This window comes from Vigna umbellata, chromosome 1, assembly GCF_029865625.1.
Source record: "Vigna umbellata cultivar VRB3 chromosome 1, Vumbellata_1.0, whole genome shotgun sequence".
In the NCBI taxonomy this organism is placed as follows: Eukaryota; Viridiplantae; Streptophyta; class Magnoliopsida; order Fabales; family Fabaceae; genus Vigna; species Vigna umbellata.
Window position 1 is genome coordinate 24873014 of NC_142165.1, and position 72089 is coordinate 24945102.

At 32.2% G+C, this 72089-nt stretch overlaps 3 protein-coding genes and 1 pseudogene across 3 annotated transcripts; all 4 read right to left on the minus strand.

The window, feature by feature from the left end:
- Positions 1–529: 529 nt before the first annotated feature.
- On the minus strand, positions 530–12382 carry LOC124842239 (uncharacterized). Its single transcript, XM_047318682.2, has 6 exons — positions 12229–12382; positions 10956–11895; positions 5426–5758; positions 3095–3184; positions 2921–2965; positions 530–1741 (listed from the first exon to the last, which is right to left on the minus strand). Exons 2-6 carry the CDS (start codon positions 11781–11783, stop codon positions 830–832), a joined length of 2208 nt encoding a protein of 735 aa, XP_047174638.2. The 5' UTR covers positions 11784–11895; positions 12229–12382; the 3' UTR covers positions 530–829.
- A 6198-nt stretch (positions 12383–18580) lies between these two features.
- LOC124842245 (S-adenosyl-L-methionine-dependent methyltransferases superfamily protein) lies at positions 18581–26534 on the minus strand. The gene is made up of 9 exons (XM_047318689.2): positions 25722–26534; positions 24251–24400; positions 23905–24175; positions 20929–21039; positions 20566–20725; positions 20030–20287; positions 19764–19886; positions 19409–19486; positions 18581–19331 (listed from the first exon to the last, which is right to left on the minus strand). The coding sequence occupies exons 1-9, from the start codon at positions 26337–26339 to the stop codon at positions 19127–19129; spliced, it is 1974 nt and encodes a 657-aa protein (XP_047174645.2). The 5' UTR covers positions 26340–26534; the 3' UTR covers positions 18581–19126.
- An 8597-nt stretch (positions 26535–35131) lies between these two features.
- Positions 35132–39373, minus strand: LOC124842241 (alcohol dehydrogenase 1-like). Its single transcript, XM_088101559.1, has 10 exons — positions 39213–39373; positions 38257–38393; positions 37447–37493; positions 36784–37109; positions 36493–36575; positions 36324–36399; positions 36056–36117; positions 35857–35952; positions 35597–35758; positions 35132–35484 (listed from the first exon to the last, which is right to left on the minus strand). The coding sequence occupies exons 1-10, from the start codon at positions 39247–39249 to the stop codon at positions 35368–35370; spliced, it is 1143 nt and encodes a 380-aa protein (XP_087957685.1). The 5' UTR covers positions 39250–39373; the 3' UTR covers positions 35132–35367.
- Positions 39374–57364: 17991 nt separating this feature from the next.
- On the minus strand, positions 57365–58172 carry LOC124845514 (putative calcium-binding protein CML44 pseudogene; annotated as a pseudogene).
- Between the last annotated feature and the right edge of the window lie 13917 nt (positions 58173–72089).

Genomic DNA, 72089 nt, shown 5'->3' on the forward strand with positions numbered 1-72089 from the left:
TATACAGAAGACCAAATTCCCTCTATTTAAAACTCTTTTTTAAATCATAAACTTTATTATTGGCTTTAGATTAATGCAAAATAAGATCAATAAATCACTTCAGAACTTATACAGAGAAAAAAAGAATAGTGTTTCCCGAATTCCTAGAGAAGAAACTACCAGTGCGAGGTTATGTTGAAAAGGGTGTATATGGATAAACAACTTAATTATTTTTTAAGAGATGTATTACTGGAGAACTTATTCATAAACTCAACCGTGAAGCTTACTTCAGAAATAAGCTGAAAAAAGTATACTTTTGGTTAACTAAATTTAGAGTTGAAGAAACCAGTTTTTGCAAACTAAGTTGAATGTGGAAGAAACTCTTTCAAACACCCCCAAAACTATTCATTGAATCAGGCATCAAATGTAAACTGCTGTTCATGGCTTGTACGAAATTGTTATTGAAACATTGAAATGTAAACGGATAAAACACACCCCCCTCTTGATTATCAACACACCGGACCTAGACACTAATTTAAAGAACATCCGGTTCCAAAACATGACAATCAGAACATTATATTCTGCATGGAGCAAAGTAGCCAATTAATTTTCATATCAATCACATATATTACAATGCTATACGACCTGCAAAAGGACCAAGACTTCATGTATCACAGTTTCTATTGATGCTCTATGCTCTTTGGCCTCTAAAATCCTTTCTCACCAAAAACGGCATGTATCCAAAAGTCAGCAAAAATCTATCGTAGTTTTACAGCCTAACAAAATCAGTTATCTAAAACAAATGCAGGAAATAGAAAACATTAGGTATTAGCAGTTAGCACATACGCCCTTATTTTAATGTTCTCTCTGACTCAATCTGGATTGCATTCATTTTCTCTTCAGAATTCAGAGTATTTGCTGCAGTTATAAGCATCTCCATTCCTCCAACTTTATCAGATTCCCGTTCACGTTTTCTGTTCCATTTCTTGTCAATGTCTTCATTTGGCTTTAAATCCTTCTGTCCAATTTTCCCTTTCTTGCTCTCGTATGCCTTTCTTGCCTTGCGTATTGCTAGTATCCCTGCATCACATTTTATGCAGAACCATTTCCCCACAGGAATCAAATTCAGCGGAGGTTTCAAACAGTACATATGGTATGCATGATCACAGCCATCACAGAGAACAATCTTATCATCATCTTTGTCAGTGAAGCAGACTTGGCATATACAAGAAGGGCAATACCAACAGTGACCGTAAGTCCTAAGCTGCTTACTAGACAAACACCTTACATGGTAGTACTTACTGGGGCAAAATAAGTGACCACAGATTTTTATTTTTCCACGCTGCACCACTATTTTACAAATTTTGCAGACAGATAGATGTCTCGGCCCAGCGGAAACTGGAATCCCATCACAAGTACAGATTGAATTCTCCTCCAATTCATTCAGTTTTTCCTCTTTTGTAGGGATGATTTCCTTGCCGTCATTGTCGTCCAGTTTCTTTGGGACATTCAACCGTTCACACACCACACAGTTCTCATGTTGACATCCAATTCCACTGGCAGTACAATTGGCACAGAACCAGCTTTTAGGGGGTATTTCTTCTACAGCAGGCTCAATACAAGACAGATGATACATCTCTTCACATGAATCACAAACCAAACAGTCTACACCTTCTGCTTTGTCTCCACAATGCCTGCAACTGCCAATTTTTAATGTAACACATTCTACTCTCCGCTCCGGCTTCATGTGAGAGATTGATTCCTGGTTACACAGCCATTTGACAAAACATAAAAATCAACACCGTTTTAATATATCTCAAGGAAAATTTCAAATCAAGTGAAGTGCATTTGGTACTCTGATTGAACAGCATAAACAATCCATGCACCATGAATAGTTAGACTTGCAAAACCTAGGAAGATACTTAAACACATAGGTCTAAAAAATCAAACAAGTCACCAGTGTGTTCTGATAACAGCAAAATTTAGACACCAGAGGAAAAATTAACTACACTTATCGTATCTATCAACCAGAGGAAAATAACATTTTAAAGGTAGGGAAAATTTTCAATATATAGGGATTAATCTTTTCATTACCAAGCATTTCACCTAAGAAATTGCCAAGTCAAATTGGGTGGTTACCATAGGGCTGATAAGCGATAAATTCTGGTCATACTAAACAACCAGAACTCATTCTACATTCATTTAGTTTTTAAGAGAAAATCAAATAGAAAAGATAGAAGATAATAGAGGAACCTTTGGTCTTTGATCATGCAGAATAATGCAACAGAAATTGATGCTACAACGATGAATATGATATAGCCAAGACAAAAGTGAACAAAAAAGACAGTCATTATTTGTCTAAGCTCTAGTGCTTCCAATTAGAATTGATTAACAATCAACAGCATGTGTCTTGGTCACCATAATAGACAGCATTGGTCTCTTTCAGTAGCTAGAAGGCTTGCAACTTGTTTCTTTATTACTAATGGTGAAAAGTGAAACCAGCAAGCCAAAGTTAAAAACAGCCTCATTGGAATTTGAAGTTTGCATTATATAGTACACAGAGAAACTTCTGTCACTTAAAAAGACTGCTTGGGGTTTGCTTCATAATTTTATGTCATGTTTTTACACAAAAAACTGAAACATGGTTCGTCTTTCATTTTGTTTTAAAAAACACCAGGGCATATACATGTATTTTTATTTCATTACTGAATCTTACAATACAATGCAACTTACATATCAAGGTAAAAATAATACTCTCCTGTACATGTGCATAGAATAGTGGCAGAAGTGTGAGAGGATTTGGAATGTGCGCAAACTTTTTCTGATTACTAGATCCAAGGTGCTTTCAAGTCAATTTATCTAAACATCAGATTTTTTAAACTCGATCCAGATATATGCATGATCAGCACATGAAATATCAGAATAAAATAGACACTCTTACCACTTGTTTTCCGTCTTCGAAGGATCTGGGCGTTGAAATCACAACCTGACAACATAGAAAAGAAATTATTTATAAACAACAAGAAAAAGACGTAACCCAGCTAAAAGTGAATAAAATTCGGAAGCAATGAAAATATTATGGAACTGGAAAATAATTAACAAGAGTTTTCTTTACCCGCTCACAGAAGGAAGCTTTTGACAAGTTGGAGAGGCTCCTGGCTATAGCAACAATCTGATGGCCAGTATTTTGAAGCTTCTGCCAAACCTAAGAATATCAACAAGGCCAAGTCATGTAAAATAAGAAATTAAATTCTCCTGTTACCTACTCGGGCTAGAAATTTACAAACACTGTAAAGAAATACCCTGAAGATTGTGGACAGTTCTGATTAGGCAAAGATGATGGATGGCTCTGATGCAATCATGTTGATATAGGATTTAAAATAATTTATTCATCTTAGGAAATATAGTAGTTGATAACATTTTTAGGAACTATCCTTTTTTTGCAAAATTAGACAAGTTTGTCGGCAGTCATTAATTAGCTCTTGACAATCTGATTATATCTGATTTGGGTGTATATCAAATATAGGCCAAGGAATCATGGATGAACCTTCACACTACATGTATTGTATTCTAATAATTTGAAGTTAAGCCTAACTCATTAACAAAACCAGCTTGTCCCTATTGGTATACACTACATTGGCCTTATGACCAGTTAGTGAAACACTAGAAATACATCAACCTCCAGCCCCAGCTAAACACTGGTGCATGAATAATATGATAGGTGGCCCAATAACAGATCTAGAGCAGGCTCTTAAACCATTTTAGAATTCGGATTTGATATTACAGGTAGTATTTTACATGGTCTTCATCTTAAGTAGTATGATAAGTAGTACTTTTTACTGGTGCATGAATAATATGATAGTTAGTATTTTACATGGTCTTCATATTATGACATCTGCCTCTCCTGTTCCCTTACAAGCTTTTGGTGATACAGATTAGGCTACAGATCGTAATGATCGCAGGTCCACCTCCTAAGCTGTCATTTTTCTTATATCAAATCTCATCTCTGGGTGGTCTAAGAAACAAGCTGTTGTTGCCAGGTCTTGCTCAAACAACTGCTGAGATATTTTAGGAAGTTTTAGATTTTATTCCTACTAGTTTAATTATGTATCTTGGTTTTATTACTAGCATATCAATCCTGCAATCTCAGGGGTTTGTTTCCTAGAAAAGGTTGTGCTTGTTTCAAAAATTATCCAAAATACGCATATATGTATGTATATATATCACATAAATTCAATGAGACAGAATAAGAGAGAAACTATTTTGTGGGATGTTCTTGAGCTGTCCTGGTCATTGGCTGTGTGACACTAACAGAAAGGGTAAAGGGAGGCTGAAGGAGAATGAGAGAGAGGGTAGTTGTGTGTCTATTAGGTTAAATTGAATTTTATTGGACCTGGCCTACTTTTTTACCATGTGTTTTAAATCTTTTTTACCATGTGGTTAAACCTGTTTTACCTTGTTGTCCAGGTGTGCCTATTAGGTTAAATTAAATGTTTTTGGGCCTGATCCATTCAATGTGTTTTAAACCCTAAAAAATAAATATATCCTTGCTGTTTAGGTTTCTCTTCTTCAAGAATATTGTGCCGCCGCTTTGTTTCTTCTCCTGTTGGTCCCGCTGGTCTCTCCATCTTCTTCTTTCTCCACTCCTTTTTTTCCGGCATTGCCGTTCTGCATTTGCCAGCCGATATGCACAAAGCGGCCACTATGGGCTGCCACGAAAAATCCGATTCGCCACTGCCTTATTGTGGCGGCAGCTTGGAAACACGTTACTGGTTTCCACCATGGCCGAAATTTGATAACACCGGTTTATCCAACCTTCATTGCTTCACAATCTCATACATCCAATATTGTGCATCTTGCATCTTTGTCTAGTTCACTTGTCATTTTTTTTTGTTCCTTAATTGCACATAATTGTAATGGCGAAATGGAAAATGGAGACAAGCCCCCCACAATGCAGTAGAATTATCATTTAGCCTTTCAATGGAATGAAAAAAATTATCTAAACCCGTCTCAACTCATTAAGACCATCTTGAAAACAAAAGGAAAGGCTATCCATTTAACCAATGATGCCCCAAAAGATTATCCTACATTCAAGTCGTGGGATGAAGAAGACTCTATGATCATGGCATGGTTTTGGAACTCAATGGGTTCTAGAAATTAGTTACACATGTGTGTTTCTCAATTCAGCAAAAAGTCATATGGATTCCAATAAAGCAAACATATCTTGTTAGTAGGATATTAAGTGTTCTATTAGAAGTTGTTAAAAGATTCTAGAGATCTAAAACTAAGAGCAATGTTTTCACCAAAAAGAAAAGAACAAGAACAAGCACATCATCATCATGGCACTCAATTAAAGCACATATTCAGTTACCTAAATTTTACAAATTTTCAAGAGAAATCATAGCTTCGTAAAAGTTGTAACGAGAGGCAAGCTGTTATAAATTACCTGTTGAAGATCAGATAAGAAAAGTGTAGGTGTTTGCTCATAAGCTTGTTCCTTCATCCTTGAGTTTATCAGGCTAAAGTCAAATATAGTTTCAGGTTTCATTTCTTGGAAATTTTCAAGCAGTACTTTACATAATGAACTGAACTCTTCGGAGGCTAAGATATCGCAGAACAATCGCTGACACCTTTCAGTTGCACCATGGCCATCAGGCTCAGTACAAAATCCATTATGCACAGCATTTTCTTGCCCATTAGCTTCACTCTGTAATCTGTAAAGCAAACAATCTAAATCCAAAGAGCGTTCTTGACCATTACTGTCAATTTTAAGAGTTTCCTGCAGAAAAAAATGAGAAAAGTAAAACTGAAGGAACATGTCCTGTAAGCAAGTGAACTTCTAACTGATCAACAGTCATTGTAGTGGCACAACTAATTTTAGGATGAACCATAAGTGCATCTCATATACACCACTCCATACCACCATTATCATTGATTAATGAATGATATAAATGCTTTAGTACGACACTCCCCCAATGGTCAAGTAAATAATCTATTTAAGTCTTGCCTACAATTAAATCACAGTTTTGCAGAAAGAATAAAGTATATAGCGTGAAAAGTTCAAAAACAACTTTGCAGAAAGAACCAGGAGTGTTTAGTGCGCTTGAAGTCATGTCTGGACAGAGGCCAGAGTCATAAATTGCTATAGTGTGAAGCACAAATCTCGATTACAGAAAAATTTTCTCTCTTCTTATTCCCACATTAAATACAAATACTACTATAATAGTAACTGTCAAAATATAATGCAATTCAAATAAAGTAATGAGCTGACAAATTTAACCCCTTGGCTGGACTAATTATTTGCAATGAAGCAAATTATTATAATGTAAGATTAAAAAAAGGAAAAGAATCTATCACGCTTTCTTCCCATATCCTCTATCTCACCAGTTGAGAAATAAAAGAGACTATTTGAGAGTTTGAGAGAGATTGAACACTCCTCTCATATCTTAACATATTTATATTGATAGAGTTCTAATACAACGAGTATAGGAAAGAGCAAAATCAACCTAGAAAGATAGGTATATCATATAGTAAATTTTCAACCGATCCAACATCTTGGTACAAACTTCTCTGGATAATATCTTCGCTTGAATAAAATGATAGTCAAGTGTCATGTAAATCTCCTCTTTTAAATCACCATGAAGGAAAACATTTTGGATATGTAATTGATGGAGAGGCCAATGGCATATAATTGTCATGACAAAGAGGCAAACAATAGTCATTTTAGGTAGGGAAGAAAAAGTATCACAATAATCAAGACCATAGATTTGAGTATACCCTTTGGCAACCAATCTATTTTTAAGGCGATCAATTACACCATTTGGCCCAACTTTAATGGCATAAACCCAACGATGACCAACAACCTTCTGTCCAAGTGATAGAGGAGCCAAGTCTCATGTGCCATTATGTTCAAGAGCATGTATTTAACAATCATGGTTTGTCACCATCCAAAATTATAAAGTATCTCCTTCACATTTTTAGGAATGGTAATGAAAGATATAGAGGAGAAAAAAGAATAGAAAGGGCTCAAACAAAGATAGCTTAGAAAATTGTAAACAGGATGAGGATTGCATGTAGAGCGAATACATTTCCGAATGGAAATAGGCCATCTAGAATCTTCATTATTAGATGTAGTATAGGACAACAATGGTAAAGGACATGATGAAAAGGACACACCATGAGGTATTGGACCAATCATTTGAGTTCGTCATTGGTAAGTGATAAAAGGAGGTGATGGTCCATGTGAATTGGGCTAATGAGAGGAATTTGGATAATTGGGAGAAACTACAGTGTTAGGAATAGGATATACAAAGGGCTCCACTAAAGAATAGGCAAGACCCTATGGAAAAAGTTAACACCTTCCATGGAGGAAGAGAAGGAAGGAGTTTCATCCAAAAAGGTGACACTTGCAGACATGTAATATCTTTTGGTGTTAGGGAATAACACTAACACCTTTTTTGAAGACAAAAATATTCTAAAAAGACACATTTGATAGCTCACGCTGGGTTTGTCCAAACCTGAAGACACATCATGACAAAACACAACCAAAGACTCAAGGAATATTCAATGGAATATGCAACTTTATTGTGTCTAATTAGGCAATAAGAATGGCATAACAGGAGTGATGGACAAGTACATTGACACCACCAAGCAACAAGGTATAAGTGATTTCAACTAAGTGTTTATTCTTTTTCTCTACTATACTATTTTGATGAGGAGTATAAGGACGAGTAGATTGGTGTAAAACGCCATGTGCATTAGTGGAAAAACTACAAGGGTATTCTTTGGCATTATCACCCCTTAAGATCTTGACAAATTAGTTTTTAGTTTTACCAAGGACAGACGGTTATTTAAAAGTTCAGACAAATCCTTCATTAAGTAAACCTAGGTACAATGAGAACATTCATCAACAAAAATTACAAAATAACAAAACCCAAAGGATGAGTTCGGCTTGGACCCCAAATGGTAAAATAAACTATAGAGAATACAAAGTTGCATCTTCTTTCAATTCTTTTTTGGTAAAAAAGACCGAATACTTTTCCTAATTGACATGACTCACATTCATACTTTCCTAATTGATATGTATTCCAAATATGGTTTTGGAGTTTGCTATGTTTGGGAATCATACTTTTCAATTTTGATAAATGTGGATTACCCGAGCAATCATGTAAAAGCTTAGGAGATGGGGTTGCTAAACAAGACATTACATTGACAATCTAGTGTCAAGATAGTAGAGTCCTCTAGTATCCAATTCCAACAATTCATGCCATCTAATGGTATCATTTACATAACTTCATGTCCTTATACTCCTCAACAAAATATGAATGACAAAACAAACATATAATTGAAACTATACTCAAACACTTCTTCATATTCATCTTTCTCATAATTTAGGGTGGATGTCGTCGTTATAGTATGTTACCATATTAATCGGATGCCATTGATTGTCTTAATGATTGGGCACCCTGCTCTCTTCTTTTTACTCATTCATAGACTTCCTCCAGCTATTTCTAGTAACACATGTTTTGTGCATAAACTCACTTAGTCAAGATAAACTTCCTCCTTGGTCGTTCAATGTGTCTTCATAGAATATCATTACTCTCATAATGAGTATCAATGTTTCTATCCTAATCTTCAAAAGGTATTTCGTGTCTACTAAATCTCTTTCTTTGAGTTTGTTCGATATAATACAATTGTTCATTCCAATGGCGACATATACAGTCACTTTCCCACCACGTCGATCTTCTTTCATCATCACTAGATGACTCTGTTGTAACTCGAGGATGTTTCTCCAGCACCTCTTGAAGTATATCAATATTGTTCATGGCCTATTGAAATTCTAGTACGAAATCCATCTTGGACAAATAATGATATAACAGAGGTTGAGCTCAATCTTTCCTCAACACTATCTTTTGTACCGAATCTAATATTCTCTAAAATGATTGACCAATTACTATTCAAATAGGTACATGTTTTACCCATAACCCTTCTCCCCACTGCGCAAACCACAACTATCATCCTTTTCCCACCATATATTATACTTATTTGTCCTTATTATCTTCTATTTCCATTCCAGGTCTCTAGGTGAAGCTTTATCTCACCAAGAGTGGTGATAAGTGACGGTTAATAAGATGTGTGCCCTTCAAAGTAGTGGTACTTGGGAGTTAGTTCCCTTCTAGCTGGTAAATCAATTGTGATTTTGTTTAAGGTAATTTAATATTGCAGAAAAGTAAGAACCAAAAATGTTGTGGTAAGCTCAAGTTTAGAAGCAGAATATTGGGCAATGACATTAGTCACTTTTGAGCTCATATGGCTTAAAACATCTTCTCAAAGAGCTCAAATTTGATGAAAATTCCCAAATGCACCTTGAATGTGACAATCTAGCAACATTACACATTGCCCTAATCTTATCTTTCATGAGAGAACCAAACATATTATGATGGATTCTCATTGCAAAAGAGAAAAATTGGAGTCTGGATACTGGACTACTAGATTTGTCAACTCTATTGAATAGTTGGTTGACATATTCACCAAGTCTCTAAGAGGACCAAGATTCACTATATTTGTAGTAACTCGGGAACATACAACATATATGCTCTAGTTGAAGGGGGGTGTTAAAATTTTAGAAATACGGAATTGATCCCCTATATAATGAAGAATATCCAGATTATCTGTTTTACTAGGAACCTTTTTTATTATTCCTGTATCGTATATTTATTACTAGAGGATATCAAATCTCCTCTATTTATTGTACTAATTCTTTTTTCTCAATATAAATAGAACTCCTGTGTTGTCTAAAAAGCACATGGTTTCAACTTAATGTTTCTCTCTTTCCTAGAGTTTACAAAAAATACAGAACATAGGTTGCAACTCAGCTTTACTTTTATACATAATTATTCTTCATTCAACAGTGTACATGCATGAGGATTTGATCTTTGCACAATAGCAATGTCAAACATTGACTTTGCCAATTAGTTCTCTTTTGTCATAAATAAAACTATCAAGTATGATCCACAACCAAAATACATTTTTCCCTTGTGTTTGAACTGAGTACACTTCCACTTTGGACGTAATAAAATTTTAACCAGCCATAGCTGCTCCAATGCACAATATCTAAAACGTATAAGAGAAATGATCCCCAGATTTTGTCATGTGAAGATGTTCTCCTCATCATTTTTGTTCTTAAATTCACAAATTTAACAATAAGTAACACACCTAATAATCAAATGCAGCTCATGATGGGTTACTTAGGTTATTCTTACTAACATTTAGCATACTTATTGAACTTAGATCCTATCTGTGTTTGTGTCCAAGTAACTCCATATCTTTGAAGCATTAGCAAATTAAGACTAAAGAGCACAGAGACAAAATGATTAGCAGTATTCAATATTTCTTCTACTAACACTAGCATTCTACTTTACGTTTTTCTAATGCATCACTGAGCTTAATAAATCTTCTACAAATACTCACTACTATATACTTCAAAGCCACAGCAAGAAACCAAAGACCAGAAACCTAATATCGTATGTTAGAACAAATGCCTTAGGGAGCAGCTAAAGAAACAACCACCGTACTACATCAACCCAAATATAGCCAGAGTAAATCATCCATAATTAACCAAGGAAGGATAATATCTCTCCATAGTCATATTTTTCAAACTAGTTAACTAAAACATTTTTATAATTACAAGTCCAATCCAATCCATATACCCCTGAATATCAGCACTCCTGCAAATTATTCCATAACTACAAGTAATAGGCACGTTTGTATCTTACCAAAAAAAAAGAAAAAAAGGTGATTGACCTCTTTTTAACATAAACCTAACAATCTACCAGCTATCACCACCTCTAACAATTTTATAATATGACATGCATGACACATGAAACATCTTGTACGGAGTGATGACAATATAGAACCATCAAAGGCACACATGTTGTAAAAGCAGTAGGGAAAAACTGGTCGAGCAGGTAACTTACCACTTCCAAATGCTTTCTGCTGTTCTCCTGAACTTTAAATTCTGAAGCACATTTTACATGCTTGCGCCTCTTATATGTTCGAAAACATTCAACTGCACCAGACTTCCCTTCTACAACACCAAATCCATTTGTAAGTACTTCTACATGATCTACAGTTTCATTCTTCAAGCGATCATGTTCAACTGGAGTAACACCACTCCCATCTGCAATTGCCACCTCATTGTTTACAGCTTCATCCTTTGAGCCCAGATCTTCTCCACTGTAAGCAACAACATTCCCATCAGCAATTGCCACTCCATTATTTATAACTTCCTTCTTTGAGCCCAAAACCTCTTCGCTTTCAGCAACACCATTTCCAACCTCAAGTACCATTCCATTATTTACAGTTTCATTACTCAAGTCCTGAACTTTTTCTTCACCTTCAGCAACACCATTGACCCCCACAACTGTTAACCCGGTATTTACAGTTCCATTCTTCAAACCCAAAACTTCTTTCCTATTTGCAACACCATTTCCTCCTTCGTGCGTCACCCCATTATTTATAGCTTCACGCTTCAAGACCCGCACTTCTTCACCTTCAGCAATACCATTCCCACCTTTACTCGTCACCCTACTATCAACAGATTCCTTCTTCAAACCCCGAACTTCTTCACCTTCAACCACAACCCCATCCTTTAAAGATTCATCCTTCAAGCCCCGATCTTCTTCACCTCCAGCAACATTGTTTCTACCTAGATTTCTACCCCCGTAATCTCTATCTTCAGAGTCTGACCTCCTACCCAACACAGCCCACTTATCACCATTGCTAGTTCCATCCTCAGCTTGCATTTCCACAGAATCCCAATTTCCAAATACTCACGGCAGAAAACTAGGGTTTCCCCGGAAACAGATCCAAAACTCTTCAAGATTTGTCTCTCACCAACTTCACCGATCAACAACGCTGAAAACCATAAACACCAAAGTCACCAACACAACGCAATTTAAAATACACGCACTCCATTCCGAAAACCCATATAAACCAACAAAACAGCCACCTCAACTTCAACCACTAAGGTAAATGCAGCGAAAGCAGAAACGAAAGCTAAAAAACAACTAACACAAACAAAATACCGACACGCTTTCATGGCACAAAATTCAGTAAACATCCAAAAAAAAGTGAAAAACAAAAGCACCCCAAAAAGCTTGTACTATTCATTTAACATTTAAGAATTGAATACCAAAAGCGGAAACGGAAACAGCGAGCGAAAATTGAAGAGGAGGAAGAAGCGCTTACAGTGCAGAGAGGGGATTAGAGCAAGTGGGTTAACTAACGCGAATTGGAAGAAATTGAGTGTGAAATTGTTGTTACAAAGAAGAAGAAGGTGCTTCTCTCTTATCCTTCTTGTTTTATTTAAACACAACAGTCTTTCTTTCCCCGGTCATTTCTTTTCTCCGTCCTTTCCTTACAAAAAAAATTAATATAGTTCCAAGAGCCACGTGGCTCTGGTTGGGGTTGGGCTTTGAGAAAGCCCGTTAAAAATTCACAGAAAGCTAATTTACTTTCAGATTTTCCTCCCACACCTTCTTTTTCAATTTTTAATTTGTCATTTTTGTTCTATAACTTGTTTAACCTCCAAAACATTCATGGATGCTCTAGATTAGTGTCCTTACATATGATCTCTTACTTTTTACATTGGATTTAGCAAGAGTGTTATAAAATGTGAAAGCTGAACTTAACCAACTCCTTTGAGGTTCTTTTCATCAAAGCATTCCGAACAATAAGAAAGGTAGAACTAGTTTTTCAGATATTTTTAAAATAATTAGAAAGTCTTTTAGATGGAGTCATCCACAGTAATTTCAAGTTCAACTTAGTTGCTGTAAAATTCTAGATTTTATGATTCATAGTTATAATTTAGTTTCGGATTGCACAGTTCAGAGAGAACTATTCCTACTTTCAAAATTTAACTTTTATAATCTGAAAACAAAATAAACTTTCAAATTGTCATACACTCTTCCATATTGATTAATGTGGAAATATGTTTGGTTCTTAAATAATGTAGAATTAATTATATTTTTGTATTTATTTTTGTATTTTAACTTTTGCATTATCTAATCTAGAAGTTAATTTTTTAACTTTTGGATTACATGTTCTAGAAAGCAATAAATTTTATTATGAGAATAATGATGCTTATGTTTGTAGTAATCATGATTTGTTTGGTTTATGAGATGATTTATTTGAAAAATCCATTAATTAACTATACATTACAAAAATATATACATTACAAAAGTAATTTACAATTGATTATAACTAAAATTGGATGATGTGATTATCCATTTAAATTGCATGACAAAATAATGAATAATGGTAGAAGATGAATTGTGAAGTTACTTTATGGATATCATAATTATGAGTTAGCAAATGAAAAACTAATGAAAAATTCATATTGTTAACATGACTAAAAGTTTGGTGAAATCCAAAATCATTTTATGGACTTTGAAGAAGATTAATCAAGTGAATGTACAATATAAAATATGTATATCAAAGATAAGTTAAAATGTAAAAGTCAATAATTATGGTCGCGTGACATGTATATTTATTAAAATAGGTTTGATGAGACATTGGAAATTATGATAAATGTTATTTGACATACCATGATTCAATAAAATCATTGAAGGCATTTAGCATTGTTTTGCTTATTAATAGTACATACAAAACTATCAAATATAAGTTATCTTTAGTTGAGATTGTTGGTGCAACATTCACATGGTTGACTTTTTTTATAACTTTGGTGTTGTTGGCAAATGAATGAAATGAAAGGTTTAGACATTAGATTTGCTAAATTTGGTGTAGAGCACAACATATAAATTAGTGTCACACTTAAATTTTCAAATTGACATAACTTTGTGTACAAAAACTCCAAAAAAGACTTAAATAGGATTTGTGTCGAGGTAAAAAATTACCATTGATTGTTAATATTCAAAACAAGTTAAAGGTTCTTCAAACCACAAAAAGTGTATTATTACTATTTTTTTTTTCACCTACTTTTTTAGTATTTTTAGCACATAGTTCATATGGCTAGTCTTTGAAATATTGTGGTGTCTTCCTACTATCTATGTACCTTATCCATTACGTTCTTTGATTCTAAGATTGATAAAACCTTCCATGGATATCATAAAAAACATTTCACTCATTCAATAAATAGTCATTTTGATAGTGTACATTTTCTACTTTTATACTTTGTATCTGATGGTATATCCCCTAGTCATGATCAAACACTTTCAAGAGGAGTTGAAGTAGTTTGTGGAAGATGGGTCTAGACTCTATCTTTTAGGCCATCATGGAGCTTTTAGAGTAGGAATTATTTTTTAGCCTTGTATTTTTGGCCAAGTAGTCTAGGATTTATTTTGAGTTTTGTATTATGGGTCTAGTAGTGTAGGATTTATTTTTGGGCCATGTATTTTTGACCGAGAAGAATAGGGATTTTGACCACTTAAGTCAACAAAGGGCCAAGGCCCAATGTTAAACCAAGTAGAAGCCTCAACTTGTTCACTAAGGGGGTTAACACTTTTCAAGTTATCTTGGTGAGCAAGGGAGTGTGTATCTCACTTATGTGTTAGTGGTCATGTGTCACTCTCACATTAGAGAGGATTTTCTATAGGTAATCGCCACATGTCCTCTTTCTAATAGAAAGGATTTTTGCCGCATGTCCTCCTCCTAATGGAGAGGATTTTCACCTTGTTCTCCAAGCTAGCCAAGTTTGAGTTTTTAGGTTTTTGCTTCTACAATTTGGAGACACCCTTAGCCTATAAATAGAGGCATCATTAGATCATTGGTAAGTTCATAAAAAAAATTCCCTTATGTCTTGTTGAGTTTCAAATTCTACTTTTGATTCTAGTAGGTTTTTTCTACTTTGTATTTTTTATTTTTTGAGCTTTCAAAATCAAAATATCAAATCTATTTTGGATGTGTAGTGGTCTTGTTTTGCACTTAAAAGAAGTGAAAAAAGAAGAGTTAAAACCTTATCAGAAATGCTACAAAAGAAGTATCAAAAAAGCCTAGCAAAGTACCAAAAGTGTTGTGCATTTGACCATTACCACTAGTGTGGAAAATTTCGTGTAGCTGTAATTTTGCTCTCTGTTTTGTGTATTTTGAGCTCTTTCCAGCAGCTCAAAATCTTGGCATTTGATGTTAAAGAGTGGCATTAGTGCCCTATTTTCTCAAAGTTTTCCAAAGACAATAAGTACTAATTTTTATTCTAGGAGTTAGGAGATTTGTACCTATATGCCTCCTTCTATAGAAGATTTTTACCTAACTTCTCAAGCATAGCATCACCATTCAATGAGTTGGTGAAAAAGGATGTGAAATTTGAGTGGGAAGAGAGACAAGAATTGGCTTTCAAGCAACTCAAGGAAAAACTCACCAATGCACAAATTTTAGGTCTTTCAAACTTTTCAAAAACATTTGAGATAGAATGTGATGCAAGCTTAGTGGTGTGGGAATAGGTGGAGTCTTGTTACAAAAGGGGCACCACATTGCCTATTTAGTGAAAAAATCAATGGTTCCACTCTTAACTATCACACTTGTGACAAAAAGTTGTATGCCATTATAAAGGTCCCTTCAAACTTGGGAGCAATATCTAGTCTCCAAAGAGTTTGTCATATATAGTGACCATGAGTCACTTAAATATTTGAGGGGACAACACAAGTTGAACAAAAAAATGCAAGATGGATGGAATACTTAAAATAATTTTCCTATGTGATCAAATATAAGAAGGGAAAACTAAATGTTGTAACTGACGTACTTTCTAGGAGGCGCAACATTTTCTCTAAACTTGGATTCCAAAATTCTTGGCTTTGAACGCATGGGTGAAATATATGAACAATATGATTTCTACTCCTCCATCTTTGTCAAAAGAGGGTTTAATGGGAATTCTATATGTCCAAGGGATACTTGTTCAAAGAGGGTAAATTATGTGTGCCTCAAGATTCCCGTAAGAAACTCCTCATCAATGAATCACATGAGGGAGGTCTCATGGGTCATTTTGGAGTGGACAAAACTCTTAGCATTTTTCAAGAAAGATTTTATTGGCCACACATGAGAAAAGATGTTCAAAGGCATTGTCATAAATGCATTGGATGCTCACAAACCAAGGCCAAGACCATGCCTCATGGCTTGTTCACTTCCCTCCTCATTTCTTCATCCCTATGGGAAGACATTAACATGTATTTTATCCTTGGTCTACTCAAAACACAAAAGGGATTTCATTCAATCTTTGTGATCGTGGATAGATTTAGCAAGATGGCTCATTTTATTTTATGCCACAAGGTAGATGATGCTAGCTTCATAGTTAAACACTTCTTTAGAGATATGGTAAAGGTACATGACGTGTCAAAGACCATTGTATCAAATAGAGATACTAAGTTCCTAAGTCACTTTTGGAGAACTATTTGGTCAAGGCTACAAACCAAGCTTCATTTCTCAACCTCTAATCATCCCCAAACGGATGGTCAAACCGAGGTTGTGAATAGATCTTTGGGTACCATGTTGAGAGTAATTCTTAAAGGCAACCACAAACCTTGGGATGAGTACCTTTCCCATATTAAGTTCGCATATAATAAGGGCTTTCACAAGACCACCAAGATGTCTTCCTTTGAGGTTGTGTATGGCTTCAATTCTTTTGATCCTTTAGTCCTCATACCCTCTTAAATCCTAGTGAGTTCATTTAGAAGGAAGGTATCTAGGTTCAAATTTGTGAAGAAAATGCATGAGAAGGTGAAGTCTCATATACAACACCAAACTGAGAGATACAATAAGCACAATAACAAAGGAAAAAGGGAAGTGATTTTTAAAGGAGATTGAGTTTGGCTTCATTTGAGATTTCCAAAACAAAGGGGAAGTGCCACATTCAATGTGTGTGATCTAACCCTTTTTGTAGGAGATTTGGAGGAAGATGAAGAGCCTCTAGATTTGAGGTCAAATCCTTCTCAAAAGGTTTTGCTTCTACAATTTGGAGACACCCTTATCCTATAAATAGATGTGTCTCTTACTCTTGTATTCATCTTTGAATTTGAGTAATGTTATGCAACCATTTTTTTGTCATACTATTCATCTTAGGTCACCAAAGGCTAGAACATCACATGTGGTCTCCTTTAGCTACCTTCTTTTAGAGTTGGTCTAACCTCTCTAAGAGCACGATCAAAGACCACTATATCACCATCCAAGAACCAAGGTCGTAAGCCTTCTTCCCCTCAATCCACCAAATTTCGCACTATCTCACCATTTTCCCCATCACCATAGCTTGTTCTTCTAGTTTTGACCCAACCTAGCTAAAAAGATTCACCTAACCTCTTTTTTAACACCATCAAACACCACTCCATCACCATTCAAGCACCAATACCATGAGTCTTCTCCTAATCCATCAAACTCCACACCCCATGTTCCATCTCACCACCTCCATAGCTTTTTAGCATTAGCCCAACCTAGTCAGGAGAAATACTATCAGTACCTCTATTACATTTTATATTTTGATTTGCCTTATGATTCTACAATCATGGGCAACAATAGAACTCCTAAGGAACTTATTGAGCTGGTTGCTAACCATCAACCGTTCTATATTGTTCCATTTGTACTTACAAAACATCTAATTCATTTGTTGCATAGATTTAAAGGTTATGGCACCTCCTAATGTTCCTGACAAACATGATAGACTAAAGACTTTTCCATTATAGTGCTAAGGATTGGTTGTACCACCTTCCTCTCAATTTTATAACTAGTTGAAACAATTTAAAGAGATTGTTCCTGGAGAATTTTTTTCCCTACATCCAGCGCTGTTTCAGTCATAAAAGACATGTGTGACATCAAACTTAGATATAAACACTTATTGAATACTGAGATATATTCAAGAAATTGTGGCTATCCACACCGCACTGTCAGTGATCAATTTCTATTGCAATCCTTTTATATGTTGACAAACTCAACTAGTAGTGGTGTCTTAGTAAACAAAAACTCCAATTACAATCTCATAGAAAACATCGCCTCAAGATACATACATGCCTAGATACAAACATGCACCATGTTCAACGAGGAACCTCAATAAATGTTTTTTCATCCACTTGGCCCTAGTCATAGGTGGGTAAGGTTATGAGAGTCAATTTGGAAAGGTTTATGAGAGGCATGAAAGGTAAGATAACTTTGTTTGGTCTAAGGTAAAAGGTCTTTAGTCGAGGAGAAAAATGGCACTGGCTCCTGATAATTTCATTCATTGAATGCTAGCTCACGAATATGGGGAAAGGGAAAAAAAGAATATTTTATATATAATTGAATTGATTCTGTCCAAGGCAATTTCAATTCCTTTCAATTCAAGATAATCTAAGCAGTGAAATATAATACTATATAACATTTTGTTCTACTTTATGTGATCTTTTCCATTAATCCAAAGACAAACATAAAACTGAACATGGAATCACAAAAATATGAAACATCTACATTTAATCCAAAATAACAATAAGGTGTGCCAAAACACAGTGATGTTATCAGTGTCTACTTATGATTTAGAACATTCAGCCATTATCAGAAAACTGAGAAGATATGCAAGTATTCCTAGTTGATGGAATAACACATCATACAGATAAACGAATAGTCGAAGAGTACGAATAAAATAATTTATTGTATCTGGAATAAATAAATAAAAGATACAATAGTACAGTATAGAGATCGTTTCTAACAAGTTCATTACTCTTAACAGTCATCTTGTCAAAACAACAAACACTATCAAACCCTAGCATGTGAGAGTGAGGGAACAGAGAACATTACAGGTGAAGCTTTTCTGTCACATAATAAACAACTTTCAAGCATCTGGTCTAGTCTACACTAACTTGAGCTTACATCACACGAAGATTAATTACACAAAATTATTTCCTAAACATATGACCAATACTGTAGTGATTGATACAAGACAAATATTCTTCTTTTTTGTGTGTGAAGTGTTTAGAAGAAAACTGTTAGTAGGGATCCAACACTGAAGGCTACCACTTTTGGCAAATAGATAATTTTCTTAGAAAATTACATGAACGGGGTTAGTCTTGTCCACATTTTGCAACAGAATGAGATATCAGGTGGAGTGTCATGTTCCGGTTGCATGAGCCAATTTACAAACATTTCTTCAAAAATGTTGCTGACACAATTGACCAACTCAGAATGGTTTCTCAGACCTTAATATCTTCCAACTTGAATAGGGACCCTCTCCGACATCATTTAGGGAACTTGACCATCCCAATGCAGTTGCAATTTCTTCAAGTTCACCAATAATGAATGTGGTGTCACGTATATATACACGCCCTCCTGGTCTTAGTATCCGATCCATCTCAAGCATAATGCTTGAGATGTTACACTTTTTCCTGAGAAACAATTAGTTTATCAAACACTAATAATGGGAAATGTCTATAAAGAAAAAAGTACAGTGTCTCATACACACCTCTTCTTTTCAACAGAGAAAAGACCTGCTGCATGCAGCAGATCATATGTTCTAGGGTAGGTGTCAAATGGTTCACACCTATCAAGGCAGAAATTCCCTCCTCAGTAAAAATTAAGAAAATGAAAAGAGACACATGAAAATATCTGGCAACTGATTTCAAAAGTAGAATAAATAAATAAACTGATGCTATAGATTTGTTTATCTCTTCTAGTTTAGATCTCATTCTGCCAGTATGTGATTACTTGCTTGTTATACTCAAATGCCTCCAAATTCTCGGTGAGCTCAACTCACTTAGATAAGACATAAAAGCACATTAAATATCAACTTTCATAGTGTAAAGACAAAAATCACGTACCAATCATGCACAACTCCTATCAGCCCACGGTCATATATAACAGGCAAGGTATTGAATCCACTAACAGGGACAACATTCATAACCCAACAGTCAATACGGAGATCAAGCAGTGCAGCAGCAACCCTGCAGTTATCAGAGTAAAAGTAATGTCATAATACACACTGCGATAATAGCAAGGTCAGACAAACATTCTATAGAAGTCAAATAACTGGAAAATGTCACAAAAAAATGAGATAAAGATAACAAGAAAAGTAATACTCCCATACCCTCCAAATCCTGCCCTCATGTCCATTACATTTCTCAGGTTATACTCCTTCCAACGGAAAGCCCGAACGTAACTTTCTATTATTTCAAACCAATATTTTGTATCAGCCCTGAAAAGTTCATCTCTGGATACAATGGCATCCAATTGGATGCTTTGGAGCCTTTTTGGTGGTTCATGGAGACGCAAAGGCCACTCTGTAACATTTGCTCCAAATCCATTACTAGGTAATTCAGTGATGCAAGCCTTAAGGTTGACATACCTGCAAATTGTTTTGTGGCAATCATAAGTACTGATTTTGTGATTGTAAAGAAATGCAGGCATATAATTCTAATTGACCAGTTAAACTTTTACGGTATGAATCCTATAGAAAGCCAAAGTTGCAACAATTTCTTCATTATAACTTTCGGTAAACTTTCTTGGAATGACAATCAATCTTGATATCACTGACTCCTATTTTCTACATTCCAGTTCAAGTAATAATGACAACCACAAATCAGAGATATATGGCAGGATTAAACAATATATACAGTGTCATACCAAACATTATCTGGATCGTCATTGGACTCACATAATGGAGGATGCTCAGCCATGTCTCGACTAAGGTAGCAATTATTGTTCATAGGCTTCTGCCATATAGCAATATAACCCTCCTTTCGTACAAGTTCCCAACAAATGTTAGTTGTCAAGTTCTCCATCTCTGTTCAGTCCAAAGACCATTGGGTTTAAAACTAAATATCCAATGTCAATATATGAAGATCTAGGTCATTTATACCATATCATGTTGATTACAGAAAGAATGGATTGAGAAAATAGTTGATCCTCAACATTTAAGTATCTATCAACCCATTACCCATTGAAAAATATTACTTCTGTTAGGTAAACACAGAAATTATGAGCTACCTTTCCATTGCTCTTGAAGGGCCTCTTCATGTTTGTAAACAGGCTGTGCTGCCCAGACAAAGTAGCCACCTGCTCTCAGGAGCCTGTTGGCCTCAAGAAGAAAAATTCCATCTCCATTAAAGCCATGTAAAAATAGAATATCAGTACAAAGAACTAAAGCCTTAAGCATAATTGTGATCCAACTTTCATAAAAAAATTTCTCAAGTTTATTAAGTCAATATGTTTAACCTTGGATACATCTTTTTCTGAGAACAATTCATTCCATAGGGTAGCTCAAATACTTACATAAATTGTTTTAGTCACATTGCTGATCAAAAATAGCAAATGATAGTGCGCTATCTACAATCAGCTGTCATGTATTTCTCTTTTAAGAATTTTAATAAATTTGATATTTTATGTTTTCCTTAACCTACTGCGCACTTCGTATCAAATTGGTGTTTTCATTGCCCACCTCAATGCCTCCCAAACCCACCAGAGACGTGGAAAAAACCCTCTAGATTATCTTGAAAAAATTAGCTGCTCTATAGACCGAATTCACATTTGTTCGTGATTTTAATGAAACTCCCCATACCATACTTCAAAATACCATGGAAGCTCAACAAACTTCCTTAGAATTTAAAAATGAGTCAAACCTTGTTCCCACCTCTCATGCCACCGACCACAAAGCCATGAGCTAATCCATAACCATGCCTTTGCAAACCTCAAAGTCATCATCTAGTTCAAACCCTTCTCAAGTAGGTCTATACAACTGCCCAATACTACAACTACTTCCCAAACCCATGCATCTTTCCCACCTACCCCATCCTGCCCTTTTCATTTCCCCAAGCTCCAATCCAACTACTCCCATTTGAGGGCACGGACCCTTTAGATTGGTTGTTTCAAGCTAACTAGTACTTTAATTTTTAACAAATCCCTTGGGAATTCTGCCTCCACATGGCTGCTTTTTTCATGTAAGATGCTTAAGGCTGGGTTTAAATGGATGTACCAAAATCACAAGTTGGTTGATTGGCCAACTTTAGCTAGGGCTTTGGAGTTATGTTTTGGCCCTTCTACTAACCATCAAGCTTCAAGCTGTGCCAACATGGTTCAGTCTCTGATTGCCAAGCCACTTTTGAAAAACTATACAACAGAGTAATTTAGTTCACTCTGAAAACGACCCTTAGCTGTTTTATTTCCGGCCTTATACCCAAGATTTGTTGAGAGCTAGTCATCCTGCAACCCACATGTATCTATCAAGTGCTTGATCTCACTAAATTAGTTGAGTCCAAAATCCAACATTCAAAACCTAAATACTCATGATCGACATTGTCCCTCCCATAACCATCTCAACACCTTTTACCTCCAACTAGCCTCATCCAAGCCCAATCCACTACTTCCATTGCTTCATCCATACCCATAAAATTCATCCATGTCGAACTTCAAGAACACTGAGCAGCTAGTATGTTTCAACTATGACGAAAAGTACTAGCCCCATCCAAGCCCAATCCATTACTTCCGTTGCTTCATCCATACCCATAAAAAAATTCATCCATGCTAAAGTTCAAGAACAATGAGCAGCTAGCATATGTTTCAACTATGACGAAAAGTTCTATCTGGGTCAAAAATATACAACCAGCCATTTTATTATAACCACCCACCAAACACAAGCCCCAGCCCAAACCTCCCTATCATCAATGAAATCCATGGTCTGCTTCTTTTCAACTAATCCTTTCAAGTCATCAATGACACACATTCTTCTCACACTTTCAAGTTTCAAGGTCAAATAGCAAACTTACCGATCACAATCTTGGTAGACATTGATAGTTCTCATAATACCCTACTACCCTGATGAGCTTCTCTCTTGCAATTGTTCACCATACGCCTCTCGGTTATGGTTGGCAATGAAGACATATTGAATGCTCTATTCAATCACACCCTTTTTGGTTATGGCTGCCCCTAAGGCACAATATCTATTCAATCACACTCCTTCATCCCTTTTTACCTTATCCCTATTGAAGGGGTTGATGTGGTGCTAGGCATGGATTGGTTACAACCTTAGGCCCCATGAGAGATGATTTTTCCACTCCCTATTCTTTCTTTTTACCCATTACAACTCTCATTTTACCCTTTTTGGATCTACATCTCACCACTGCACAATAACATCTTTCCACCAAATCTATCACTTCTACACATAGACTCCATTGCATCTCTACACTTGCTTGATTATTGTTGAAAGTCGCACATCAATTAGAAATAAGGTTAATTTAGAATATATATGTGGGTGCAAACCTCACCTTACAAGCTAGCTTTGTATGGTTGAATTAGGCTTAAAGTTTACTTCTTAAAATGGTATCAGAGCTTGGTTAGAGTCTTTCCTAGCAAGATTTGTGTTTATTGGGCATATCATTCCACTTGTTATCGGACCACCCATTAATGTCTAGTCCCACGCACGAGATGTATATACCTCGGTGTGAGGGGTGTGTTGGAAGTCCTACATCGACTAGAGATAAGGCCAATTTAGAGTATATATGTAGATACAAACCTTACCTTATAAATCAGTTTTGTGGGGTTGAGTTAGATTTAAAATCCACTTCTTAACACTTATCATCACATTGACCATAACATAGTTTCTCCCTCACCCCTCTCTACCACCAATCCTGCCCCCATAACCCTCAATGAATTTCAACATGTCTTTCCCACACCCTGTGGCCTACTCCACAAGCACCACAATCCTCTATTACATGATGCCACCCGTATTGATATTAAGCCCGGCCACAATCCTCTATTACCCTTATGAACACAAACAAAAAATGGCATCCCTCGTAGCCATCATGTTACAAGATGGCATTATTTAACCCAGCACAAGCCTCTATCTGCAAAGAACTGTTTCAGTCCCAAGGTACTATGTGTTTCATGTTTCATATAAACTTTAAAAAACCATAGAATAGTTAGAAGGTGAACAATGAGAGATCAAAGGCTTAAATAGAGAGGAAGTACCATCACGAGTCCAATTAATTCTGCATCTTGAACAATGGATGAGATCAAATGCCTGACTTGGGAATAATAAACGGTGTGTAGCAAATACTGCTGCCATGGCAGGCACACCTCGCTCAAGTGCAAATTGAATCTGATTTTCATGAACATCTTTTGGAGCTATTGAAAAAGTGGTCACATTACGTTGCATCAAAAAGGCACCAAAACTTGCCACTCCACAACCAACGTCTAATGCAACTCTGGTGTTTTTACCAAATGAAATGTCAGGAACCATCTGCACATTCAATTTCAAAAGTGCTCTCAATATGTTAGCAACAAAAATCAGAACAAATTTAAATAAGAGACTTACCTCAGAAATCTGATCCAGGTATTTATCTGCACCATGTATAAATTGAGTTCCACCACCAGGAAAAACAAATTTATCATTCTTTATTGATATCCAATTTTGCCCACCTTTATCCTCAACCAAACGTGTATGGGGTACATTACTAAACCAAACCTGTAAATAAACACATGTTAACAACCCCTTTTTTCCCAATTCAAACCAATTGAAAAGTGTGAGATGATACAAAATTTAAAGTTCAAGAGTTTTATAAATCAAGATTAACAAAATTAAGAAAAAATTAAGTAAATTTTGAATAAAATATCAGATTCAGTTCCCACCATCTAATTAAAATAAAATCAAACTTCAAATACCAAAGACTAACAACAAAAGTCGTATCCTACTAGGTTAGATTGGCTCATGGGTCACACATTACTATTGGACTCAGTTAAAAACCAAATTCTTAAGAATATTATTTACCATAAGATTACTTGTTAAGAAGTGAACTTTAAGCCTAATTCAACCCCACAAAAAGTTTATAAGATAAGATTTACACTTAGTCTTATCTTTAGTCTGATATGGGACTTCCAATATTACTCATAACAATTTCTTCCAAAGTCCTTGGTCTCCCTCTCTCACTCTTCACATAACTAAAAAAATCATTTAATACATTCTTCTTATTGGTGCTTAAGACTCTAGATGATAAAATTTTCTTTTCTAGATTATCCTGATGTAAAGGTTCAGATTAAAACAAATTCAAATTCAACGATCCCTATCAGTTAAATTTCTATCACCTGCCACCATTTGATCACTGTTCATCTCCTGCTCATTCATTTTAGCTTCTCGTTAATACACAAGCATCTAAAAAAAAATCGTGCATTTTTTTCATTTCAAAAAATGATCCCACTATTAAGTTCATGGGTTAAACAATTAATATATACATTCTAATTTTTATATAGAAAATCACTAAGACGGGTACATTAGTATACCTTCTGACTAAAACCTTCCACCTTAATCCTTAACTCGTATAGATAGCACTTGGAATTCTCCTAGAACGAGCACATATTATCCTAGAATGAGCTCACAAGTTCTCAATGGCCATCCATGTCCAGTGTGCTAAGTAATTAACTCTTTCAAATATCACCACTCACCAAAGCCACAATCAAACACCCCTCCTCAACTTCACCACCTAGAGAACACAAAACAACCTTTCACATGAAACAAAAATTGAACATGTTGGCGACCTGTACTTTGGCCACCCTCCTCAAATTCACCAGCGACATCAGACAAAACACCCTTTCACGTAAAACAAAAACTAAACATGTTTGCGAGCTGTCCTGGCTAATGATCATTCATGCAAAAAAGCGTGCTAACTAATGAGTCATTTCATCAAAACCACTACACACCAAAACCCAAATGCATCTCACTAACCACCCAAAGAAAGAAGACAGAAAACCAACCTTTCACAAAGAAACAAAAAAACTTACAGAGCAAGTACCTCGTCTCTGCTTTTGGGCCAAAGTACGGGCCGCCGGTAACCCTTGGGAGGCGGCACCAGACAGTTGAGGCCCATCCCTTCTTGGGGGCAATGCCGCTCGTACTTCTCCCCTCTCACGCTCCCTTCCAACTTCTTCAACACTTCCTCATTATCCAAACACGGCACATAATCCACCATCCTCACATCACACACCTTATACTTCTCCACTTTTTCCCTCACACCACTACTCTCCTTTACAGAAACGCTGCCGTTTTGCCCTTCCTCCTCCAAACCCGGATCTAACTCCCCCACTCTGAAATCCTCCGTCATCACGCCGTTCCCGTCCAACACCCCCATTCGCTCCACCGGCGGTAACGGCGGATCACGAAACACTTTCGGCTCCGGAAGATGAGGCGCCATCGCCAGCGGAGTCGGCGGAGGAGGAGGAGGAGGAGGTGGTGGCTGCTCCGGCGAGGGTGCATCGACGGCGGCAGAAGAGGAGAAGGCGAAGGAAGAGTAAGAGGTGGGGGAGAAATGCGTGAAGAGGAAGAGAAAGAGGGTGAGGGCGAAGAGTGTGAGAGCGGTGACTCTAACAAATGAAGAGGTTTTGAGAAAATCCATGGACCATAGGGACTTCATTTGGTTTGAGTGTGTGAACGAGATGAACAGACGAAAGTGTGGATCTCACTTCGGAGTTAAGATCAGAAATGAGATTGGTACGAGAATCAGTGAGAACATGCTTTAGTTAATTAGATAGCGTGTTTGTGTTGTTATTGTGTCGTGTTGGACGCAAGAAATGGTGACAAATAGGATCAGTGAGTGGGTGAAAAAGATACTCTCCCTCAGAATCCAAAACTGAGAGGAGGAATGAAAAATATACGTAAAATTTAATTCTTCAAGCTTCAGGATGTTTATATATCATATTTAAAATTCAATTACTGTACACGATATATTATCCATTTTGAAATTCAGAATATTGAAGGTGTAACTCAGAATAGAAAAACTCTTTTACTGTGTTATCCTGCATAATTTATTAGGTTCCATCATGATTCGTGTTATATTGTTTGTTAGTTTGTAAAACAAATCTAGTTTTTGTGTGATGAATACTTTTGAATTTGATTAAAATTTAATTTAGATTTAATCCAGATAGAATGAATTTAAAATTATTAACTAAATCAAGTTTATTTGAAAATTTTCAATCCAGAGTTAAATATTTATTAAATTTATTTTGTAAATTAAAATAAATTCAACCTAAAATCAACCTAATTGATTTTGTTTGACTTCAACTTAGATACATATAACTTGATTTTGAATAAAAAAATGTGTCCAAGACGACTCTACTTGATATGGATTTGGACTAACATAAACTTGTACTTAATCAACTTTACATGAGTTTGGATTAACTTGACTTAACTTTACTTCAAGCTAACTCACTCAACTTAGGATCTTATTAACTTGTTTTGAACTTGTCCATACCAACTTGATTTGACTTCCGTTCAAGTTGAGTCAGTTTTACCTTAGTATGAAATACATGGGTTGACTAGGACCAAGCCAGACTCAGCTCGATCTAGACATTATTTGACTCAACTCGAACGACTTACGCTAATATTGTTTGAGTTGAGTTGACTAATTTGGTCCAAGTTGACTCGATTCGACCTGGTCCCAAGCTTACTCAACTCGATCAGGCCAAAGCTTACTCGATTCAACGTAGGCTCATGTCAACTCGATATGACCAAAGCTTACTCGATTCAACCTAGGCTCATGTCGACTTGACTTAAGACTTGGGCCTAAGTCGACTAGGCTCTTCTTAAGCTCAAGGTGATTCGACTTGACTAGGCCCAACTTAACCCGGTCTTTAACGAGCTAGACTTAATGAAGTCTTGATGTGGCCAAGCCTAACATAGTCTTAATGAGCTAACTTAGTTTGACTCGGGTTCTGATTAACTTGATTTGGGTCCAACTTTATTCAATCTTGATTAAATTGAGCCTGGTCTTAATGGGGTGAGGCTTGAGTTGGTATTGATATGACTAATATTAACTTACTGTTAACCCAACTCAATTAAATGTGGATTAGCCTCGAATTAGATGAACTTGCACCCATCTCGACTCGACTAAATATGAACTTATCATGATTTGGTTCGACTTAGACCTAGGTCAACTATACTCAACTTAACTTGAGTTAATTCAACTTAAATTGTGTTTATGTTAATTCAACTCAATCTAGACTTGAGCTGACTCAATTTAACTAGATTTAGGTTGACTTAATTTATCTGTAATATAAATTGATCTAACCTGACTCAATTTAACTAGACTTAAGTTGACTTAATTTATCTATAATATAAATTGATCTAACCTAACCTTGCATAAATCAGACTTAATTTTACTTTGATATTGTCTAATAACCTAATTAAATAAAATGAAATTAAAATCTAAAAGTTAAGAATATAGATATAGATAACTTCATTTAAATAAAGTTTAAATAATATGAATTTGAATTTTTGTGTACTCTTAATTTGTCACTTTGATTTTAAGGGTAGACATGTTTTAGTAAGTATCAGTCCATTTTGATTATGATAAACAAAATTATTTATTTTAATTTAAAAAAGCACTATTATAATATATAATATCAGTTATATATTTATTTATTGATTGAAATATAAATAGACCATTCAAAATAATATATTATTTTTGTGATTTATTATTGGTATGCCACATTTCTAAAATACCGCATTTATTTATTTTAAAATGAATATTAAGAAACTAAATATTTATTTGAAATTTTGAAAAATGAAAAAAAAAAACATTACGAGAATTAAAATATATATTTACATACGTTATTAGAATTAATAACAGAAATTTTAAATTTTGTGAGAATGAAAAAATGTGAGAATAAAAATCAGATTCACTAATTTATATAAATTAAAAATGTATTTACGTTTTATTTGTTTATGTCTTTATGCAATAAAATCATTATAGTAATACAATTTTGGATAAAAACCTTTATGTTCCACTTATGGTTTTTAATACGGGCATATTAGTTTTAAATAATAATATTATTACTATTTATTTTTAAGAAAAATGTTAGTGTTTTCAGTGTTGTGGATGGACACTATAAAATCATCAACCACACCAATCGATTTAAAAAATTATAAAAATATTGTTTTTATATTTATGTGGCCACGGGACAGTGTCGGTGTGTAGATCCACCTTTTCGTGCTTTAAATTTGGAGTTAAATTTTGAGTTGTATCTCGTGCCCCCATAAATAATTTTCAGGGAACTCCATAAAATAAAATATATGAAACTGAGCAGCACTAAATTAATTTTGTCCTGTGATTAATGATTAAAAATATTAATATTATTTTTCTCTCTCCCATCTATCCTCACTTTTAATATGTCGCAGTTCCGTCTTTTATTTCTCATTTTTCTTTTGTTTTTTATTTACTTTGTAGTTTCTTCCATTTTAATTATTCTACAATTTATCTTATAATTTTCATGTTATTAACATTAATTGATGCACTCAAATTTTTTTAAAAAAAAAAGGTGTTAAAAACTAAGTGACCAGAAAAATGTTAAAAAATGACAAAAATCAGACTAGTACAAAATATAATAACTGATGACAACCTCTTTAGGGACTTTCCATTAAAAGAAGTATCAACATAACACTAAGACTAAGAAATGGAAGTTGAATAAAGACTTTTAGACAAAATGTATTTTTACTTTACTAAATACATTTACATTGTTTTGTATGACAAAAATAAGGCTTGGAAACCATAGCCAATCAGCCAAAGAAGCTTGGTGAGCTAAGGGAAGCAAAGAAAGGAAGAAAGAAAGTGCTTTCTGGATTGAAAAAGCAAAGCTGATATGCTTACAGATTACAGCAGGTAGCCAACCAAACAACCCCTAACGTCCAATTTTTAAAGCACATTTTTAATGTCTTTCTTGTATGGAACGTGCAACTCATGCTTGATATCATTTCCAGCACATGTTTCTTGCCATTTCGTAGCTTGTTAGACACTTCAAAGTCATCTCTTCTTCTATAAAAGAGAGACTCTCCTTTTTGTAAATTCAACTTAAGCGATATAGTGAATTGCTGTCGAATTGAATTTCTAGCCACTTCTCTCGAGTTCAATGCTTTGTGCCAGTTTAGCACACTCATCCTCTAGCTTCCTTCCCTCTTGGAAGGCTTCCTGAGTTAGAGTAACTACATACACACTTCCAAACCTTCACCAAACAATTCATCGAACACCTACCGTGTACAGAACATCCATCAACTTCTCCCAATCCACTGCGTCATTCTACATCGAGGAGAGCTTTGCCGTGATCGGTGGAGCTGCTTTTATCAATAACACTTTGACTTTTTATATCTCATATTTTGGTATGTATAAATCTAATCTAATTAAAATGTGTCATGATAACTATGACAATTTTCACATATATTTATATATAATAGTTATATTAGTATATATAAATATACAACATACTTAATAGAAGATATGTATAAAGTATTATATTTCAAAATACAACTAAATATACATAAAATATACAAAATTATCAATATTCATAAAAGAAAATATAAAATAAATTGTTTATTTTTTGTGTTGTTCACTACAAAAAAGAAGGGCATTTATACCAGAACTATCATAATTCCAGTAGATACATACAAAGTTAACACACACATGCATCACAAAGAGAGTAGCCACCAAAAGGTACACAATTTGACGCAATCGATTGAAGCAATAACTTACCTCTACGGCAGCGACAACCCTTAATACCCTCTCTTGCGAAGCCCTTTTCACGCAGCGAAAGCCACTTCGTCACACAACCCCTGGATTAACCTCCCTCGGCAACTAGAAGCTCTGCCCACGCCGCGACACCAACCCTAATGCAGTGACAACACCTCATGACGCCGCCAAACCACCGTCGTAAAGAAAGAGGAGCTCGACAAAGTGAGAAACGATGGCAATAGGTTTTAGATTGTGAACGACAGAGGGAGACAAAGATTAGGGTAGGGGGGAGTAGAAAGCGGGGACCTGACAAATTGGGAGTGAAAGTTTGGGGGAAGCTTTCATAGAGAGAGTATTTGGGAAAATGGAAGAGGGAAATCCCAAATTCTGATTTCATTAAGTAAATGCCTATACTAACAACCAAAAGCCTTCGGTAAATTCGTTGCCCAATACCGAAGGGCAAAAGCCTTCGGTAATGACCATCTTAAATGACCGTCACGGAAATCCTTCGGTATATCAATTTTACCAACGGCCAAAAGGCCTTCGGTAATAATCCTTCGGTAATCAGCGCATTTCTTGTATTCTTCGACTTACATTTATATTTGTCGTATCCACACATACATAATACAATTATAACATATTATTATATAAATATCAAATATAGAGACAAGTTATTCAAATAAATTTTAAACATGGGAAAATATTTGTAACAAGAAAATGAATTAATTACTAATTTATAAATAATTTAATTTCAATTAAACATAATGACAAAAATCATATAAATCAAACAAATTTTGTACTAAAAACTAATATATGATCTAATTTAATATTTAAAAAGCCGAATATAATGATATGTTTCACAGATAAGAGAACCATCACATGGTATAACTTGAATATTTAGTATGATTTGAGGACAAAATACAAAATTCAAAAAAGATACAAGTTGTAAATGGAACATTTGCACAATCCCATTAGTGATCATCAAACGTCCCAACTAATGCGAGAAAGCTTCTTGTGAGATTTTTGTCCTTCAATTGCACCATTTGATAATCCTTAGAAAACTTTATTGTCAATTGTTCATAATTTGTTAGTATTAGCCTTATAATAGTAATCCACTGTACAAGTTCCATTTTTCTCAATGTAAAACAAACAGGTCAATTAAGAATTTGGACATCCCTAGATGTAATGGAACTTACCTGCAAACAAATGACCAAGAGAGTCGTCACTGTTGCCAATAAGAACCCTTGCATTGGGACCACTTGCATACCTAAGAACCCATCTTTTAAATCTTGTATGAAATTGCTAATGTTCCATTATCAACTAAAAGTACAAAAAATGAAGAATTGATGTGGTCCAAAAAAATGCAATGTACATGGAATCGAATGACCCAATAACACATTAAAACTAATTTTGGCTTAAATGTTATCTAGTGGATCAAATGTGTCGATTTGAAGCTTAAGTTTCATATTGGAATAAATAGGTCAAATGTCCCTTTGCATTTCTAGGTTCAACAATAAACAACATTAATTGTATCTTATATTTGTGACTAGGTTTGTACTTGTCATCACAATAGTAGCATAAACCATTCTTCCTTTGATTTTGCTATTTCGCAACAAAGAGTTGTTTAATGGGTGAGAAGTTTATGTTTGGATTGAATTTGTGAGGGAAAGAGGGGTTTTTGATTAATTAAGGTTTTATATGAAGGTTTTATAAAAAGACATTATACTGATTACCAATTGCATAGCCAATGTTTGGTATAATTACCCATTATTTTGCATTAGCTTGTAAGGATTGAAAGAAATTGTCATGAAAGAAAAAAGAAACAAATACTATATACAGTGTGAAATATAGGAACATGTACTGTTGATTGTGACTCCACTAGCAAAGACCTCCTCAGTTTTTCAAGTTGTTCATAACTTTCCACTAGTGTTGCATATTCATCATCCACTGACCAAGTTCTTTATAGAGATCATATCGAATAAGGGACCATGACTCTTCCCTCAATCTCAATGATGCAACAATGCATCTATACCCACAATGATCGTTAATCAAGACATCAACACATCGAGAATGTATATATGGGTGACAAATAGGATGGAACTGCTCTATCATGGGTACTATCATTCATTGCACATATTTTTCCTTAGATTGCAATTGGTTTTTCCTAGATGAAGAATATTTTTTGAGTGCAAGACGTCTACATGCTTAAAATGTGACAGTTCATGCTTTGTAGACCTTTCAGTTCGCTGAACTTTACTCTTTTGTGCACCCTTTGTCTTAACTTTATGCAATGGAGGTACCACAAATGTCATTGCAGGATAAATAATTTCAAGTAACTTTTGCTTGATGTTGACTTTACCTTCAATTTCAACCTATTTGAATCATTCTTGAACCATATAAAGTTCACGATCAATAGATAACTGGTTGAGATTCATTTTATATAATATTTGAAAAAATCAATCTAGTCCACATGATATGAACTTCAACCAAAAGAATTACCCTAGGGTCATATCGTGCTAATTCACATGCATAGGGTAGACCTACATCCGTCTCAATATGTAGCCACAACTTCCCCTAACCAATCTTATATGCTATACTCATTCCAATTCTTTAGTAATGAGTTCCAAAGCATATTTGGATACATACCTAACAAGTATTCTGTATCTGATTCCTTTAAAAGCTTCAGTCATAAGATTCATATCTTTCTTAAAGGATGTCCTTATCTTATTATATTGGAGGATAATGACGTATGAATATCATCCCAACAAGAACAAAGATCTCCCATACCGCTACCTAAAACTTCCTTAAGGCTCAAGTGAGTAGACTTAACCTTGACAGAAATGACGTCAACAATATCATAAAATATTTAACAAAAACAACTAAGTAAAATAACATTAAAACATACCTATTTGTTGTTGTGTTTTATAAATGCATAACTTTGTTTGTCCAGGCCTTTACAAAGTATGACTTACATGGAATAATCCAAATATGATTCACGTATTCAAAGAACAAAGGCCATGAATTGCAGACATACTAAAGGTGATTCACATACTCACCAAACATGGACTCTTATTCACAACCCATGACGTTTTCCCATGCTTCCATGACCACATGCTATGTCTCAACAAAATCAACTAACATTTTGCACTTAGCTTTGAGATTTTTCAGAATATGAAAACGACATATCAATTGATAAGACTCATGGAATACATTGGCAATGACATTCATCAAAGTCAAATCTTTGTCACTAACAATGACTTGTGAATCACCCTCATATGTCATAAATAAACCTCTCAACCTTTTCAAAGCTCAAATGAAATTATTTTTGTCGAAATGCAAAAGCTGTTAAGAAGGTCAATCTTGTAGATGTCACACCAACTATCTCTAGCAAGGGCAACCGATATTTGTTTGTCTTGTACGTCTAAGTTTGTTAATAGAACAAAAGAAAGAACTTCACAAGTTCTCATATTTCTTTGTATTATATTAATCCTCTCATTGAGAGTTATCAAAATCTGCACTTGTAAACCAACACTGATTGTATTTGGAAATTCTGAAGAGAATTAAAAAATTTGTATTATTTAGCTCAAGAGAGTTAAACTTTCTAGACAATTGTCTAGGATTGATACCAGAAGTGATTAAAATACTTGAATCTAAAAGTGGTTAAACTTGGACTAGTCAAGATTAATTGGGAGACCAAAATTTGTAAGAATACTCATTGTATACTAGAAGTGAGTTTTCAAACAGTATTTCTTTTAAATAAATCATATTGCAGAGTTTTAGTACACCATTTAGAGTGGTATTGAGATGGTTTATTAATTCCACACTTTTTATTTAAATTTCATGTCGAAATAATAAAGTTTAATATTTTCATTATGTTGTGATGATATTTGTATTTTTCTTAAACAATACGTGATTTTTTACTTATACGTAACATCTAAATCGAAATCGATGTGTTGTAGTTAGACATTAGGAAATTTGATAAACAGTGATTACAGATTACCAATATAATTTATTTATTTTCTCTTAAATTTATTGATATTTGGATATTGAAGATGTAAAAAGAAATGGTTGGAGGTGCGAAGAGAAACTTACTTCATGTAGGAGTGTTCTGAAAAATTTATTCCCAAATGTATTATATGTATTCCAAAAATTCCATTGCGTAAAACTAATTTTGGAATACATATTATTCGTTTTGGAACTTCTGTTCCGAGAATTGAATTCCAAAGTTTCTGTTCCGGAAATTTTGTTTCTGAAATCTTATTCCGAAAATTCTTAAATATTTTCAAAATATATATTTCGGAAATCACTTCTACACAAATTAAAATGGTTATTTTGAAAATTTGATGGAAGTATACACAGAAAAACCGTGGGAATGCAGGAAGTGAAAGCCTCATGTAGACTTTAGTTATGTAATTGGGTCGCTCTTCTCGCAGGAGTCCTCAAAACTCACTGAGTAATCATTTTTACTTGAGCCTGACAATTTTCTTATGATTTTTTCATCATAATTTATAAATTAATCTAAAAATCCCAATAACCTTTTAGTGTGAAAATTATTAACACAGAACATAATAAAGAATACATGCTTGACATCTATCCAGAGCACGACAAAGTGATGGCTCAATTAAAATGTCATATCTTCAATTTGTTAGTTATTTGTTTTATGCAATGGATAAATGTAGTGAGGTATAGGATAAATAAAAGAAGAGTGAAAATATAGATATAAATATATAATAGAAAACAGAACAAAGTTACAAGACACACCATTCGCATAAGAAGTAACAGAGGCAGGAAGATGACCAAGAAAGTCATCACCTCCAATTACCACTTTACACACTCACATAGCACAGATTCAAGAACAGAATTACGTGCTAAATTTATTCTTCAACTCTCTTTTTTCACATCACAGACAAACACTGTTCTCACACCAGAGAACATAACTCATTCACTCTTCCATGCGGATCAAACACCTTATTCCCTCCCCTTTCAGCATAAGGTCAAATGCCGTGTTGATCTCTGAGAATGGCACACTGTGAGTGATAAGTTTCTCCAGTTCCAGCTCCTGCATTATCATTAAAACTCATTCTCATTTCATGCACAAATTATTCAACAATCTTCAACTTACTATTTCATATTAATAGATGACTAAATACATTATCTAGTTCTATGATTACCTTGTTCAGGTACTTCTCCACAACACCAGGAATATCAGTGCGGGGTTTGAAGTGGCCATAGAAGGTACCCTTCAGAGTTCTTCCTTCCATGAACTTCATGGGATGAGTTTTGAATTCAGCATCCTTGTGTGGAACACTAACAAGTACAGCAACACCCCAACCCTGACAAGAAATATTTGAAGTTCATGTTTAATTACAATATCAACTTCATACAGATGTAGCTAGAAACAAGAATAATAGCTCTGGAGTCTGGAAAATACATCATGAGTGCATTCAAATGCTGAGATCGAGGCTTGGATGCTTCCAGTGCATTCAACAGCACGATCGACTCCTCCACCAGTCATTTCAGCAATTACCTTTAGTGCCACATCTCAGCAAGATAGAGAATTAGTCTATGAAATGAAGAATATTTAAATGAAGTGAAAGTTGGAACTACTTGTCTGCATAGTCTGAACTAACCTGTTGAACTGGTTTGTTGTGCTCTTTGGGGTTCACAAAGTCAGTGACCCCAAATTTTTTGGCTGACCAAGAATAACAATGTAATTAGACATTTCATATACTTAAATCTGAATCATAATTAAATGGACAAAATTTATACTATTCTCTATTTAATAATTCTTTAAGGCACTACCTGTCAAGGTAAAAACTATAACACTAGTTAAGGAACAATATCACAAACACTTAAAAGGCATCATTCACATCTATGTCTTGTCCTAATTGAATCTACCTTGTTCAAACCGACTGGAGAGTAAATCAACCCCAATGATTCTCGATGCACCAGAAACCCTTGCTCCTTCACAGGCCTAGAATGCAGAGTACAAGGTAAGAACTGTAGCCATTATAGTTTTCTACATTATTGCAGGAAAAAAAGAAGCAGTGAAGGATATATAACATACAGAAAGACCAACAGCTCCCAAACCAAAGACAGCAACAGTATCATTAGGCTTTGGTTTTGCAACATTTACAGTAGCACCAAAACCTGCATGTACAAAATTGATACACATTAATAAATTCCACATTGTTAGCTTTATAAGTTTAAAGTGTAGAATTATGTGGTTCCACAAAACACAAAATTATTGAATTTAAATTCTCTAGAGTTTTTACTACTATTCCTATGCGGAATTTGATGTGGTAACTAAAAACTTGACAGAGAATATGAAGTTGAAATTAGTACATATCTGACAAACCTGTGCAAAATCCGCAACTGACAACACAAACTTTGTCAAGTGGGGCAGCAGGGTTGATCTTGGCAACACAGCCAGCATGAAGAACAGTGTATTCACTGAATGTGGAGGTTCCCAGAAAGTGGTAAATGGGTTGTCCATTTTTGGAGAACCTTGTTTTGCCATCACTCAGCATAACTCCTCTGTCACTGTTGATCCTTAGCAGCTCACACAGGTTGCTCTCTTCCGATTTGCAATATTTGCATTCCCCACACTCCCCAGTGAATATTGGGAGTGCATGATCTCCTGGTTTCAGATCGGTCACACCCTCACCCACGCTCTCCACAATCCTAGTTCATTCATTCGTTCACATAACCACCATCAAATCTGTTAACTTTTCATTTTTCTTCATAAGATTTATAATAAACATGGTCCAATAACACTATTTTAACCACTGCTTTCGTTCTTGTTACACATTTTAGATCAATGAATTAAACCCAAACATCTGTCAAAAACAAATGAAATTTAAAGACATGATGAACTTACTAGAAAAATTGTAACTCTTTTAATGTGAAAACCGTGTATACATCTTATCATCGTGTCTTATCTTTATTCGTATCCACTAAAAATATATTTATTTAGTTAATTATCACTTGAGAAATAGTTTCAACGAATGTAACATCATACCCTGAAGCTTCATGACCTAAAATACGAGGAAACAGCGGATTCTGACCCTGAAAAGCAAAACGAAACAGACATAAATACTAGCAGACAGAAACACCAACAGTCAATTCATAACTTGTAACGTAAGATTTAGTACATCTTTATTTTAGTACCTTAAAATAGATCTTTTCAATAAAATAAATAAAAGTATACACAATTTCTTTTAAGTTAAATTCATCTTGAGTTTTAAAATTACATTTCAAGATTATAAATAGGTTCAATAATTTAATTATGTTGTATAAAAAAAATTGTTACATGCGGAGTTTTAAATCAAATGCTAAATAATAAAAAATCTTTTTATTTATTTTAAGAGTGTTTATTTTTTTTGTCCATAGTTAAATACAAAATTAATCAGAATATAATTTTATAAACTCTTTGTATTAAAGTGAAAATTATAAGAATACAGTGAAAGTGTTATGAAATAATAAGATCGATACAAAATAAATTGAAAACCCATACAATTACAATAACATAAAACAAGTTTTGAGTGAATGAATATCTTAATCATTGAGGTCTAAAGTTGCTTTTTTGAGAGGGTATGTCCTACTTTTCACTCCGAATAATTATCCATTGCATGTGACGATTTGCCACGTTTCGCAATCATTGTCGCCCACGTGCTCAAATTTAAGATATGTCAAAAATGTTTATTTTTTTATAACAAAGGTGAGATAGATTTTATTGATTACTTGCTTTGACTTTGAGAAGCTGGTTTTGGGATTTTATAGATCTAAGAAATAATAGTAGAAAAAGAAAATGAAAAAGAGAAAGAGTTACCTTAACATCCCACCAGTAAACATCAGTACGGCAAAGGGAGTTGAAGAGGATTTTCAAACGCACTTCACCTTTCCCAGGTGGTGCCACTTCTATGGTCTCTATCGACAATGGCTTCTCTGGTTCCCATGCCACCGCAGCTGCATTTCACATAAAACTAAACTAAATATATTGTATCCAACTTTTTAATAACATCTTATTTTTAGTTGATATATAGTTTTTAATACATCTTTTCACATATATTTCAAACATAAAATTAAATATTTATGAATAATTTTATGGATGATATAATAACATCAACAAAATTCATTAGAATAAATTTTGATATTGTATCAAAAAGTTAGTGTAAGTATAATTTATCATTTTTTCAGAATCAACTTCAAAAGTGAGAAATTGTCTTCACTATTTATAGTATTTTACTTATTATTTGACATTTAAAAAAACATAAATACACAAATATTATAATCTTAAGATATATCAAAAGACAAACTCCATAGTCATAAATTTTGGCTTTACAAGACTCATTATTAAAAAGATGAGAAAGTTTGAAAAGTTATAAATAAACTCACTTAAACACATATTATAATGTTTCAGTTTAAATCTCTCCACACTGTTGACTAAAAGAGTTTCATCCTCTAGATGTTTCTATTTATTTTAATATTTTATCTTATACAATACATTCTCCAGCATAGAGTTTTCTCAATTATATGACAACTTTTTCCTGATAGTAAAATTTAGTTATTAATTTGATTTCTGCACTTTCATCGTCTTTGAACATTTTTACATCAATAATATATCAAAACCAACACCAAAACTCAGAATAAAATTAAAAGAACTAGATTAAAAGTTAACCAAAGTAATGATTTTGCCATATTATTATTTGGTTTCAAGAAAAAAATGAGAACCCTAACTTCACCCAGAGAAGCACATTGAAGAAAACAGAAATGGAGATGGCTCACCTCTGCACCTGATGACTTTACCAGCAGTAGCAGACATGGCTTCGATTTTTTTTTTTTCGAAGAGGAATTAATTAAGTATTGAAAACTTGAGGATGATTTTGCATTGAAGATGTATACTCTATTTATAGTGGAAAAAAGTTGGAATTTTGTACCAAAATATACTATAATTGAAAAGGAATGTGCATTATATCAGACAATTGTTGGCCCACATCAAGCTATGATGAGAATGGATAAGAACTTCAAGGACGATTCTCTTTGATTATGTTTCACAAATTATTATTATAGTTGTTCTAGAAATTTAACCAAGTTTAAAATAGATGAGTTTAAAAATATTTAAGCATGTTGTAAAAAAATACACAAATTATAAATTTATTTAAAGTATAACATTATAGCTTAATTATACACTTTAGATAATTTTAATTTAATTAGTAGAAAATATTTTTTTATCCAACATCGTTTAAAGTTTCTTCTAAGATGTCCCACCAAAAAGATAAGTAAAAGTTGATTAAATTCAAACTGGGACACTGTTGAAATAATTCGACTTGATGTTTAACATAAGTTACCTCCAACTATTTAGTTAAGTAGAAACTATATTTGTTTTTCTTATATAAGATATCTTAAATTAATTAAGTATTATCAGATGGAAAAGTATAGTTGACAGCTAGATCAACTAAGTTTATTGGACAAAACTACTTCATGGGAAAAATCTATATTTACTTCAAATTATAATAATTTTATGATGACAAATATAGCAAACCATTCAAAATATCATTGTTTAAAGTATTTATAATAAACGTCATCAAATTTATTATAAAAATTATCCATAAGTTGTCCGTGTATTAAATCTTTACCTTATTAATGCATTCTAAATAAATTGAAAGATATATATAGACAAGAGGAAAACTATTTTTAAGATTTGTCAAAGTATGTAATATAATTTTAAAGTAATTTAAATTTAGTATATGTTAACACATGTATTATTTATATAAAACTTAACGATAATATAAGTTATTATAAATTTTAATTATATAAAATAAAAATGTATCGTATATATTACACAATCTAAAATACATGTTTTAATTTTTCTGGCAAAAAAGGGAAACTACATACATGTTTAATATAAGTCTAAATATGTTTCAATCCTCTTTAAATATCATAATTTTTTTTTCTTTTTTTATTTAAAAAATATTATATTTTTTTTCTTTTCCCATATTCTGCGAGTTAAGTTCATTTGTGATCACACAAAAGCTAAAGAGGGAGTAAATAAAGATTTTGAATTTTTAAATTGTTAATAAAATATTTGGAAGTATAATTGATAATAAAATGATAACAATCAATTATTCATATAAAAAGCTATAAAGCAATTATGCAGCAGGCGACAAGAGAAGATGAGAGACAGAAATCATACCCTATTCAATGATGAAGCTGCTAACAAAGCTAAAGTTAAATCATCGCAAACAAAATATCCCTGTCAAATTTTGTTCTGTCGTTACAGTAAATGAACCAGTTTTTGTTTAAAGCAGTAAGAAACGTGCAAAACAAATTAACTTCTGAATTAATGAGTCCGAAAGTGGCAGAAAGAATCTCACAGTTTAAGGAACTGGACACAAGAAAATGGAATCAAACAAAGTTGCCTCTGCTCTTAGCTAAGACTATTCTCATACAACAACCTCATATGCATGGTTATATATGGATACTACAAGATGAAATCAATCAAACTTGGCTATGATCTTATCTAAACCTATCCATCGAACAACCATAAACTATGCATGGATATATATCTATACACTTTCTTTATATGAATGACATGGATCATTACCCTTATCCTTTTCTTAGGTTAAAAAATTATTATCCAAATCACTAGTACAAAAGCAACATACAACGTCGAATATTTTTGGCCTTTCACGTCGAATTCGAGATCGACGTCATATCGAAAGACGTTAAATTGACGACGAACATAAAACAATTCGAAGTTAATCAAATTAACGTCAAATTTTGTCAATATTCGACGTTAATCATTTTTTTTAATTAATTGTGATCCTTTCTTACAACTCTACGAGACCTGTAACGCAGAAAAACAACAAATTTTAGTTTTTGATATTTTATAAAGCATGAACTATGAACGTGTAGTGTAATATCAACAACAAACAATAACAAACAATAAACAAGTTCAATCAAACAACTACAACAAACAAGTTCAATCAAACAAAAACAACAAACAAGTTCAAAAGAAAAACAAATAAGTTCTTCAAAACGAAAAACGAAAACTAAGCTTCAAAAGTGGGTTCGTCGAAATAAAGTATTGTCACCGGTGAGAGAGAAAACAGAATGCGCCTAAGAAGGACAAGAACACGAAAATAATCGGTCAAAACAAACGAAAATCATACTTAAAATAGTTAATTAACATGCATTTGTAACAAATGAAAGAAAGATTACATGTGATGGTCGTCAAACTTTGTTCAAAAAAGTTTGAGCAGAGAAGAGTATCACGCGCTAAGATAAAGTGAATAAATTTTCAATCTCCCGCTCAAATTTTTATTGAATTCACTAACCTTTTAAGGTCTAATGTTGGGGTATTCGATGTTATATATCCTTTTGACGTATAATTCTAGCGAATTTGACATCATACGTAAATACATTTTCACCTTCGGACCAAACATTTTCGCAAAATTTACCCAATATAACAAATTGACGTTAAATTACAAATCTAAACGTCGTATAATAATTGCATTTATTTACAAAAATGTCACCGATCATTTTTAACGTTGGTTATTCAGTGGTTGAACATTGAACACGTGACGTTATACGCTGTTTGCACTAGTGAATATAATAGAAGTTTACACAAACACACATAAGGATGAGTTGATATTTTAAAATTATTCATACACACGCAAGAAAGACAACAAATAATATTGATTTATCTATAACTCACTATGTTTAGTTCATCTTTAAGAAACTTCTCAAAGATTATCTAATCAAAACTTAATTACAAATGAGTACACACAAACCATTATTCCTCCTTAATCTCCTCTTAAAATTTAGAACTTGAGTATTATTTACTAATTATTCCTTACTACATAAGATAAGATAACAAGATTAACTTATAGAGATAGGATATAAAAATAATTCTTACATGTGGGTAACTTTATGGAAGGATAAAAGGTTTCACATTTCCCATAAAGACTAAATCAGACTCAAACTTAGAATATTAGCACTTTGTGACATTTTTTTATGATGAGTTCTTGGTGCTTTGGCCAATATATTGACTTCAAGAAAATTATTGTTTATTGGTGTTATAGTTAGTGATGATATTTGTTTATGCTTGATTACATAATCACAATTTTTTTGTGTTGATACGACTTTATATATTCTTGGATTTTATTTCCAGAGCTTAGTATATATATAAAGTTGCATATTGTAAATAAGGAAACAATGCATAAATATATAAAAGATAGAAGCATTTGGACGTTGAGGTTGATAAGGTTGATTCACATTTTTAAAACATTTCAAAAGATAGATATTTTGAACGTTATTGAAATCATAAATTTCCTTTGGACGTTGAGGCAATGTATTAAGCTTATATAAGCAAATATAAATTTTGCACATTATCTTTGATTTTGTGTAAAATAACATTTGTCATTACAGATTTAGTCCAAACATTGATTATTAAAATCCAATTATATATATATATATATATATATATATATATATATATATATATATATATATATATATATATATATATATATATATATATATATATGGGTTTGCTAACGCGCGTACGCCCTATTTTTTCAGTTGGTATATTTTAGTAATGTGTATCGGATTTTAGTAGACAAAAATACCCTATATATATCATGGATTCTAACTTTTAAGGTTAAGGATATTTTAATAATTTTCATTCTCAGAAAAAAAAAAAAAAAGAAACCCCAAACCCTTATTCACCTTTGTCATTCCTCTCAACCCTTTCTCTCTCATCTCTCTCACTCCAACTGTCATCTCTACTGTAGTTCCAATTGAAAAAATCAGAAACACTTGCTTAACCCTAATCCACCTTCTTCACTTATCCAATTTGTTTCTCTCTCATCTCCATACTATCCTTCACCCACACACAACAATCTGTGACACCGCAATTTATTGCTCTTGCTCTATTCGTTCATTTGTTTTTCATTTTAATAACAAAATAATTGATGATGTTGATGTTGATTTTTGATTGGAGGACTGTGTTATATATTTTCCCTTCTTATTATTATTAAATTTCATTTTTAAATTAAGACACGGCAGGGATGACAAAGAAAAGGTTGAAGTGAGAGAGATGAAAGAGAAATGGTTGAGAGGAATCACAGAGGTGAGTAAGAGTTTCGGAGTTTCTTTTTTGTTTTGATAATGAAAATTATTAAAATAACGTTAACCTTAAAACTTAGAATCCATTATATATAAGGGTATTTTTGTCTAACTAAAACCTGATACACATTACTAAAATGTACCAACTGAAAAACAACTAAAAAACAGGCGTATGCGCGTTAGCAAACCCCATATATATATATATATATATATATATATATATATATATATATATATATATATATATATATATATATATATATATATATATATATATTATTCATATAACTCAAATTAACATACTGAATTTCTTAAAATTATATACATAAATATACAATCCATTTTCTATATACTTTTATATTTATATTTATGTCCCTATCACATTCTTCACGCATATAAACAAGATCTTATCAAATAAATTGTAATTAACTTTCCTTACTGAGTAATCCAAAATATCAGTGCCTGACTCCATTTTCCATTAACTACAACCCCAAGAGAAGAAGAGAAGAGAAATGAATTTCTAGATATTCAACCATTACCCAAATCAATAATTATCTTACTTTTTATCTTACTACCTCCTCGAAAGTATAATATGATAACACAACAATAATTGAATTATTTTTATAATTTAGAGAGAGTTTAGATAAAGTGAAGTTTAAAAAGATTAACACAATAAAAAAAATATTATAACATTTTTTTGTCTATTTAAAATTTATTTCTATAAAATACCAAGTCTTACCACTCTTCAATAATGTTTAAAAACTAATTCAATTAAAGAGTCAAAGTTAGGTTAACGTAATTTGGTTACTATATATATAAATATAAATTTTAAGTTTAAATATAGTTTCCTTTATTTAAAAATATATAAGAATTTATCCATTTTTTAGAATGTAATAATAATGATAATAGTAAAATAAGGAATAGAGTGACGGTTGATTTGGATATGGACTTATTAGGTAAATTACATAAAGCATTAGATAACTTTGTAATTGATATTTGATAGTGCGTTGAAACTATTGACATAGTTTGTTTCACAAGAGAGGTTTGCATATAGTTATCTCACCTTTCATCTTTTTGTTTCAGTGTTGATTTTATTTAGATATTTTATCCATTATTCATGCTGACTAAATTAATTATTTAGAAAACTTCTATCAAAATCACTTTATAAGTGTAATTATCAGAACGAGTTTAAAGTTTTTAAATAAAAAAAAAATAGTTAGAAGGATTATTTGATACGGAAAATATTCATTCTTAGAGATAAAGTAAAAGGAAAAAGCAGTTCAATTATTGATTCAAACAAGAAAAAAAATCAAGTTAAGCTCGTAATCGACTTTGAATTGATATCTTAGTAACCATGAAATTTTTTCTTTTAATCATTGTTTACAAAACTCAAATTTACTTATTTCTGATCTTCTCTCATTTAAAGAAATTCAGTCCAATTTCACTCAAATTAATAATAATAAGGATATATCTTGTTATATTTTAAACTAATGAAAATAAGAAAAGAGAAAAAGGAATTTGAAACTGCAAGTTTTTTACTAAAGTTGAGAAGAAAATTTCACTAAGAGATAATAGCTAGTAATTTTTTAATTGAAAGTAGATATAAAAAACTCAAGATATGAACTGGTAGAGCTTCATATTATTTTTATAAAATAGTTTTATTTTGTTATCTAAATCTAATTAATTAGATTAATTAAATCGTATGGATAAATATATTTTATTACTTTTATCTTTAGAAAAAGAGGATTTAACGTGACATGTAGGTGGTGACATTGGCTTTTTCTATCCGTTGAATTTTGGTGTCGCGCGTGGTAGTCTTGCATTGCATTCTTTCCAAGTGTTGCTAATTTATAGGTTTTACCTAAGTGGCTAGATAGCTTCAAGTAGGTTTTATAATCCAATTTTTCATTTTTTAAATATAAAATTTAGTGTTATATCTCATAATTTATTAGGAAAAGTACATGGTATGTTTTTGTTTTTTTAAATATGATACTTGTTTTTACCATAAATTGGAGCCACGAGTGTATTTGAATGTTTTTAGTGAATGATTGAATTATATGAAAAGATTCACCTATAAAAAATGCTTCAATGCTTAAATCAGTAAGAGTTTCAGATCAATCTAAGTGTATGAGTGAATACTAGAAAACGTGTTACCTCTGAGAGGAGTAACATATATTTAAAAGGTTTTTGAGTCCTTATGAAATATATTGCAAAATCTAGAATATCAACTGGATATAAGATAAATTAGTAAGATAATAACAATAATGTATTATAAAATCAGATTAACCATATATTTTGTCGATATATGTTATAAGGAGATATTTACGATATCAATATATCATATAAACAAACTACTAAGATTTGATCATATATTCTATTAATATACGGTAATTGATCCAACAAATATTTTTGTTAATATTAATTATTTTACAAAAAATGCTGAATGGGTTTGAAGTATATTGGTTGGACCGAGTAGGCACAATACTTAAAATAAAACCTTAAATCAAAATTCTTTCCTTTCACAAGTAATAGGTTCAAGGTATACAATATGCATAGATCAACGGTACACATGAAAAATAATGAACTACATTTGTAGTGTTAAAAATATTTATGTGCATCACAAGATATTACAAGTTTTCGGAATAAATTTATAAAAAAAAATCACTTAAGATCATATTACTTTCACTTAGATGGTTACTTTTCTCCTTATTCACATGTATTTTCCCTTCTTATGATTCTTTATTAATAAAAGTTCATGACTTCCTACATAAACTTTATTCAGTAAAACTTGTGATAAAAGATTTTTTTATGAATAAAATGTATGTATAAAATCTTAAAATACATATTTTAATTTTTATTTACTTTTATTGATGTTTGAAATTTTGAATTAAACTTACATCCTCATACATCCTTTCATAAAATATATCAAGTTTTCTTACATAGCTGAATGTATATCCTGTAAAGACTCCATAAGCACTCCAAATGCTTCATGCTTTCAACTTCTAAAGTACTCGTTACCTTTAAAGGTACTCGTCCTCTCCAAGCTGGATAGGAGTTCTGATGCTTAAGTCAGTTTAATATATTAGTAAACAATAAATGCGGTAATTAATGAACATAATTAATGTAACTAGTAGGATATGCTATTTATAGTACTGTTTATGGGTCCTAATCTAGATGGACCTGAGCCACAAGACTTAATTACATGTTAATCTTGTGTTAATTTCCTCCTTAGCGTAATTGTGAACTATCCTGGTCCTGGTTGAATGGGTGTGGGTCAGGTACATGTCGTCTTAGTAAGTCAACATGTCCAAGTAAGTCCTTGAACATATACGATACATCAAACATATTAAAAATTTAAGTGAGTTGAAATAGAAATAAACACCTATATATTAAGTAATATATGAGAAAAAGATATATAAATTCTTTACATTAAATTTTTTGGTTAAACCATAATATATATTTTTCTATTTATTTTATTAGTATTGTTCTTACAAGAGTTGAGATAACACATTTCCTCTTGTTTTCTTTCATAGTTGAGAAATCTAATATCTTTTGGGTAATGGATCTTGTTAATGTGTTTGTAAAAAATACTTAAGTCAATCACATATTTTATGAGCAATAAATATTATTGAATGTGATAACGTATCTATAAAATGTCAATTTATTTATAGAGTTTCGATGAACTTTCACGTAGTTGAATCTACATTAGAACAATTAATACATCTTAATGGTCAATTATCATTTGATTAGTGGAGTTAGAAGTGTAATCTTATTTACTTCTCAATCCTAAAGATTATCACTTAAGGTTGTCAAGTTGTATATGGTTTTTTTACCCAAGGACCTCTTAGCCTAAATGAGGGTAAGTCGATAACCTTTTTCAAGAAGTGATATTTTGAAAGAAAATTTTTCCAAGGTTACCTTGGAGTATTATAAAAAGGTGATGGGTCATTCTTAACCCCCTTGTTTTTTCTAAGATCCATGTAGTGGCTAGGTGCATAAAATTCATTTTGTTACTATAGGTTAACCATGTTTTTAGTGGGATTAAAAGTTTAGTCTTATTTTAATTTTTAGTCATGATGATTATCACTTTATATAGTTGGGATGTCGGCGATTCTTCGTCCTAGTATCTCTCGAACTAAATAGAAAACAAAATATTAAATCACCATAATACAAAATATTTCTTTAACATATTAATATCGAATGACGAAAAACCACAAAGTACGCTTCTTCATCCTCTTCTCTAATCTTCTATTTTTTTCTTTTCTCTTGCTTTATATTTTCATGCTTTTTATAATAATCATTTTAAAAATTATATCTGAGGTAGTTATTTCTTAATCGCACTAAACTTTTTATTCTCATGATTTAAGACTTAAGTAATTTGTAGGTGTTGCATAAAATTAGCAAAGCTTGATGTTTAAGCAATTTCTCGTAGTTTCTAGAGCAAGGTCATAAGAATTAGGTTTGGAACAATGAAAAGAATGGGCCACCATCGACTACAATGTCGAGAAAGGTGAATGGATGTTGTAAAAAGCTGCTTTATGTCCCTTCACCTTTTCAATTAAGATTAATTCCTATGTTTGAACACAGTCACTTGTAAAATAGAAAATGAATCCAACGTTGGTTGATTAATTAGTAGTTAACTCACTTTTAATATTACATGTCCTATATTTGAATGATGTTTAGTTAAGACGATGAATTATTCTTTATCATTAAAAAACAACACCAGTGAGTATTCAAATTCATCTCTAGAGGTCTATAATTTGTAAAAAAAGTAAATTACGTTATATTGGATAAGGTTTATTAAACAAGGTTAATTAAATATTGAATTTTTCAAAAACCAGTCTAATCTTATGATATATATAGTTGAGTCTTTTTAAAATGTTGATAGGGAGTTTCAGCTTTTAATTTTTGGTGAGGGATATGGAGACTTCTTCCATCTTGTAAAAAGCTAAGGATGATGCTTGGAAACCTTAGAGGCTTGGTTATACCTCTAATTGTAGTTGAGAAATGACTATCTTACTAATTTCATTATAGTTAGTCATATCCATAAAGTAACTCTTCATTATATAGTAGTGAAATACGTAAAGAATACTAAAAAAAGGTAGGTGGGTGGGGGTGGAGAGGAGAGGAGAGGGGTTAAATAGTATTAACCGAAAACTTTTTGCAATCTTTTTAATATAGTATGTTATCGAGCTTTGAAGTTTTCTTTTAAAAGCTTAGACGCTCGACTTGATAAATATTAATAAACGATAATAGTTTTTATCGTGCTATTCAAAATATATACTGCAACATTTTGTAAGAACTTCCTTTTAAGAAAAGTAATCGTTTAGCTTAGAAGATTCTTGTATTTGGAAATAAAATACAACTGCAAGCTTTTATAAGATGATCGTTTAGATGAGAGAAGAGATAATTACAGATGTATTTTTATATTGGTTCACTCCAACTGAGCTACGTCCAGTCTCTTTCGCAAATGGTTCCACTATAATATTCACATGATTACAACTGAGTATTCTCATCACTCCTAGTCTGAGTATTAGAACCACTATTGGTACGTAGCGAACCTTGCCAATATTTCCTTTGAGTATTCGCACCACTCCTCGTACTAGACTATCGCACCTAGATTTCCTTTGAGTATTCGCACCACTCCTGGTACTAAACTACTACACCTAGATTTTCTTTGAGTATTTGCACCACTCCTGGTACTAGACTACCGCGCCTAGATTCCTTAACTCAAACTGAGTTCAGTTGTAAATGTTTTAATTCTCTTTAGAATTGTAATCAACGATTGCTTACAAGTTATTCAGACTATGACTCTTACAGAGAGGATGTAAATACAATACAAATCAGTCTAAACACCTGTAGGTGTTTCTCTCTTTTCTCTTACAAAGTAAGCAATACAATATGAAGCTCGAGAGTATTTCTTTTTCTTTTTGCTCTTCTCTTCTCTTCTCTTTTTCTCTTTTACATCTCAAATATATTCTTTTTCTTGAGCTCTTTCTTCTCTTCTATTTTGAATGCTTTTAGGATGGATATTTCGTTGTAAACTTTTCACTTGACTATCCTCTTAAGCTATCCTCTTGATTTTTCTTCTGAAGGCTCTTCTATTTAAAGAGTTCATGAATATATGTCTGTTAAACTTGAGCTTTTAACCTTGATACTCATGTTTTCTATTTCTTCATACAGGAGCCGTTGGGTAAGTCAACTTGTGAGAGAAGACATGTTTTTTCAGTATTTTGCTTGAAGTAGGTTGTACGTTCTTTTTAGGCATGACTTGAAGTGAAGAGCATTCTATGAATACCTCCTTTGTATCTAACGTCCACTTTTGATATTTAATCTATAATTTTGTGGATGTGTGTAGAATAACTTATTTGCAAAGATTAAAGTAAATTGTGCATGCAATAGATAATCTTTTCTTATCACATTTGTTGTTTTTGAACGTTGTACATTTAATGTCATTTAATACTTGCTCAGAACAATAAAGTGATTTTTGTTTTCCTACCGTTAGGTAGCTTTTGACAATTAAACTATTTTCTAAAGATACCAATTGTTGTATAAAAACTTTGTCGTTTGGACAAAGTGTTGTTTAAGCTCATGGTATCGTTTAGCTAAGTAAACACTTCTTTCATATTTCTATCTTCTTAGACAGATAGCGTGTAGCTTGTTTCAAGCTTTCTTTTATATTTTAATCTTGTGTCTTTTAGTTTGTTTTGTCAAGGACATCGTCTTGACTTGTTTTGTTTTCGAGAACTAAGCTGAATACCTTTTTCAGATATGATAAGAATCAAGCATTTAACTCTAACTCTCTTAGACGCTTTAGATGTAATATCATTTAGCCTTACGTCTGAGTGTTTTGACCTAAATGTCTTTCTATTTCTTAAGAACCTAAGTGTTTTCCTAACCTTTTGTTGGGGATTCAGGTTGTAGGTTTTCTATGTTGGGGATTCAAATTCTAAGTCTTGTGTTTTCACCCTAAGTTGTTTTTAGATTATTTTTCCATTTTAATGTTATTCGATTAAAATTCAAAACATGAGAGCGTTTTACATGCATAGAAAATTTTGTCTTAACAAGTAGATCAACTGGGTCTTATCGATGGTTAGGCCATAAACATTAGAATTAGGGTCAAATTTGAGAATAGAAAAGTATCTAATATTTGGTGATGCTTCTCACTAGGCGTTGGGGTTGACCAATCTTGCCTAGTTCAAAAGCTTTTTTAGGTACACAAAGTTGTGCAACTACTTGTTCAAGAGTCATATCCATCATTAGAACTTGAAATTCAACCATCTCTTCCTTAGTAATTTTTATTGAGTGAATTTGCACAACATTCCTATCATACTTAATCACTCTTCCTTTTACCTAGGAAATTCTAGCCTTATCATAGTATTTTAGTGGATAAGCATTAGAATAAAATTCCTTTCCAATCAACTTATTTTTAGGTTGTGGCTAGCTACCAAGACTTGTGAATGTCTATTCTTAAACAAAGTAGTAAATTCTTCATATTCCTTAAGGGGAATTTCTACTATCCTTTCAATCAAGAAGGACCTTTCTTATAATTAGGCAAACCTGAGCTATTTGGCCCTAATTAAGAAGCGTACCCTATCTAGAGGTGTCAACTTGACCCATGACCCATGGGCAAACCCTAACCCACCATTAAAAAACTCCATTTTAGGAGGCCTCCTCAAGTGGGGGCCAAAAAAAAGTCACAACCCTCAAAGCCCACTGTCAAGGGTTAGGGTCAGTGATAAGGTGGATTTAGTCCTACGACAAAACTTTAATTAACTTTTAGAAACAATATCAAATTTATGTACACATATACAATTATATATTTTAATAGATAGTATAATATGTTATAATTTTGTTATTATTTAAATCAATATTTTTATATCATTATGTTATTAAATAAAATATATAATGTTAAGACAAAATGTCTATAGAAGACACTGTCTAACAACTTGAGTTATGAAGTTTAACAAACAATTTTAAACGGACAACATTAAACAAAATATTGCTTCATTTGGAAGTACTTGATATAACACCAAAGTGTATTGCTATTGATACTCCAAAGCAATAAATTTTTCTAGCAAGTATATTGGGTAGTTTGTAGTAGAAGCGTTATATCCATAAGAATTTGACAGAGTACACAAAGTTTAAACTATCTTGACTCAAATAAAATAGTAAAAAGGGTGCATGAAAGGTATGAAAACATATTTGATTTCAAAAAATAAAGCTAATTTTGTAAAGTAACATGTTATAAAATAGTTGAGATTAAAAAAGGTTGGCTTTAGAATGAAAAAGATGTGTTGAAGCTAGATTTCACCACCTTATCACTCTCTTGTAAAATGTTCAGTTCTAATCTATATAGACACAATTAATCATGCCTTGGAAGTTCTATTTGAATGTAACTTTAGGTTCATTCTTGGCACCTAAATCGTTAGATCACCCGACTTCAGTATGATTCCCCAGTGATTGTTTGAATTGATCACTTGCATTAAGATCAAAACTTTATAATCAACTAGAGCCTTGGATCTATGCCAAGCATCTAAAAGTAGAAGGAGAATTATTTGGACCACAACTTGGAACGAATTCCCACTCAATCCTAAACCATTAAAATAAGATGAATTATTAGTTCATCCAACAATAAGCGCAAACTAATTCAAAAATATGTAATAAAAGCATACTTTGATAAATGAAGCAACACCAATACAAGAGAGTTCCAAAGGATTACATCTTTGCTTCAAAAGTCTAAGATATTTAGCTCTTCATAATAGATGGAAAGAATATAATACAAGGAAGAGTCATCGTCTCTTATGACCTATAAAGATATTCTCTAAAATACAAAGGCAAGTGTCTAAGAAATTCTATAAAAAAATATCTCTAAAATGTTTGTCTAGAAGTTACTTAAAACAAAGGAGCAACTATAATTTTATAAACTTTCCAAGGTGTGCCTTTAGCGATGCAAGTGTGGCTTCAACTATAGAAGCTTCCTTCCAGGGTGAGTTTATTTATGGCTCAAGCCTTGTGATTTAGTGTCCTATAGGCCCTAAGATAACTTCTTTGAGAAGGAGTCTTCATGGTTTAACCTTTACTTCAATGGTTGAAGTTTCCTTCCAATGTGAGTTTTCTCATGTGGCTTAAACCTTAAAATTGTTGTTCACCCGCCTCAATGACAATTTTTGCCCAAAATTGCTTGGATTTCCTTCATTTATTTTATTTTTCCACTTTGACTCTCTGTAATCATCAAAATCTGCAAAATAAGTCAAATTTGAGTGATTTCTACATATATTTGATAGAATCAAAACACGATAAGTGCCAAATTGATTTCAAAATTAACTTATATTAGGCACTCATCAACTACTTATTACAAATTATCAATTCTTTCCTTTTCAGCCATTCAACAAGTTGAGTTTTAATCATCATTGTACCATTGTGGCTTTAATAATCTAGACATTCTCTTACTACATAGTCTTGTCCTTGCTTATGGTTAGTTGTTAATCATATGCCAATGGTAGTTTAAATGAACCATCCTCTTTTAACCTTTTGATGTGCCTTTTAAGGATAAAACTCAAATAAACTTCTAGATTTCAAAAGGACAATACCTCGAATGTAATGATTGACCCTAGTGATGTTGTCTTATAGGACTTAGTAACAGAACATTAGCATCGTTTGTGGGGAACAAAAATGATTTTCGTTTGCCCTCCATTGGGGATGGACCTTCATTCCCCTTAGACCTCGACTAGGGGTTTTGATACACCCAATATGATGGAATCATGTCTGACGTACCTTCCTTAGTGTCATCTTTTGTATTTTTTTCATTTTATTGTATACGTGTCTTAGCTTGCAAGGAACATGAGTTACTATAAATACCCAACTCCTCTCTTGTATTTTTCACTTTTGAGAAGAATGTGAATTATTTTTCTAAAACCTGAATTAATTCTCCTTGAAAGTTAGGCTAGAGAATCCTAGGGATCCTCCTCTAGCCACCTTTCAAGCACACACCTCCATTTCTCATTTTTCCATTAGTTTTTCACTGTAGTCCATTAATTCTCTCCTCCACACAACATTAGCTTTCCACCAATCCGCTTCAGCCTTGTGGCATGCGCGTCAGCAGAGCCATTCCTTCCTTGTGTGCCTCGTCATCGTTCTCATTCTTCTCGCGCATCACTCTTCCTTTTGCGCATTCGAGAGAACATCATCATTTTCACATCTTCCTTGCAGAAACGCATTTCACTCTCTCTCGAGAGTTCTTCACAATAAACTTGTTTTCTTTCACAGATTCTAGATATTCTTCATATTTCTACACTTTCACTTATTCATCTTCATCGTCCACTAGGGATTCCCCCTTCTCACACCATTTTTTTCCATTTTAACTTATTGAAACCACTTTTGCTCTGATTAAACCAGTTTCCTCCAATTATTCTTTATTTCTACTGTTTAATCTTCACTTTTCACCGATTAAACACAATTTTACACTAATGAATCAGTTCATTTTGAGTTTTGCCCCTTTTATAGGGTTTCAACGGTCCATTTTAGGATTCTTTGTGTTTCTACGATTTTCTACCGTTCAAACCCTAACTTCTTGTTTCTAGAGTTCGATCTTACTTTTGGTCCTATTAGGGTTTCAAGTTCGTTTTCTCCTTTGAGTTACATCATTTCCACTACGTCACTCTTCGTTGAGGAAGCCTCGAGGATTCCGAATCGCGCTCGCGTATCTTCTATCATCATATCCTCAGGTCGTCTTCCATCACAATAGTTCCATCGCTTAGGAGTCAAGGCCAAAGATAATTTAAATACAATTTTCTCTTTCAACTTTCTAATATAATACCTTGATACAATATTGTAACGAAGTTCTCACTAGTTTGAAATAGGCCTTCCACGTCTCGTGTTTAGCGTTAGCATATAAAAAAGCTAAAGTTAAAAATGACCGGTGACAATTTTGTAAATAAATATTCAAGGTAGATGTCAGAAAGGTCATTTTTTTGACGTCAAATAAACATATGTCGTGGAAAATCTCATACTTCGATGTCAATTGGCGTTGGAATCGATGCTTTCGAAGTTATATAGTTGCATGTAACCATTTCTACTTGAACATAAATGATCCTTGGGTTGTCAAAATAAGAATTAGATGTCGGAAATCTCAAATTTCAACGTCAATTGATGTTGGAAATTTAATTTTTCAACATTATATAATTGCATGAATCATTTCAACCTGAACAAAAAGGGTCCAAGGGCTGTCAAAATATGAATTAGACTTTGGAAATCTAAAATTCCAACGATAATCAACATTGAAAAATCACTTTTTCGACATTATATGTCCTATAAATTTGGTATATTCATTAAAACGTTTGGCACATAAGTGAAAAATTTATTCACATAAAAGGTCTGATAACTTAGATTCAAACGTCAAAAGCCTAAAAGACGTCAGATTCTACGTTTTTTGACGTCTTATGTCATGTAAAATTTTTGTAAAAATAGAACCAACACACACTATTTCTTCGTGCTTTCTCTTCTACTTGAACCAACATCTTTATTGACGAGTGTGAGGAAGAACAAATGTTACTTTTGTGTCACTTACCTGTAACGAGTGTAAGGAAGAACAAATGTCATTTTTTGGTCATTTACCATAAATGTATGTGTTTCCACTACATTGGTTACAGTTTTGTTTGTGTTTTAATTGATTCTTTCGTGTTTTCATGCTCCATTGAAACTCCACCACAATGAACAATAGTGTCAGGAAGTTCTTCACTATACATGGTCCAAGGACTCCTTTCTATCAAGGCTAGTTTATTGGTTTTGATATACATTGCAATGTACTTATATATTATTCGATACGTAATTTTTAGTTTCCATTATTGTACTTTGTGTCACTTACCTCTAACGAGTGTAAGGAAGAAAAAAATGTCAATTTTTGGTTATTTATCATAAATGTATGTGTTTTAATTGATTCATTTCGTGTTTTCATGGTCCATTGAAACTCCACCATAACGAACAACAGTGTCGAGAAGTTCTCCACTCTACATTGCTCCAAGGACTCCTTTCTATCAAGGCTAGTTTATTGGTTTTGATATACATTGCAATGTACTTATATATTATTCAATACGTGATTTTTAGTTTCTGTTATTGTACTTCGTGTGTTGTTTCTTGTATATGTCATTGATTTTTATATATTTCATGTAAGTTAGATAATTTTTTTAATGTGATTTTTGGCATTTTTTTATTCACTTTTTAAAAATAGTATGAATCGAAGTTGGATGAATGAACGTCGTATCAATCAAGAGTATGAAGAGGAAGTTTTTAAGTATGGCGCTCAATGGTGATGAACGTCGGATCTCCTTGTTTTTCAACGTTAAACAACATCTTTTTTTTCTTCCGATGTCAAATTGACTTCTCCGCTATGACGTCAAAGTTTAGACAGAGGTTAAATGTCGAAAGTAACATACGTCAAAACTTATTTTTGTAAGAATGTCTAGATTTCAAATCGGATAATATCTCAAATGTAATTATTGACCCTAGTGATGCTATGTTATCAAACTTAGTAACAAAACACTGATACCATTTGTAGAGAACAAAAATGATTTTCTTTAATCTTCTATTGAGAATGAACCTTGATTCTCCTTATACCTCAACTAAGAATTTTATATATCCAAAAATTTTACATCACTTAAAACTCAAGCTAAGATAATTTAAATACAACTTTCTTTTTCAAGTTTTTAAAGTTTTAAGAAATACAAAATTTTGATAGACTATTGACTCCAAGAATCTCATCGGACTTATAAATGAAACACATATCAATAAAACTAATTCATTGAATTAGTATATAATATTTTCAACTAGACTTCTTCGTTCCGTGTTTTTATTTCCACGACATATGTAACACGCATGCACAGCCATCGTTTACGAAAAACCTACCTACTGTTTCTAAAAAAACCATCTAAGTCGACGCACTATTCAATTTCCCCTTAGAGTGTCGTTCATGCTATATGACTTTTATAGGAAAGTTAGATAGAAAATTTGAACATTTGTAAAGCATTTAAATACATTAAATTTAAATTGATACTATTTTAAATTATTTATTTTTTTGAAATACTATTATTGGGATAAAATAATTTAAATTCATCAAAATTTAATTTTTATTAAGATAAAATATTTTAATTATTATTTAATACAAGAATTATTCAAATATTGATTAATAATTAAAAATAATAATATTAAATATTTCGTAGTTTTAATTGATTTTAGTTTTTTGGTTAAGAATGGTTTTCTTAAGAAAGATTAAAACAAAACTTTAAATAATTTACAATGATGAAAAAAAATATTTTATTTTTCTTCAACCACCTTCATAAATAAAATAGAGCCTACATGAGCTGCTTATAAATATTTTGTATTAAAAAATATATGTGGAAACTAAAAGACATCAATAGGTAAAAGAGAAGAATATAAATATATATAATAACCATTTTTTATTTAAAAAATTAATATATAAATATATAAAATAACCATTTTTTTATTTAAAAAATTAATATATAAATAATTTTTTTAATTTTATTAAATTTTATGTATTTGATCCTTTTAAATTTATATACATTTATAAAAGAAAATTTTGACATCCTATAATTGTTACTTATCCACCATTGATAATAACTACTGTTGGGATGATAAACAGGAAAAGGAAAAATGTAAGAGATATTGATAAAGATTTTCTTCATAAATCACCACTCTTTTTGGCATATTAAGGTAAATATATATCATTCTTAGCAGGGTTACATGAAAATTCATGTGTTATATACTAAGCTCAAACAACTACTGAAGCACACTTGTTGTCCACTTTTAATCTACGAACTCAGTTATATAGACTTTTGTATGCCATATATAGTACCAAGAGATTGGTGATTGTGACTAACACAGAATTTACAAGAAGCCACAAAATTTAAAGCCAGAAAAAAATGACCAAGACCATGCATCTCACAATGATCCTTAGAAGTGAAAGTGTAAAACTTGATCATTATACAAAACTGAACTATATGAGAGTAAACCTGAGTACAAAACTACATTATATCAAGTTGTGAGAAGCATCATGTCCTTGAATTCCTGAAAATCAAGTTTGCCATCAGAATTAGTGTCATAGGAGCAAATCATGGATGTGCTATCCTTGCCACACCTTTCATCCCACATGCCAAGCCTCTTCAACACACACTCAAGTTCTTGGCTTGTGATGAACCCATCTCCATCCAAATCAAACACCTTGAAAGTCTTCACGAGGTCCCTCTCCACCTCCTCAACTTCATCATCATCATCAGCGTTCTCACCCTCATGAGTTCCTTCTTCTTCCTCATTCTTCTTCTTCAGCATAGATTCATAAAACAACAAGAACTCACTCAAGTCAAGCTTCTTCTTTCCCACCAGAGACTCCAGCTCTTCCATACTGTAGTTGAAACCCGTCTTCTCTAGCAGCATTTTCAGCTCCTCAAGGCTCAAAAACCCATCTCCATTCATGTCCACTTTCTCAAAAATCCTCTGCAAATCACTGCGCGTCAGGGGACGCATTTGTTTTCCTTTTCAAAAGGGTGTTCGAATATAACAGAAAGTTTTTGTTTTTCTGCAACACTACACTCAATTGTTCATACACGCTAAGTGTATATATACATACACAGAAAAATCATGTGGGCACCACTGTGGGACATTATTGTACACAAATCTATTGAGAATTGTGATGATGATGTGGCTGAGAATGATCCAAGTCTACAGGGCAATTGCATGGTAGTTTCACAGTCATTAGATATTTATGAGTAGAATGTTCTAGTCTATAGATTACTTTTCTTCTTCCAGTGTCCTTTTCATCAGACATTTTGATTGGAATAGAACTGACAAAGTGTGTATTTCAAATGCGTGTTGTGTGCGTGTGGTACACTTGTTAAGAATCATCTAGAGAGTACACGTGTCGGATAGAAACAGAGATTTCTAGATACTATTGTTACTGTGTGCATAAACCACATAAATACTATGTGCTCTTTTGTTCTGTTGCTCGTTTTTATCTTCTAAAAGTATTTAGGTGTGCAGAATAAAATTTATATTAAATAAAGTTATTATATTATACATTGAAATATTTTAATAAACAAATTTTTTAAATATGTAAATTATATTTAAATTTGTGATACATAAACTATATTTGTAATATATGGTATTTTCAATTATTGTAATTTTTTGAGAAATACTGACATCAACTTAAAACTGATAATGTAAAAAGTAATAAACTGAAAAGGCTAAGAAACTAAGTTAAAAATAAAATGCTCAACTGGTGTTAGAAACATAAAAGAACATGTCATATGTACCTTATGAGCGTAATGTTGAAAATAAAATATGTACAATCAAAATCTCATATATTAAACAGTAATATAATAGATTTCCATCAATATAGGAAGATTTTTAAAATTAAAAATTAGATCTCACATATAATATTATGTTTTAAGAACAAAATATTTTTTAATATAAATAATATGCCTTGTTACTAATTTAAGAATTTTTTTAAGTATATTAGTGTAAGAACATATGTATGCATTTTGTTCGGCTCATGATGTTTCTCATGCTCTTTAAAACAAGCTTTCAGACGTTATTCCCAAAAGAAAAAAATATTAGGGGAAGGCTTGAATTACATGTTATTTCATAAATTTGTCAAATTAATCCATTTTATAAAATTTAATTTATATAAATTAGGAAAAAAAATCTATAAAATAAAAAAGATCTTTTATTAAAAAATTTCAAAGAATCAAATATCTAAAAAAATTTGTGGCTTAGAATTAGTTTATGATTTTTTTGATAGGTTGATTATTTTATTTTTAATAATATATTTATAATTTGAAAAGTTTTATGATTAAGTTAATCTATTGGTCTAATTCATACTATAAAGTTAAATATTCTTAAATCAAAATATAAAATTTAATTAACATTTAGTTTCTTATTTTTTAAATTTTATAAAATAACGTGTATTTTTATTCAATTTTAATATACAAAAATATTTATGTTAGATAAGTATTGTCTTATAAAAATAATAACTTATTTGATATTTTTATGGTTGATTCCTTCTAGAAAAAATCATTTCATTTTAAACATAAATGTGCTTATTATATTTTAGATGTCAAAACTTAAAATAAGTTAAAAAATTATTTATATATAATATTTTTTAAATAATTTATCAAAATAAATTCTAAAAACTAATGACTTGAACATTTTTTTTTCAAAATTACCTTAAAAAGTTTAAAGGAACTCAAAATATATTATATTTTTAACTTTTTAAAATAATAAAATTATATATCTAAAATATGATTACAATTAAAAAATTATTTTGAATACTTTTTTATAAAACCAATATTTATATACTTATATTTAAAGAAAAAAGATATTAGTAAAATATTATGCGAAATCATAAAACTGTTTCGAAAAATATTTCAAAACAAATGAAAAGAATACATTAAGAATGAACTAATTTAATTTTGTAGGTTAGCCCCACTCTAACCCTATCCCAACCCACTTTGTGTGAGGCTTTAGGGACTGAGACTTTTAAAAAGCCCCCTATTAAATGAGTCAGAAATGGAAGGCTTGATTTTACAGGGGTATCAGGATGAGCCTATAGGCCATGGACTCAAATGACAACTCTATTTTTCTATAAAGATATTCCATTCATTAATGTATCGTACTAAATCAAAATAAAAATTTTGCATTTAAACTTTCTCAATTAATTGTACAAGTAAAAAATAAAAAAATTGCTAATAACAGTTGTTAATTGTTGTAAAATAAATTTTATAATAGAGAAAAGAAGAAACAAAGGAAGAAGACAGAATAAGAGAGAATAAAGACTTATTTTCTATATATTATTCTCGGAGAAAAAGTTTTATTTATAATTTAAAGGATACAAGTGAAGGGTTACATTAGTTAAATAAATTATATGAGTAATTGTACTAAATCAATTAATTATGAGTAATTGTAGCAAATCAATGGACAACTATTTATTCATAACATTTCTCCTTGGGTATCTTGTTCTGTGATTAGAGAATGTCCCTTGTTAAAACCTTACCAGAAAAATTCCTTCAGGATAAAATCCTAGTCAAGGAAAAAGAGTACATAATTCTTTATTCTTCAATACAATATTATTCATCACATATTTTATTTCTCCCCTCATGTACACTCACATCATTCTCTATATCACCCATTTCAATGTTGATTCTATTTGTTTCTAGAATAGACCACAACTTTGTCACACATGTTGAATTATAGACCTTAAACCAAACACATTCACAACTTACCTGATATAATGCTAAAATTTTTGTATGATTTGATGATGTTTTTGCTATGGTTTGTTTCATAGACCGTCATTAAATCATTGTGTCACCACATGTGAATAAATATCTTGTTTGTGATCAAGCATTGTGAGGATATAATAAATAACATGCATCTGCATAACTCGTTAGATATGATTTTGAATTAATTTGTTAAATGAACTCATATCCATAATACTCTTAAGATAACAAAGTATATGTTTTACTCTATAGTTCAATGTCTTCTTGTAGGTAAAGAGTTATAGTTTGCTTAATAAATTTTCAATAAATGTTATATAATGTCGAATATAATTAACAAGATACATTAATGTTCCTATAACAGTAAAATATGGTACTTCTAAGCCAAGAAGTTCGTCATCATTTTTTAAGGTCTAAAAGGGCCTTTATCAACATCTTATGCCTCACAAACATCAGAGTGCATAATGAATGTCACTTGTCCATATAAAATCTTTTAAGCACCTTCATTATATAAGTCTCTTGATGTACACAAACACCTTTATTTAAATACTCAATTTGTAAAACTTTGTCCTTCCAAGATCTTTCATCTAAAACTTTTTTCTTTTAGCAATTAATTGCCTTTGTAACCTCATTAGGAGTTCCAATGATATTTATGTCATATACATAAACAACAATTATGAAAAATTCATTTTCTGATCTTTTTTATATAAATACAAGTACAAATAAGATCTTTTTTGTACCCTTCTTTTAACAAGTACTCACTAAGACCGTTATACCACATAAGTCCTTATTACTTTAATCCATAAATGGACTTGTTCAATTTTATTAAATAATCCTTTTTAGAATTTGTATTGTTGGAAAAATTTCAAAAAGTTTCATCTAAATATCATTCTAAAGATAATCATACAAATAGGTTGTAACAACATCCGTTAGACGTATATGTAGATCTAGGCTAATCAAATATCAAAATGTTATTGCATCTAATACTAGTGAATAAGACTATCCAAAAATCAATATAATGTTTTTGTGAAAAACCTTGAGCAACTAATTATGCTTTTTATCTAACAATTTCACCTTTTTGTTTTTTGTTCAAAAATCGATTTGTACCCAACAAGTTTTACACCCACAAGTATGCGAGATACAAGTTTCACACAATCGATTTGCTTCCTATGCCTAAAGACCCTCATATAATGCCAACAGGTCTTAATGGTCAGACTGATTCATCAGAGCGCACACAATATAACTCAATGGAAGATCTTGGGTCAAGACATGGTACTAACACAATATAACAGATTATAAAACATGTACTAAACCACATCATTTCCACTAACAACCGAGACATACAACAAACAATTGTACTAAAATAGACGGTCATCATGAGAAGACAATACCCATTTTCAATCATATCAATTAAACACAAACCCAAGTCTAATGAATTAATACCTACCAGGTGCAGAAGGCAATTGGAGCTCCACCTTATCTCTTCCAACGGGAACAAACCAACCTAGGGTTTCAAAATTTGGGATTTCCAACCTCCAAAGAAACAAGAACAATAATCGGTCAATGTAACATTATAGATACTATGAAAATGAAGCAAATTTGGATTACTTACCAGATGAAGGTTTCAACTAACCACGGAGGTCGTCCTACAGTGTTTGCTGAACGAGATTGTTTCGGCAGGCAACGACGCACAACCACATTTAGGGAAAACGCTTCCAAGCCCTTTAGTGTGTTCGACAGAAGAGCCTTTCACTGCGTTCGACAGAGGAGACTTCAAGTTAGGCTTCGAGAGAGGTTCAACGAGGGAGAAGGTTGCAGTAGCATAGAGAAGAACGCTCCATGAGGGAGAATAAGCCTCAACGAGGGAGAAGGTTGCAGTGAGTAAGGAAGATTAATGACGAGAAGGAGGCATAGGTAGGAGTGGAGAAGGACGAATAGCTAGGGCTCGAGAAGGGGAGAAACTTGGCTAGAGGGAGGGAGGGAGAAAAGTGATACAAGAGTCAGGTTCTATATTATTTAGTTTTATTTTTTAATTATATTAATTATCTCTATATCCGTATAAAAAATCAGCGGGTAAATATTTTGTCAACTTACATACGGTCTTACATACGAACCTATCCCTGGAAAAGTTTCCGCTAACACGCGCCAATTTTACCCACCGATATTATATACGGATAATCCGTATATAACATTTTACCCCATTATATACGGATTTTTCCGTATGTACGGCTATTCCTCAGATCCGTATATAACATCCGTATATAACATCCCTATTATATACGGATGAAAATCCATATATAATAATCTGTATATAATTGCCATTTTTCTTGTAGTGGTTTTGCAAGAAAATATAATTATACTTCTATTGCATCTTTCCATTTTGGCCAATCATTTCTTTAACGACAATCTTCAACAATCATTTGTTCTTGATCTTTATTGTCATTCATAACATTCATCACTATATTATATGAAAAATATTTTGGGATTTCCACCTTTTTAATTAAGTCATCTTGCTTTTAAGCTCATTTTTTTTATTTGAGGGTTTTTATCTTTGGAACCAATAGGCCTACCACACTTCAAGCATGTCTTTGGAACTAACACGCCTACCATGCTTCAAGCGTGTTATGAATTAACATCAACTCTATTTGGAGAATTAACGGTTGGTATATGCGATTTAGTTTTCCTTTTGTCTCAATAAAAATATCTAGTAATTGATTGACTAAATTTTTAAATGAATTATCTTTTGAAATTTCGGTTCAAATTCTAAGAGGATCAAAATAAGATAATGATAATTCATTTCAACCAATATCCTTTATCAATTGTTTTCTTTCTCTCACTAATGTTGGAAAAATTTATTCATCATATAGTTGGAAAATTGAATTGTAAATAAGTCTCCCACTGATGATTTTAGTTATTTTATTGTTGATGGAGAATCATATCCAACATATATTATCAATCATCTTTGAGGACTCATTATAGTCCCTTTTGGAGGGGAAAAGGAACATATACAACATATCTAAAAATTCTTAAATGATAAATATTAGGTTACTAACCAAAAACCAACTACATCATAAAGTATTTGTAATAATTTGTTCGGATAATATGGGAAGTGAGCTCTTAACTTGATTAATTGTGCTAATAAGTTTGCAAATGTCTGGTTAACAAAGAAATATGTGGTCATCTAGCTTATGCATCAATTAAAACCATGAAATATCTAAATGATCCATATGATGGGTGTATTAGATCACAAATATCACCATGTATTTGTTCTAAAAATGAGATTGACTTATTTCTAATTTTTCTGATATTAATCTTAATATCAACTTTCCTATGTGAACATGCAATAGATGAGAAATCATTGGATTGAAGAAGTTTTTGATTCTAGGATAGATCTAGGATGACTCAACTGATCATGCGAAATAAGAAATTAATTTTGATTTGTAAACTTCTAGTTTAGAATGATATGTGTTTCAATTGTACCAATATATGTGTAGTATAAGTCATAAAGGAATATTGATAATTTCTCCAATACACATTTTTTTTATTCAACCCAAGTCTAGTGACATAAAGATGTTCCATATCTTCTTCATTGTTTAATTTGATATGATATCCATGTAGACGAATATCCTTGAAACTTAATATGTTTCTATTATACTTCTTGGTAAAATTATAATAGCTCTTCAAGAGCCTTCAATTATATTTGTAGTTCTATCAATAATGCTAATATTGACTTCTCGCATAACCAAACAAGAGAAAGATTTATTACTCTTGAGAATTGTATGAGTTGTTGCACTATTAACAAGATACAACATATTTGTTAGTTTATACAACACTACTGCATACCGAATGATCATATAATTAAATTTTAAAGGACTTAATAACCTCAACTTGTTGTAGGTACCACTCAAAATTAACGAACTCAATAGTCATATATTATCATATAATATAAAATATTACTAAGTATAAAACGTCATCTTCAAAAATTTGTGAACCTTTATATATGTATAGTATATCAAAATCAAAACCACAAATCCATATCAAAGCCCCTATTTCATATTCTCACACATAATTTATATATTTTGGTATATCATAAACTTAGAAGATATCCATATGTAATAATGTATAATATTGGTATTTGAATATCTCTATTCATATTTCTATGACAATTACTATATAAGATCTATATGATAAATGTTCATCATACACTCAATTTAAATATACATTTTATAATACAAAAGAAAAATGATGTTTATACTTATGCATAATACCAACATTAGACATGCATATTTTAAACCAATATATATAGTAAAAATACTATCGAAAATTCACTTTAAATTAAATTATAATAAAATAAGGCGATCAATGCTTCCATATGGTTTTGCAAAGATAACGACAATATCAAGATGAGTGACATTTATATGACCATAATCAAAATCACTATCTTCATAAGCAAAGTGTGTTTCTATATTCTTCTCCTTATTTTCAAGATGCTTTGGTGTACGATAAGTACGACTCCAATAGACTTTACCACTATAATGATAACATATATTTTCATCTTATTTGCCCTTACTTTTACCTTTTTTTTTCATATTATTGTTCCACTTCTGATGATAAAATGTTTCTTTGATATTTTTTGTATGACTACGTCCACATCCATGATCACTACCATGAAAAAATGAATAAGATATTGTTGTGTTCACTTATGTGAATTTAGCAAAACCAGTTGTGTGGTTCTCATAATTTTTCATCGAAAAGCTCATTGTTTTGTGCAGCCACAAAAAGGCATGAAATAAATATAGAATATTTGTGAAATTCTTTTTCACGATATTGTTGTTGTAGGAGAAAATTAATTGCTTAAATGTTTTATTTCTTCCTTTAATGGCATCACCAAGACCCATTGCATCTAAATGTATGTTAGAATCTAATATCCAAGATAAGCAATTCTTCATCATAATATCAAGGACAAAATATTCAAATTTTATAAGGTTTGACATGTTTAGAACTAACACATAAAATGTTAATAATAATCATATTTCATGTATGAAACTATAAAATTAATATAACAATATTAAATGTTAGAAAATAATCAAATATAAATAATAATTTTAATCATCATCATAATAATAATAATCATAATAAAAATTGATAAAGTCAAACAATTCTTATCACAAAAGTAAGAATATAAGATAAGTGTGTGCAAACCTCACTTTACAAACCAATTGTGTGAGATTTAGATATGCTTAAAGTTCACTTTGTCAACGCAGGAAAGACTTTCTACCTTGTACGATTTCATTCTTTTGCGCACTATGGAAAGTGCTCTCTAACCATGGTCTAGTTATCCATGCTAGCTTTTGGATGTTTCTTGAGGACGCCAATCACATTTGAAGATGCACATCATGCCTTTAAAACTTCTCCTAGCATGAATGTGGGAAGACACAAAAATAATAAGAAGGTTTTTCTAAAGATCATCACAATGATTTCAAAAGATGTGCAATGACTCTTTTCTTCTCAAGCTCTATTTATAGAAGATATTTTTGAAGAAGGAGGGACTGACGATGATAAAATTCTTGCTACAAAAACATGCACAAGATATAAAGCTTCCAACCTTTGTAGTCATGAGAAAAAACATTGTTCATGTTCATTAGCAATCTAAAAGAGAGAAAACCCTTGCTTACATCATAAGATGTTATCTTTCTTTTTAATGAGCGAATTTATGATCTTTTAGATCACATTCTTTGTAAACTTTTTGGTTTTACCCATAACTGATTGTTGTTCAAATAATGCTCATTATTAGTCATGAATAACTACATTCCAAAGAATACTTATGTTAGCCAAGAGTGGTTGAGTTCCCAATAATTCTTAATTTTAGTCAAGAGTGGTTGTGTTTTAAATAATGCTCAATTTCAATCAAGAGTGGTTGTGGTCCAAATAATACTCAATTTTAATCAAGAGTAACTAAGGTACAATTAATATTCAGTTGTACATGCCTCGTGAAACTCAATCAACTGATTGAGAACTAAGCATGATCTTTGTTAATAGACAAAACGGTATAAAAACTCAAAACTCAACGTAAATTTTTTCGTCCCTTATCTCTTTAGATTACATGCTATTTAATCCCAACTAAACTTAGAAAGAGAGATTTATGAAGCAAACTTTAGAAAATGTTTTGTTTAACAAATCGTGTGTTAAGCCTAAAGCATCATTTGATTTATTATTAAACAAAGAATTCAAAAAGCTTAAAAACACAATTTAATCTCCTTTCTTATGTTTTGACCTAATTTATTCATACGTCAATTATTATTTAAATAATTTTTCCATTTTGAGTTTAGTTCAAAATGTACCATCAAATATCAAACAAGAAGCACCATTGTGAGTAGCTTAAATCAAAATGTCCAATTCCAAAGATTATAAATACCAGAATGATTAAGTGAAAAAAAAAACAGGTAAAAAAAACAAGTTTATAATACTTTTACACATGTTAAAAAAGTGTTCTCACATACCATGCAGGACATACCATGCAGGAAATAGTTTAAACAATCATATACTACCTAAGAGAAGAAATTTTGTTACTTGAACATTCTTTAAATTTTATACGCGCAAAAACATGTGACATAGGGAATTGTTTTCATAGTTAACAAGGATAGGCATAAATATAACTATCAACATCACTATTATATGCATGTTTCGAAAGAAAATAAAAATAAAAAGGCAAGTCCTTCTATTAATCTAAAACTTGGTATATAAGCATACATTTCACATGCACCCACAACATTCCAAGAAGTTTAGATCTTGATCCTGGAGGATAATCGACAAACAAATCGTTTTCTTTAATAGGTATCGTAAATAAATAGTCATATTTGTGACTTATCACCTTAGGATGTAGGTTCTTCAAAATTCTCAAATGAATTCTCTCCTAGAAAGGGAAGGATGATATGAAATATAATTAGAGAGAAATGTAATGAAAAAAAAAAGGAAAGAAACTTCAAGAATAACTAAAAGAAGCATGACAATGAAAAAAAAGTAAAAAAAAATGGAAGATTTCAAGAGAGATTCAACAAGTTGAAAGATTCAGAAGAGGAAATAAAGAATCTATCGATTTTTTTAAACTCTTAAATTGTAGAATTTTCTTTGATTCTCTTATACATTATATAATCCAAGAGTCACCAATGGACACACATGTTGGACGGTTGATGCATTTAGAAAAGTCACATGAATAGTTTTTAACCAACATCTATCACTTTCAAAATGTAATGATAGTTGTGACTATTTCAGATCATTTTCTTTTTATCTCATGCACAAATGTGTCTCTTGAATATGTAATCATGAGCTTTTTATTAATTTTAGTAACTATATGTACTTGTCCGTAATTTTAAGGAACCACATACTTATCTTGAATTTTTTTTCTTATGACGAATCCTATTGCATTTATCTTTAAGAAGTTTTTTAAAGGTGACATATTCCTTAATTCATTTTTTTTTTCATTTTACAACCTGTTCTTGTTTTCTATTTATGTTTTTTAATGAGCGAACTTTACTCCATGTGTACTCATACTTCCATCTTTATTTTTCATCCTTACATGGTTTGGATTTCCAAGTGAGTTTGATCAAGATATTATCATCCTAAATTACATCAAGTGCATGTTTAACTCCCATATTAAATAAAAATGAACAAGTTAAACAATATATTAGAAGATCACGTACTCACGAAAAATATCACAATCATGACAATTATAGGCATCATATTCATTGAGATTTTATATAATTTATTAGTGTAATTAAGGACTTTACCTAATCACAAGAAATGAGAAAACAAATTAGCAATATAAGGGATCTCTATTTAATCAGCACAACCAGTTTAAAGTCAACATAAAGATACTTATCTAGCACAAACACATGATAAGCAAATCCCTTATAAGCTGTGAATTGTTTCGAGGCCCAATCACAAGATTTTTTATTTGTAGTTTTTTATTATTCCCATTCCAAAAGAAAAAAGTTTTGAAACAGGCTAAGCGTTGAGTATTCTATGAACTCAAGAAGGCTATTGCTTGATGCACCCTATCACATTTCTACCAGCACCCGATCACCTATGGCTTCTATTTTCCGGAAGACAATAAACAATTACGGAGATTTTTTTACCGGAAAGCAATCACTCCTTTTTATTACGGAAAGTGTGGAAGAGGAAATTTGTGGGGTGTAAAAAGCAATAGCCACTCAAGAATACAAGTTTAATACAACGATCTCTATATCCTTAAAATTTTAAGGGTGTTGCTCTCTCCACCATCACACCTTTCTCTCTCCACCTACCATTTATTATTTTGCCCCTAAGTAAAATTTTATTTTTAGGGTTATTATTTTTTAATTTTACTCATTCACAACCTATTCCACTAATAACCTATTCTAGTCCCTCGTACATGAATAAAATATTTTTCTTCCATTTTAACATTATATTTCTTCCTCTCTTTCTTTCGTCCGCTGTGAGATACTACAAGTTGCAAAGGTTGGTGGTGGTGGAAAGAATTATCAAGCAGTCTCCCTCTCGTGGTGCAGTGTCGCTCTCGTGGTGCAGTGTGTGGAGTGGTGCGGTGTGTGTTGCTTCCTCCATTTGCGTATTCGAATAAACCTTCAAATAAAACCCTAAAATAAAATATGTAACCTTTAAACGGAGGTGACATCCTTCAATGGATGTCAACATCCGTTTAAGGTAAAACGGATGTCGACATCTGTTTTTCCTTAAACAGATGTTGACATCCTTTGAAGGATGTCACCTGTTACGTTTTTTATTTTAGGGTTTGTTTTATTAGTTTATTCTTTATTTTGGAAATATTTTAATAATTTAATTTAAATGTTTTGATTTATTATTTTTGAATATATTTTTAATGTATTTTAATAATGTAAGGAAAATGAAGAAGAAAGAAACGGATGAGGAGAAGTGAAATGGAGAAGACAAATGGGGTTGTAGAGTAAAACGGAAGACAAATTGTTAAACGCAAATAAGAGATGGAAAGATTAGGTGGAGGGAGTAAAGTAGGAGAGCTAGGTTTGAAATAAATTAAAATAGTAAAAGTAAAAAATTTTAATCTAAGAATATAATTGAAATTAAAAAAAATTAGAGAGGTGGAGAGAAAGGTGTGGTGGTGGAGAGAGCAACACCCAAATTTCAATTACATAATTGTTCATTATAAGCCCAACAGAAACAAAAACGCCTAACCCAATATCTATATAATGGCATCTACACAGTAAGAGAAAAAGACTAAAATATTTTACAGCACACCATTACTACCGTTATTGTTTGCATCATCATTGATGCTGTAAAGGAAAAAAGAGAGAAAAAAACTAAAAAAAGAAACAGTGCTTAAAATATATTTCTAAAATGTTTTTCATGTTAGAAGACCCATTTTCGAAAAAATTATTCCAAAAATTATTATATGTCTCGAAATAATAGGGGTGCATATGAATTGGATTTTTAAACATCCATTCCAGATCCACTTCCACTTTAGATCCAAATAATTGGATCAGGATTTGGATCCAAATCCATTTTCGCTGCAAAATTAGTTTGGATTTTTTTTAAATCACAGATCCAAATATTTGGATAAAGATTTAAATCTAAAACCCATTTTTTATAAAAGAAATTTATAATTAATTTGATATAAATATTTGGATAAAGTTTTATGGCAATTTCCTTGATTAAAATAAAGAGCTTACAAGAAGATGAATGTTTTATGAAAGGTGAGTTCAAGTCCATGTTTTTTTACTTTATCTAGATTATAATTAGTAGATTATAATTAGTAGATTATAATTAGTAGAGTAGGAATAATTTGGACATTTTAACATGATTCAATTAGTATAAGATTTTTTTTTTGATCTTGTATAATGAGTTAAGTAATGTAGAATTTTGGTCAACTTGGGTCAATAAAGGTCAACACCTAATGTTGACCCAAGATAGGTGCATATTATGAGTTGATCACATAGGTCACTATTTTTTCTTTGCCTCGGTGAGAATGGGAGAAAGGCATCCCACCTTTGGGAGAGAGTGGCCATGTACCATGCTCCCAATGAAGAAGATTTTTCATAGATAGTGATCATGTGCCATTCTAATAATGGAGAATATTCATCTATGTTAGTGGCCTCATGCTCCTCCTAGTGGGAAGGATTTTTGCCCTAGTTTCCAAGCTAGCCAATTTGAGATTTTTAGGATTTTGCTTCTACAAATTTGGAGACACCTTAAACTTATAAGTAAAGATGTCTCCCTCCATGTAAATTCACTTTGAGATTAATATTGTTATGCTCCCAAATTATTATGCCATCATACTTGTCTCTAAAGTTATGGTTAGAGCATCCCATGTGATCTCCTATAACCACTTTCCTTGACAGTTAGTTCAACCTCTCTTAAGAGCACCAAACATCACCATTCACCTTTTTAACATCCAAACTAAGAACCATTCGCCTTCATTGTCCTTTGCTTTTGCACATCACACCTTCATGGTCTCATCTTAATACTTTGGAGCTACCTAGCTGGAGGAGGAGGCTATCAAAGTTAAAAATCCAAAATCCATTTTATATAAAAGAAATTTAAAGTGAATTTTGGACAAGGGTAACTCGGCCAAATTCAATTGAATTTCGGTCGTGGTAGACTCGATTGAATTTCGACTGGGATCGACTTGGACAAATTTCGACAAGAATCACCAAATTCAGTCAAATTTCGATTGAGGTCAACTTGGTAAAATTCTATCGAATTTTGGTTAGGTCAACTTTGTAAAATTTGGCCAAATTTTGATAGAGGCCAAGTTGGCCAAATTCGACCAAATTTTTGTGGTTTCCGACTTGGGTGATGTGTTTTCAAGCTTGTTCTTACTGGAAGAAGAAGAAGGACTTCCCCTCTTAAAGAAGATGTGTGTTTTTAAGCTTGTTCTTACTTTCTTGTAAGCCTTGTAAATATGTAATATATTTCATTTTAGGCCTTGAATTTGGCCAAGAACATTGTTTAGCTTTGTTTAAAAGGTTTGGTTCCCTTAAGAGTAGCTTAGACCATCATTAAGACCTTAACTAAAGGTTAGTGCCTAAAATGGGTCTAAATGGGTTTCATTTTGGGTTTGGAAGGGGTTAGTTACAAGGAGTCTCTTCATTTAATGCTTAGTCTCCTCTTTTAATGCTTTAGGCTCTTTAAAGATTCTTTGTACTCTAGCCTTCTCCTTCACTTATAAAAGGAGAGGCACCCGTTTGTATAATTCTGAGAACTTGAATGAATAAAGTGA

Excerpts from the sequence above, each read along its gene's own strand:
- LOC124842239 (XM_047318682.2), bottom strand. The coding sequence starts at position 11,783 with ATGCAAGCTGAGGATGGAACTAGCAATGGTGATAAGTGGGCTGTGTTG. Across the intron at positions 5,759-10,955 it reads GCAGAAAGCATTTGGAAGTG|GAAACTCTTAAAATTGACAG; the intron begins GTAAGTTACCTG and ends TTTTTTCTGCAG. Across the intron at positions 1,742-2,920 it reads TCGAAGACGGAAAACAAGTG|GAATCAATCTCTCACATGAA; the intron begins GTAAGAGTGTCT and ends CTGTGTAACCAG.
- LOC124842245 (XM_047318689.2), bottom strand. The coding sequence starts at position 26,339 with ATGAAGTCCCTATGGTCCATGGATTTTCTCAAAACCTCTTCATTTGTT. Across the intron at positions 24,176-24,250 it reads ACCTGGATCAGATTTCTGAG|ATGGTTCCTGACATTTCATT; the intron begins GTAAGTCTCTTA and ends TTGAATGTGCAG. Across the intron at positions 19,332-19,408 it reads TTCTCTGTTGAAAAGAAGAG|GAAAAAGTGTAACATCTCAA; the intron begins GTGTGTATGAGA and ends ATTGTTTCTCAG.
- LOC124842241 (XM_088101559.1), bottom strand. The coding sequence starts at position 39,249 with ATGTCTGCTACTGCTGGTAAAGTCATCAGGTGCAGAG. Across the intron at positions 38,394-39,212 it reads TAAAGTCATCAGGTGCAGAG|CTGCGGTGGCATGGGAACCA; the intron begins GTGAGCCATCTC and ends TGTGAAATGCAG. Across the intron at positions 36,118-36,323 it reads CTCCAGTCGGTTTGAACAAG|CCAAAAAATTTGGGGTCACT; the intron begins GTAGATTCAATT and ends ATTCTTGGTCAG.